General features: G+C 33.4%; 1 protein-coding gene across 1 annotated transcript; it reads right to left on the reverse strand.

Annotated features, from left to right (window-relative positions):
• Positions 1–25,847: 25,847 nt before the first annotated feature.
• On the reverse strand, positions 25,848–50,701 carry Hnf4g (hepatocyte nuclear factor 4 gamma). Its single transcript, XM_026380183.2, has 10 exons — positions 50,566–50,701; positions 46,040–46,217; positions 41,762–41,856; positions 38,774–38,880; positions 36,793–36,948; positions 33,723–33,810; positions 30,720–30,872; positions 30,357–30,593; positions 29,225–29,347; positions 25,848–25,969 (listed from the first exon to the last, which is right to left on the reverse strand). Exons 1-10 carry the CDS (start codon positions 50,699–50,701, stop codon positions 25,848–25,850), a joined length of 1,395 nt encoding a protein of 464 aa, XP_026235968.2.
• Between the last annotated feature and the right edge of the window lie 21,388 nt (positions 50,702–72,089).

Here is a 72,089-nt window from a genome sequence, read left to right on the forward strand (position 1 = left end):
AAACATGAAGAATAAATTGGAAATCCAAATTCAAGAAGCCTACAGGAAGCTGAATGTACAAAATCACAACACATCCACATCAAGGCACATTATAATGAAAATGCCCAATATACAGAATAAGAAGAGAATTTGAAAAGAGAAAGGAATCAGATTGCATATAGGGAAAAACCAATTAGGTTAACAACAGATTTTTCAACAAAGACTTTGAAAGCTAGAAGATCCAGGAACAACATATATCTCGACCTCTGAAAGAAAACGGTGCCAAACAAGAATCTTGTATCCAGCAAAATTAAGCTTTGTATTTGAAGATAAAATAAAAACCTTCCATGATAAACAAAAGTTAAAAGAATTTATAGCTAGAAAACCAACACTATAAAACATCCCTGGAAAAATATTCCATGAAGAGGAAACAAAAAACAATAATGTAAATCAGCAGAGGCAGGTAGTACCCTAAAGGAAAAACTAATCAAAGAAGAAAATCAAATCAAGTTAAATAACAAAAATAAACAAATATGGATGGGAATAAAACCATGTCTCAATAGTAGCCCTGAATATTAATGGCTTAAACTCACCAATCAAAAGACACAGGCTATCAGATTGGATTAAAAAAGAAAAAGACCAAACAATATAATGCCTCCAAGAGACTCATCTGATAGGAAAAGACATACACAGACTGAAAGTGAAAGGTTCAAAAAATCATACCACTCACATGGACTGCGGAAACAAGCAGGGGTTTCCATCCTCATATCAAATAAAGTAGACTTCAAGCCAAAGTTAATCAAAAGGGATAAAGATGGACATTACATAATGCTCAATACATACTGTATCAACAATACACTAACAAGACATAACAATCATAAATGTATATGCCCAAACAATGGTACAGCTATGTTCATCAAACAAATTCTTCTCAAGATCAAGAAGCAAATTGATCACAACACAATAATCTTGGATGTCTTTAACACACCTCTCTCACCACTGGAAACAAATATCTTTGAAACAAAAGCTGAATAAAGAAACTATAAACTCTATAATACAATCAATAACTTAGAATTAACTGACTTATATGGAATATTTCAACCTGTATCAAGCAGATACACTTTCTTCTCAGCAGCACATGGATCCTTCTCTAAAATAGACCAAATACTAGGCCACAAAGCACTTCTTAGCAAATACAAAAGTAGAGATACTTCCATGTATTTTACCAGATCATAAAATAATGAAATTGGAAATCAATGACAGAATAAAATATAAAAATTACTGCAACACCTGGAGGCTAAATAATATGCTACTGAATGAACAATGGGTTGTAGAAGACATCAAAGTGGAGATTAAAAAATTATTAGAGGTAAATGAGAACATAAATACAACATATCAAAATCTCTGGGACACTATGAAAGCAGTTCTAAGAGAAAACTTCATTGCATGGAGTTCATTCCTTAAAAGAAGGAAAAGACAACAAATAAATGACCTCACACTACATATCAAAGTCCCCCAGAAAGAAGAACAAATAGACAGCAAAAGCAGTAGATGGCAAGAAATAATTAAAATTAGAGATGAAATCAATGAAATCCAAAAAAAGGAAATAATTGGAAAAATTGACAAACAAAAAATTGGTTCTTTAAAAAAAAAATAAAATTGACAGACTCTTAGCTATGCTAATGAAGAGAAGGAGAGAACTCAAATTACCAGCATACGTGATAAAAAAGGTAATATCACAACAGGCACTACAGAAATACAGAGGATAGGGGCTGGAGCTGTAGCTCAGCGGCAGAGCACTTGCCTAGCATGTGTGAGGCACCACATAAAAATAAAAACAAAGTCATTCTGCCGTTTACAACTACAAAAAATATTTTAAAAAAATAAATACAGAGGATAATTAGAAATTATTTTGAAAATTTATACTCCCATAAAATAGAATATATGAAAGGCAACGATGAATTTCTTAAGTCATACTATTTGCCCAGAATAAATCAGGAAGATATACACAATTTAAACAGACCAATATCAAGTGATAAAATACAAGATGCGATCAAAAGCCTACCAACCAAGAAAATCCCAGGACCAGATGGTTACACAGCCAGCCGAGTTCTACAAAACCTTTAAAGAAGATTTAATACCAAAACTCTTCAATTTATTTCAGGAAATAGAAAAAGAGTCAGCACTTCCAGATTCATTCTGTGAGGCCAATCTCACCTGATTCCAAAACCAGGCAAAGACTCATCAAAGAAAGAAAACTTTAGACCAATATCTCTCATGAACATAAATGCAAAAATGCTCAATGAAATTCTGGCAAATCAAATACAAAAACTTATCAAAAAGATCACCATGATCAAGTGGGATTCATGCCAGGGATGCAAGGTTGGTTCAACATAAGGATATCAGGAGACATATTTCATCACATCAATAGACTCAAAGATAAGAATCATATGATCATTTCAATAGATGCAGAAAAAGCATTTGACAAAATAAAGCACCCCTTCATGTTCAAAACACTAGAAAAACTAAGGATAACAGGAACATATCTCAACATCATAAAGGTTATCTACACTAAGCTCCAGGCCAACATCATTCTAAATGGAGGAAAATTGAAAGCATTCCCTCTAAAAACTGGAACAAGGCAGGGATGCCCTCTTTCACCACTTCTACATAACATAGTCCTTGAAACACTGGCCAGAGAAATTCGATAGATGAAAGAAATCAAAGGGATACATATAAGAAAAGAAGAGCTTAAATTAGCATTATTTGCTGATGATATAGTTCTATACCTAGAAGACCCAAAAAGCTCCACCAGAGAACTTCTAGAACTAGTAAATGAATTCAGCAAAGTAGCAGGGTATAAAATCAACACCCAAAATTCAAAGGCATTACTGTATATCAGTGACAAATCCTCTGAGAGGGAAATGAGGAAAACTACCCCATTTACAAGAGCCTCAAAAAAATAAAATACTTGGTAACCAACTTAATGAAAGAGGTGAATGAGCTATGCAATGAAAACTACAGAACCCTAACGAAAGAAATCAAAGAAGACCTTAGAAGATGGAAAGATCTACCTTGCTCTTGGATAGGCAGAATTAATATTATTAAAATGACCACACTACCAAAAACACTATACAGATTTAATGCAATTCTGGTCAAAATCCCAATGGCATTTCACATATAAATAGAAAAAGCAATCATGAAATTCATCTGGAAAAATAAGAGACCCAGAATAGTTAAAGCAATCCTTAGCAGGAAGAGTGAAGCAGATGGCATCACTATACCAAAACTTAAACTATACTACAGAGCAATAGTAACAAATACAGCATGGTATTGGCACCAAAACAGACTGGTAGACCAATGGTACAGAACACAGGACACAGAGACTAACCCACAAAATTACAATTATCTTATATTAGACAAAGGCACCAAAAACATGCATTGGAGAAAAGATAGCCTCTTCAACTAATGGTGCTGGGAAAACTAGATATCCATATGCAACGAAATGAAATTAAACCCCTAATTCTTACAGTGCACAAAACTCAACTCAAAGTGGATCAAGGATCTAGGAATTAAAGTAGAGACTCTCATCTAATAGAAGAAAAAGTAGGCCCTAATCTTCATCATATGGGATTAGGCTCCAACTTCCTTAATAAGACTCCTATAGCATAAGAATTTAAACCAAGAATCAATAAATGGATGAACTCAAACTAAAAAGTTTCTTCTCAGCAAAAGAAACAATCTATGAGATGAATAGAGAGCCTACATCTTGGAAGCAAATTTTTACCCCTCACACATCAGATAGAGCACTAATCTCTAGGGTATATAAAGAACTAAAAAAAAAAAAAAACTAAATACCAAAAAAAATAATAATAACCCAATCAATAAATGGGCCAAGGACACAAACAGACACTTCTCAGAAGAGGATATTTAATCAATTAACAAATATATGAAAAATGCTCATCATCTGTAGCAATTAGAAAAATGCAAATCAAACTACTCTAAGATACCATCTTACTCCAGTTAGAATGGCAGCTATCATGAAGACAAACAACAATACGTGTTGGCGAGGATGTGGGGAAAAAAGCACACTCATACATTGCTGGTGGGACTGCAAACTGGTGCAGCCAATATAGAAAGCACTATGGAGATTCCTTGGAAAACTTGGAATGGAACCACCATTTAACCCAGCTATACCTCTCCTCGGTCTATATCCAAAGGACTTAAAAACAGCATACTACAGTGACACAGCCACATCAATGTTTATAGCAGCACAATTCACAATAGCTAAACTGTGGAGCCAACCTAAATGCCCTTCAGTAGATGAATGGATTAAAAATTGTGGCATATATACACAATGTAATATTACTCAGCAATAAAAGAGAATAAAATCATAGCATTTGCAGGTAAATGGATGCAGTTGGAGAAGATAATGCTAAGTGAAGTTAGCCAATCCCCCTCAAAAAATGGCGAATGTTTTCTCTGATATAAGGTGACTCACTCATTGTGGGGTAGGGAGTGGGAGTATGGGAGGAAAAGAGGAACTCTAGATAGGGCAGAGGGGTGGGAGGAGGCAGGGGGTTAGCAATGATGGTGGAATGTGATGGACATCATTATCCAAAGTACATGTATGAAGACATGAATTGGTGTCAACATACTTTATATAGAGAGATATGAAAAATTATGCTCTATATGTGTAATAAGAAGTGTGATGCATTCTGCTATCAGGTATTTTAAAAAATGAAAGTAATTAAAAATAAAAAAGAACTTGGAAACAGAGTAGGCCTCAGATGGAAGCACTGAGTGTCTTGGGTTCAGGCATGTGATGTGCAGGATCCTGTTCAGGATGGGATGTCCTCACCATGGGACCAGTACATCTAAGGTAAAGAGAATGTTTGACCAGAAGGCTGCCTAAAGGGTGGAAAGACATTTCTTTTTTGGCATGGAAATGTGAGTGAGAACAAGTTGGAAACATCTTTCAGCTGGAAACATTGCCCAGGGAAGGTCTCATCAAGTTTGCCAAGAAGTAAATGATGCTATTACAGAAAGCTAAATTGAGGTGTGCAGAATTGGAGAAAGAAATTGAAGAACTCACATCAAAATCTGTTAATAGGGGACTGATGATATTATCAAAATTTGCTGCACAGTTTTCGGTAGCTGGCTTTTGGTTATGATCCTCTAGACTTCTACATGAAGCAGTGTAGATGTCAGGTCCCTGTTTGCTATAGTGTCTCATCATTCACTTTCTGTATTAACCATCTCATTTGCCTTCTGTAGCATCCCAAGAATTAATGCATGGAACATAAATTTTTGCATTGTCTTATATTTAAAAATGTCTTTATTCTACTCTGATGACTATAACTTATATAGAACTCTTAAAATTTTCTATATCTGCTTTTTGTTTTCTTAAACAGCGCAGTTGGGGTGTTTTGTTTTAAGTATTGTTTCACATAAGGAGTCCAGAAGCAGGCAGTCCTAGAGTTGCCAAATGGTGTCATCAGGACACAGCCTTTCTAAATCTCTGTGCTCCTGCATCTTCATCCGATAAACCTGGGAAACCAAGTGTTAACACTTGTAGTGTCTATGAACCGGACAATGAGGAAGAAATAATTGGTCACAGAATTTGAAGGGGATGTTCTCCATAATATGCCACAGAACTTTTTGGAACGTTCATCTAGAATTATATTTTCATTCTAATTTTCCATTTTGTCTAAGAAAGGTCATTGACTTTTTCTTTTTACACCATTATATTAAAATTTCTGTTTAGAGGTTTAAATATTTCATTTTAAATAGCTCATTTTTTATATCCAAATATTAATTTTTCATGTATCTTATTTCAAAATTCAACATGTTCTATATTTTAAGGAAATAAACTCAGGCTGTCTTAGAGACTAATAAAGAGCTTGGAAACGTCTATGGAGCTTCAGAAGATCTAGAATACATGTCAACTTTCAGTAGGAATGTTGTGTATGACTGTATATCTCATTCACTGGTGAAATTACAAGATCTGAAAGTGAAAACTGGACATCAGTAAAAAAGAGAAATTTATAGAAGATTTAAGAAATATAATTGGGAACATGAAAAATAGTACTAAGGACACTCATAACTAGTTGAAGAAGAATATCTGCTAACTAAGAACTTAAAAAATATATTTTAGAGTATATTATTAAGAATAATTTTCCCTTTTTACAGCTCTAGTTTTATCACTCAGATATAATTTCAACTTTAGTGTAACTTCAAATATTACACTATCATTGCTTCTTAATTTTATTTTGCATTAGTTGTCATTCAGCAACACAGACTGCACTTGGAAGTGGCAAAGTCCTTCCAAACTGAAAGACTGCCAAACTCAAAGACTAGAGTTTTTTGGTTTTTGTTTTTTCACTTTCCCTTAATCCCTGAAAACCAGTTTTATTGTGCTTTTAGGTGCTTTCAGGGTTTTGGTAGTTGGAGTACTCACCTCCAAGAATTTTGGTGCAACTTTCATGGCTGCCAATACTAAAATGGTGTTAGGAGCACACTGTACACATGGGATGAAACTGCTAACACTGAAAGGTGACCTGATGTGGTATTTTGTGCATTGTGCTTTCTTAAAGTATGCTCTTTTGAAAAATACAAGCCTATGTCAGGAAAGGAGAGAGTAACTATTAAATGAATTTCTGAAACATTAGACTAGCAAAAGCTTGCTACATTTCCTAAATTCCTTAGAGTACATTTTCCATATAATTAATGCAAGAGCAAAGACTAGTGGTGCTTTAATTTGATTTTCAATATTGGTTTTAATTAGCTTTAAGAAGTTTTTAAAAAAATATTTTTGCATTTGAAAAAAACAAGGTTTCCTATTGGTGTGTATATTCCATAACACAATAAGTAAATGTATCTTTGTAAAATTAATTGTAGTTGAATGACAACAGATGCCAGAAGAAAATCATATCAAGGTTTTATATTATCCCATATTGAAAAGCAACATTTATTTGGGGGAAAAAATGACAAAATAATAACATTTAAAAATAAAAAACCCACGTTTTAAAGCTAATATTTTTATCATTAAGTGTTAGCATTCATGCTGTATACCACAAAATAGAGATATGCAGAAAACATGGTCTTACATGCCTGCTCCCACAGCTCAGCTAGGCATTCTAATGGAGCATTTCTGTGGCTGTTCTGATCCTATGAAGAGTTTCTGCCTGACTTCACAGGCATTCCTTTGAGAAATTGGTGAAAAGCCACCACCACCACATAGCTATTTCATCCTGCACACTTGCAGAAAGAACACTTCCAAGGTCTGCCTCTTGCTCCCTTCAGAGCAATGCCATGAGCTTTTGCTGGGCTCATTTGAACTGTGGCTGGAGTAACTGTCAAGCACTTCACCAGAAAGCAGAAAGCAGAATCCCAAGGTGGCCAGAAACAGCAAGCCTATGGAGATAACCCCAGGCTCATTTCCTTAATCCATTCTGTCCTCAAAAGTCTCTGAACCTGTAATGGGAGGAGGGAGGAGCCTTCACAGCTTTTTGAGATGCTCTCAAGACCTTTCTTCATTGACCTTTTGCACAGCACTTGGATACTTATTTTTGGTACCAGGGATTGAACCCAGGATCACTTAACCACTGAGCTACACCCCCAACCCTTTTTACAACTATTTTTTTTTATAAAGAGTTCATGCAAATGAAGAACTGCCACCATTTTTTTAATATTTATTTATTTATTTATTTATTTATTTTTAGTTTTTGGTGGACACAACATCTTTGTCTGTATGTGGTGCTGAGGATCGAACCCGGGCCGCACGCATGCCAGGCGAGCGCTCTACCGCTTGAGCCACATCCCCAGCCCGTTTTTACAACTATTTTATGCAGAGACAGGGTCTAGCTAATTTGGATTCCGTTTATCTGGGCTATTCTCTTTAGGTAGTGGTTGCTGAGCCTCTCTTTTCCCTTTCTTTTTCTTGTGCTTTTTCTTTGCTCTTTCGCAGCTGGACAGTAAATTTTTCCAGCTATCAGAATTCTCCTATTTGCTCCAAGGTGGCACTGAAAAGTCCAAAAGCACCTATGCAGTACCTGAATGCTTTGCTGTTGAGATATTTCCTATGTCAAAGAGTATAATTGCTTTAAAATTCTGTCTTCCATAAAGTTCTTAGAACATAAATACAATGCAGCAAGATTATTTGCAATGGTGTAACAAGTGTGACCTTGGCTTCAACTTTCAATAGAATAGTCCTCATTTCTATCTAATACCACCTCTGCATGGCCATTACTGTCAAACTTTTGATCAGCTTTCTGGTCACCATCACTTAACCAGTCTCTCAGTAGTTAGTTTCCCAGTCTTCTCATCTTCTGAGACCTCACCCAAAGCATCACACTCCCTTTACAGCAATATAGGCATGTTCTTTATGTGTTTTTTAGGATTTTTTGTTTGTATGTCTGTTTTTAGTTTTGTACCAGGGATTAAAAACAGGGACAATTAACCATTTAGCCACATCCCAAACCTCTTTTTAAATTTTTCAGTTTGAGACAGGGTATCACTAAGTTGCTTAGGGCCTTGCTAAGTTGCTGAGGCTGGCTTTGAACTTGAAATCCTCCTGCCTCAGAATTCCTAATCACTAGAATTACTGGCTTGTGCCACTGCACCCCGGTGAGATAGACATTTTCTATCCTATTTCAATTTTATGGATTATTACTAAATTTTTGTTATTTCTTCTCTTCACTTTTATTTAATAGTTTTCCTACTTTTTAAAGGTACAAGCCTATATTGATTCTGATTATTTTCTTGGTACTGAGAATTAAACCCAGGGGTGCTTTACCACTGAGATAGTCCTCAACCCTTTTTATTTATTTATTTTTTTAATTTGAGATAAGGTCTTGCTAAGTTGTTTAGGAACCTCACTAAGTTACTAAGTAAGCCTTTGAACTTGCATCCTCCTGCCTCAGCTTTCTGACTTGCTGGGACTACAGACATGTGCCAACATACCAAGCTGATCTTTTTTTCTTTCTTCCTTTCTTTTTTTCTTTCCTTTCTTTCTTTTTTTCTTTCCTTTCTTTCTTTCTTTCTTTCTTTCTTTCTTTATTTCTTTCTTTCTTTCTTTCTCTCTTCTAATCAGTTATACATAACAGTAGAAAGCTCTTTGTTTCATTCTACACAAATGGAGCAGAATTTTTCACTTCTCTAGTTGGGCATGAAGTAGAGTCACACCATCTATGTAATCATACATTTGCCTAGGGTAATGATGTCTGTCTCATTCCACTGTCTTTTCTACCCCTTTGACCCCTCCTCCCCTCCCCTTTGCCTCATCCAAAGTTCCTCTACTTATCCCACACACCTATTCCACCATATGGATTAGCATCAACTTATCAGAGAAAACATTGGGCCCTGGTTTTTTTTTTTTGAGATTGGCATATTTCACTTAGTATAATATTCTCTAATTCCATCCACTTACCTGCAAATGCCATAATTTTATTCTCTTTTAATGCTAAGTAATATTCCATTGTGTATATATACCACAGTTTCTTTATCCATTCATCTATTGAAGGTCATGTAAGTTGCTTCCTCAGTTTAGCAATTGTGAATTGTGCTGCTATAAACATTTAAGTGGCTGCATTACTGTAGTATGCTGTTTTAAAATCTTTAGGGTATAGACTGAGGAGTAGGACAGCTGGATCAAATGGTGGTTCCATTCCAAGTTTTCTAAGAAATCTCCATAAGCAATATGGTTTCCATATTGCTGCACCAATTTGCAGTCCCACCAGCAGTGTATGATTGTGCCTTTGCCTTTTCCACCACATCCTTGCCAACTCTTATTGTTGCTTGTATTCTTGATGACTGCCATTCTGACTGGAGTGAGAAGAAATCTTAGAATAGTTTTGCTTTGCATTTCTCTGATTACTAGAGATGTTGAACATTTTTTCATATATTTGTCAATCAATTGTATTTCTTCTTCTGGGAAGTGTCTGTTCAGTTCCTTAGCCCATTTATTTATTAGGTTGTTTCTTTGCTGTTAAACTTTTTTGAGTTCTTCATATATCCTGGAGATTAGTGCTCTATCTGACATACATGTGGCAAAAATTTGCTCCCCAAATGTAGGCTCTCCTTCAACTCATTGATTGTTTCTGTTGCTGAGAAGAAGCTTTTTAGTTTGAATTCATCCCATGTATTTATTCGTGTTTTTTTTTTTTTTTATTTCTTGTGCTTTAGGAGTATTGTTAAAGAAGTTGGGGCCTAATCTGACATGATGAAGAATTGGGCCTACTTTTTCTTCTATTAGGCACAGGGTCCCTGGTCTAATTCCTAGGTCCTTGATCCACTTTGAGTTGAGCTTTGTGCATAATGAGAGATAGGAGCTTAGTTTCATTTTGCTGCATAGGGATTTTTAGTTTTCCCAGCACCATTTGTTGAAGAGGCTATCTTTTCTCCAATGTATGTTTTTGGAATCTTTGTCTAATATGAGATAAATATATTTATGTGGGTTTGTCTCTGTGTCTTCTACTCTGTACCATTGGTCTACATGTCTATTTTGGTGCCAATACCATTCCACTTTTGTTACTATTGCTCTGTAGTACAGTTTAAAGTCTGGTGTTGTGATGCCTCCTGATTCACTCTTCTTGCTAAGGATTGCTTTGGCTATTCTGGGTCTCTTATTTTTCCAAATAAATTCCATAATTGCTTTCTCTACTTCTATAAGGAATGATGTTAAGATTTTAGTTGAAATTGCACTGAATCTGTGTAGTGCTTTGGGTAGTATGGCCAGATTGGTCTTTATTGTTTTCTAATATGTGTGTTCAGTGCCACAAATTTCCTTCTAAGTACTGTTTCTTCTCATCTCACAAGTTAAGTTATATTTTCATTTTCATGTACTTAAAAATTGATTAAAAATAAGAAGAAATAAAAGAAACCTATTTTCTCTTTCCATTATGTAAGGAGACAATAAGAAATTAGCATCTGCAACTCTGAGAATGGGTCCTTCCAGGGCCCAATCATGCTGGTGTCTTGATCTCAATTTCCAGCCTCCAGAAGTATTTTATTATTGTCATCCTATTCTCCTGTAAAAGCAGGGACTATGGAGAGATAAAGTCATTCTCTCTTTTCTCACCCCTGCTGCTATATATCCCACCCAATAAGAGCATCAGCCACCAGACAACATTTACATTTATTATTAACAGCTACTATCAAAGTCTGTACTGCATCAGACCTTCCACATTGCTCCACTTCTTAATATCCACCCATTTCTTCCCCACAATTAATGGACCTATCAGCTTTCACTTTTTTCCCTCCCAAGCATAGTGTCCTTGTGTTCTTTTCATTCATGTTTGGGTCAACTTCTACTCAAACAGGCACAGAATTTGAAAACCAAACTACACTGTTTTCATCTACCTGAAGATGTGCTTATAAAGCAGGTAGATATGACCATTTGAAATGCTGCAAACTGTAGCACTTTATTCAAAGTTACTGGTATATGCTGGCAGTTATTTATTATTTAGCAAATAGTCATTGAACATCTGCCAAACACTACATTAAGTAGTAGTTATATAAGACTGAACAAGAAAGTATTTCTGCCCACAAGGAATTTGATCTAAATATCCTTTAAAAAACACCAGCTCAGCTGGGCATGGTGGCTCACACCTGTAATCCCAGAGACTTAGAAGGCTGAGACAGGAGGATCACAAGTTCAAAGCCAGCCTCAGGAATTTACCAAGGCCTTAAGCATCTTAGTGAGACTGTCTCAAAGTAAAAACAAACAAACAAACAAAAAAAACTCTGGTTCAGTGGTTAAGTGTTTCTTGGTTCAATCACTGGTATGAAGAAAACAACAACAACAACCCACTAAGGATGAGCTCATTTGTGTAAGCTATATAAAATTGTATAGATATTATGAACAAAAATAAATTCATATTGAACATTTTGTAAATTATACAATCCATTGCATCTTGTTTGAAAATTAAGCTTTAAAATCAGACTTAAGGAAAAATGAAATTTATAAGATAACCCTTTATGAATTAAAATCACATTAAGAATTATCAGATACTCAAAAAGATACAGTGCCCCTGAAACAGAGAATTGCAAATGAAAAATTCCCTTCAGATTCTCTAGGAGCTATGCCACTGAAAGGCAGGTGAAATCTCCTTTATTATTAAATTTGGTATTTACTTCCTTCCTTACTGAGCAAAAACATTAAAGTTCAAGTAAATCTGTGTCTCAGCTTTATAATTTAAAAAAGTTTTTTTAAATTTTTTTTCTTTTATTCCTTCTCTAATTCCTTCCTTTATGTAGGCCCCCAATTTCTGACCCATGTTACTTTTCCTTTATCTGAAGAACTTTCAATATTTCTTTCAAGGAAGGCCAACAGACAATGCATTCTCTCAAATTTTATTTGTCTGAGTGTGTATTTCTCTTTCTCTTTTTGAACAGTAACTTTGTAAGATACAAATTCTAAATTAATGAGGATTTCATTTCTGTCAACATTTGAAATATCTCTATACCCCTTTCTTGTTTGCATGGCTTCTGGGCAGTCATATGTAAAATTTATCTTTGCTCCTCTGTTAGTAAAATGGCTTTTTGGAAGGTTTCTTTTTTTCCCCCTTTATTTTTGGTCTTCTTTAGTTTAAATATAAAAAGCCTAGGTGTAGTTCTCTTGGCATTTTTCCTGGTCGAAATTTTCTGAGCTTTCTTGGTCTGTTTTTTTGTACTTGACATTAATTTTGGGGAAATTCTGTTCATGATTACATCAAATAATTCTTCTGCTCCTATGTCTCTTCTTCTTTTGTTATTCCTTTAATATACATGCTACATTTCATGTAATTGTCTCATAATTCTTTCATATGCTCTTATATTATCTTACTTTGTTCTTCAGTCTTTTTTCTCTTTGTTTTTCAGTTTAGTTACTCGGTATTGCGACTGACAAGTCTTTGCTCAAAGATTCTTTCCTCAACCATGCCCATATACTATGGAGCCCATCAGAGGCATTTTTCTTTTCTGTTATATTGTTTCTGTATATTCAGTAATTCTTTTTGATGTTTTCTTAAAATTTCTACCGCTGATCTTATATCATTCAAATGTTCTTGTATATTGTCTACTGTTTTCATTAGAACATTTAGCATATTAGTCATAGTTGTTGTAAATCAAACTCTATTCCTCCCATCATCTCTGACCTATCTGTGGTTCTGTTGCTTGGTCTACCTTCTCAAACTGTGTTTTTGCCTGTTACGATGACCTGCAATATTTCATTGAAAGCATCCAAATGCTTTATTGGATCTAAAACTATAGTAAATAGTAACAGAAATGTCAGAGGGATATTTCTATAGTTCTATGGTTAGTTCTTAGTTTTATAGTAAGCTTATGACATTGGACTATGAATTTCACAAATGCTTCTTAATCCCCACTCTTTTCAAGGATTGCCTGAGAAAGCTAGAGTTGAATATTTCCATTCCCCACACATGGAAACCCAGAGCAAACTGGAACTGAGTATTCTCTTCTACCAGGTCAATTAGATACTGATAAAATTTCACTAGGTTTGACTCTGGTAGAACAGTTTCTATTGAGGGCAGGCCTTGTTATGAACAGAGTGCTCTAATGTTTTTCACAATGATTACATCCCCTGCCTCCATATCTATTTCTGGTTAGGTCAGGCTTTGTTGCAAGAAGAAATTTCAAAGAAGAGATGACAATTTATATTTCCTTTGGCTTTCAATTCCATAAACTACCGTAAAATTTGGCAGTTATGGAGAGAGAGAGAGAGAGAGAGAGAGAGAGAGAGAGAGAGAGAGAGAGAGAGAGAACAAAAGACTAGGGTACAGCTCAGTGGTAGAATGCAGGCTAAGCATGAGAGGGGCTCTCTATTCAATTTCAGCACCAAAACATCAAGAGAGAAAAGAAAGAGGCGGGGCAGGGGGGCAGGCAGGGAGAGAGAAGGAAGGAAGAAAGGAAGGAGAGGGAGGGAGAAAAGGAAGGAAGGAAGGAAGGAAGGAAGGAAGGAAGGAAGGAAGGAAGGAAGGAAGGAAGGAAGAAGGTGTGAGGGATGGAGAGAAGGAAGGAAGGAGAGAAAGAAAGGAAGGAGCAAAAGAAAGAAGAAAGAAAATTGATTCAAGAAAGAGCCAGTAAAGTCTCCCTGAAGAGGTGTCTGAAGAGTTGTAACATGAGCTGTTTCGATGTGTTCACCATATGAATATTATTCTAAGCAAGAGGAAAAAAACATAAGGTCAAAGCCTTGAATTCCAATAAGCAACATAGTAATGAGGATAATGAAAACGAGGATGAGGATGGTGATGATGAGAATGGATGAAGGGGGTCCAAAGGGAATGATGAGGTTGGAGAGAGAATGCGTATTTTAGGTAGGGCTTGGTGGGGCATGGAATTTACACTGCACTCTGACTAATGAGAAACAATTTGAAATGCCAAAATCATTTAGGTTTCCTTATGATACGTAAATCTAAATTTCCAATAGAACATTTCTAATTCTATCTAAACATCTTAGTCCAATTTTATAGGTTGCCAAAATATTTTGTTGTGTTAAACAATTAAAGGAAAAACCACAACTACCTCTTTCATAACATGTATTTAAACAAACCAAAGTATTTTCACTGATGAATTGTAAATGAAAATGTAATTTAAGCAAACATAACCATTTTAAAAATATATTGCCACTAATTTTATTTTTCTGTTCAAATACACTACACACATTTCAAGAAATGATTTTCTCAATTTTTGAAATAGTTTTCCAGAGAAGGCCATTCTCTCTCTGCATCTAATCTTATCTGAAATCTACCTGGGAGTCAGGAAACAGTCTTGGCCCCAGAGTGAATTGCTGTGAATACTTGGCCAGATATCAAAATCCATGTAAGACAAGCACTTTGAGCTTTCTGCAATTACAGAATATTCCCAACCTGTAAGAATCAGAGTTATTCTCATTTATAGCACTCTTGAAATTGCACCTGTGTAATTATTTATGGCACTTAGAGCAGCAAGAATACAGATCATATCACACAGACTGTCTGTATCTTAAGTATTGCCACATGAAATTTGAACCCCTGGCTTGTGTCCTTGAAGTGATTCTCCCTACCTGTTTCAGGAATGTCATCAGTTCCTACACAAGAATTAACCACTTCCTTGATCTCTAGCATTGCCTTTCCAATCAGGCTTTTCTTATTTAACCAAAAATGGAAGTACATGTGGCATGTTCCCTTTTAAATTATTACTTACAGATTAAAAAAACAAAAAACAACAAAAAAAACCTCATGCTGCAACTGGGCATGATGGTGCACACCTGAAATCCCAGCTGCTCAGAAGGCTGAGGTAAGAGAATCCCAAGTTCAAAGTCAGCCTCAGGAGCTTAGCAAGGTCCTAAGCAACTTGGCAAGATCCTATCTCAAAATAAAAAATACAAAGAGCTTGGGATATGGCTCAGTGGCTAAGCACCCCTGAGTTCGATCTCTGGTACAAAAAAAGAAAAAAATAGATATAGATAGATAGATAGATAGATGTTACACAACTTATTTGTTTTTCACTTCACGGTTCAATAGTTATGATGTTTATAGTCAGGTTTATAAGCTTTTGGTCAGTCATTCTTTGGGTAGTTTATGTACCTATTGCAAGGCTTAACTCAACTATGAAAATAGCAGTGTCATATATTAGAGTACCTTATGAAACCTATGTAACTTGTTTAAGGAATTATTTTATATATTCAAACTATGATGAGTATCAAATTGTAAGAATCACTTTTTTAATGATGAATATAATTCAATAATTTATTTAACTGGTAAAAAATGGATTTGCTAGTCCAAGCTCTTAAAATTTACCTCAGTGCATTAGTAAGATGATTTACCATAAATGGCATGTTTCAAAATGATATTTGAAATAGAAATTCCTGCCACATATGTTCTGAGAAACAAATGGAAAGAATACATACAAGTAAAAACAAACAAGACAACTATGGAAAATTTGCATTTGATCATGATTTTGATAACTTATTTCAATCAAATGTAGCCATGAAGATAAATACTTCTCATGCAGTATTAAAATAAATTTTAAGATGTTATTCCTACATTGTATGTGCCTTTTCTATTAGTAGATTTTTGAAATTGAAAAGTAATTATAGTATCCTCCTGGATTCTTTCTTAAACTTGAAATCATAGTTTCATCTGTGATTAATCTCTGTAACTATTACAGCTTCATTCTCATGGTTCTGCAGCTATCCTCTTATTGATATCTTATTTTTGAAAATATTTTCCCCATGAATTGATTGCAGTCGTCTATTCACAATTTTCCTCAAATATCACATTCTCCATGTCTTTGGTTTTATTTCCCTCAATCAAAAATATATTTCCCAATTCTTTCCAATATTGTCAATATCCAAATGCTATTTATAATCATAACTCAAATAGTATATCCTCTATTAAGCATCTCAGTATGCATACTCAAAAATAATTGATCTTGCTCTCAGGTTTCATTGCTTGTCTCTTTAATAATAATGACAATTTCTTTTCTTTAATGCTTACTGACCAACAGATTCCATGAAAAGCACATTTTACAAACTTTATCCATTCACCCTAAAGCAGCATAACTGATGGTAGTACTGTAAATAATCCTTTGTTTGTTTGTTTTGTTCTACTTTGCTCTGAAGTTTATACTCTGGAAGAACTTCTGAAGACCTTTTCAGGTGTTGCAAACTGGAATCCACATTTAAATCTAAGCCAAGACTGAATTCTTAAATTCTAAGGTACCCTGTGTCCTAACATTTTCTGTATTCTCTAATATGAATATTAATAAAGTGTCAATCATTCTCACTAGATTTCAAACACCTACAGAACAAAAATATGTCATTTATCTTTGTGCTTCTGAGCACATCCTACTTAATGCATTTCTTGACCATAGCATGTACAAAATAAATATTTGTGAAGTATTAATGATGCTTATATTAAAATTCCTCTTGTTTTCATTTTTTATTCTAGAACTACTATGATTTATTGGAAGAATCTGCCGAGAAATATAGAGGCAATTCTATGGGGATACAGAAAAGTAATATTTTATGCTACTGAAATATCCAGTTGTGTATCTGGTGATGTCATGAATGTCTTTTCTTTAATGGTCGTGGCCCTGGGTTTGATCCTCAGCATTACCACCATCAGTACAACACAAAACTTCATTCTTTAGACAAAACAGTTCAACTCTAGACAAAAATCAGAGTTTTTCTAAATAAACACCACTATGGGTTTTGAAAGGCACTTCTGATCCTATTTATCTGCCACTTAACAGTTCACTAAATCTTTGTATTTAAGTTGAATTCTTATATAGTGCAAGCATAATGATGATTTATAAATAAAAATGACTTATAATTAACTTTATTCATTTCTGTCTTTTACTGTTATTATATTAGGGCAAATAGGTTTTAATTTTTTTTCTACATTATCACTGTACTAAATCTTTGTTATTCCATAAGTTTTTTAAAAAGTAAAATAAATAGACAACATCAAACTAGCATTTATTAAGCTACCTGTGATTCTAATGTCTAATACAGGCAGGAGAATGACAAGTGTGAATGATATTTCAGATTAAATGAACGTGAAAATGTCTGATATACTGTAAGAAGAAAGTTAAATAAAATCACTTCTTATTTTAATGCTGCTTTTGCCATATAAAAATATAATACTGTGTTGCAAGATACACTTTTATAAAATTTATATTCTAAAAAAGAGAACAGAAGTTGAAATTAAAAATAAGTAAGAGATTTCTGTCTCTGATTCCGCTGCTGCCAGCCTGAGATCGCCTAGAGGTCTTCTTTCTGGGCTGCCACAGAAGTCACTGTGAGCTGGGAGTGACTTCTCTTTTCTGGGCACGGCCTCAGTTATGTCATATGTGAATTCCCTGGGTACCTCTGTGGTCGCTGCTGCTGAACCTGAGGTTTTCTGTCAATCAACCTCCGCTTGTGCCACTGCTGTCATTACTGCTGCTTCTGATTCCGCTGCTGCAAGCCTGAGATCGCCTGGAGGTCTTCTTTCTGGATGCTACTGCCATAGAAGAAACTGCTGCCCTGCAACTGAAGACGACACTGCTGCTGACCCCTGGAGATCACCATGACATGCTGCCCCCACAGCTGCAGCCACAGCCGCCTGCTGCCAACAACCACCCAACCACCACCACTACCACAGTTACCACAGCCTAGAGGACTGCTTCAGGGAGACTCTAGATTTGGTTGCATGTTGTTGCACCCATTTTGTGACACCTGGTAGGGCCTGGTTGCCAGCAGGTCTACCACCATGAAAGCCTCTGTCTGGGGACTCCAGCTGGGACATGCAGGTCCAGTGTTGAGGTGCCTGCAGGTTTGGAGGCCCCTGGGGTCCTCCTGCTGAGAGTGCTGGTGGCCCTTGTCTTGCTGCTGCATCTGGGAGTTGCTCCTTTGCATGAGTGTATTTCTGGTGGTCTCTCTGCAAGTAGGAACAGCACTGAGATCTCGGGACTGCAGGGTGGCCCAGCCTGAGGTATCTGAAGCCCAAATCAGGGGGATAGAGACTGGTTTTGCAAGGGCTAATCTAGGTTTGGTAATCCCAAGAGATGTCAGAGACAGACAGGGCTGAGAAACTGTTGAACACTGACAGAGACAGTTCAACTTTCCAGAAAGACTTATTTTATTTTTTGATTCACTGATTTCTCTACCATATTTGCAACAGGATGTTTTTTATGCATCAGTGTGTGGAGGACAATGATATATGATTGGTGTTTTGCATTTCTATTGTATTCTTATGTCTTTAATTTTTCCTCTGTTCATATTCTTCCCTCTCTTGTATATTTTCTTTCCAACTTTTCTCCAACCAATAGTCAATCTCTGTTGTCTACTCTACCACTCTTCCTGTGAATTTTTATTTCTAGCTTCTTTCTTCCTCCCTTGTGAATATTGCATACTACACTACCTCTGTTCTCTCATCCCATTTGAAATTCTAAATCATTTTAACAAATTTTCTGTTTATACTATAGATAGTTATTGAACTCATCATTTTGGTTCAATGCGAGAAAGCAGTAGATGCCTTAGTGGGAGCTGTTAGTTTCAGGCTATGTATCTTGTTCACTGGGTGCTTTTGATATTAGTCTTACCAGTAAAGGCAAAATGTTGGAAACCTTCAGGGACACTAAGGTTAACAGAATTTATCCTGCCTTAGATCCATACTTTTAGGTGGGAAAACACACCAACAACATGAAAAAAAAAACAAGGGAATAAAGCATTCCAAACAAACCAAGATGCTTCAACAACATAAGCCACTGATCAAACAGTAGAAGAAATATCCACGAAGGAGTTCAGATTGCATATAGTTGAGCTGATGTATGAAGTAAAGGATAAAATAGTAAGGTTACTATAGTAAGTATAGTAAAGATAGTATAAGGAATGAAACCAAAGGAAAAAATTCATGAAGTGAAAGACCACTTCAATAAAGAGTTAGAGATTGTGAAGAAGAAAAAAACACAGAAATCCTCGAAATGAAGGAATCAGTATACCCAATTAATAATTCAATAGAAAGCATCACCAACAGATTAGACCACTTGGAAGATAGAACATCAGAAAATGAAGATAAAATATATAACCTTGAAAGTAGAGTTGAATATTCGAAGGAGATGATAAGAAGCTATGAATAGAACATCCAAAAATTATGGATTAACATGAAAAGACCAAATTTAAGAGTTATCAGAATAGATGAAGGAACAGAGATATAAACCAAAAGAATGCAAAATATTTTCAATAACATAAATAACAGAAAATTTCCCAAATCTAAATAATGGAATGGAAGATCAAATTACAAGAGGCTTACAGGACACCAAAATTAAAAAATTACAGCAGACCCACACCAAGACACATTATAATGAGAATGACTAACACAGAAAATAAAGGTAAAATCTTAAAAGCTGTGAGAGAAAAAAAAAATCAAATTACATATAGGGGGAAACCAGTTCGGATCTCAACTGACTTCTCAGCCCAGACCTTCAAAGCTAGGAGGTCCTGGAATAATATATTTCAAGATTTGAAAAAAAATGGATGCCAACCAAGAATTTTATATCCAGAAAATTAAGTTTCAGATTTGAACATGAAATTAAAACATTCCATGATTAAACAAAGAATTCACAACTAGAAAGCCTACACTACAGAGCACTCTCAACAAAATATTCCTTGAGGATGAAATGGAAACAAAAAGTGAAAACCAACAAAGGGAGGATCCACACTAAAGTGACATTCAACCAAATGAGAAACTAAAACAAATCAAAAAACAGAAGTAAATCAAAATGACAGAGAATACAAATCATATCTCAATAATAACCTTGAATGTTAACAGCCTAAACTCATCAATCAAAAGACCTAGACTGGCAGATTGGATTAAAAAGCAAGAACCAACAATATGCTATCTTCAGGAGACTCACTTCATGGGCAAAGACATCCACAGGCTGAAGGTGAAAGGAAGGGAAAAACTTATCACTCATGTGGATTACGTAAACAATCCATTCTCATTTCAGATGAAGTAAACTTCAAACCAAAGTTAATCAGAAGAGACAAAGAAGGACATTTCATACTTCTTAAGGGAAGTATATATAAGCAGGAAATAACAATTATAAATATGCATTCTCCAAACAATGGAGCATCTATGTACATCAAACAACCTTTCTCAATGTCAAGAGTCAAATAGACCACAGTACAATAATATTGGGTGACTTTAACACCTCTCCCACTATTGGACAGATCTTCTAAACAAAAACTAAATAAGGAAACTATAGAACTAAATAATACAATCAATAACTTAGACTTAACAGACATATATAGAATGTTTCATCCATCAATGAGCAAATATACTTTCTTCTCAGCAGCACATGGTTCCTTCTCTAAAATATACCATGTCTTATTAAAACAAAACAAAACAAAATAAAACAAACTAATCCTCACATGTTAAACAAAAATTAACCCAAAATGGATTGTAAAATTATGAAATGTTTACAATAGGTGAATGGTTAAATAAACTGTGGTATATCTAAAACAAATAAGTAATAGACATGAATTAGTGACAATATTTCAACTAGTAAAAAATTGAGTCATTTTTAACTATTTTTATTTTCATTTACAAAAAAATAACATGACAAATACATTATCTAATTAAAATAGATATAATTATCTAAAAATAATTCATTGTATTTTTTGTTGATCTTTACTAATGAAATATAATTTTAAATTATGACTAATCATCTCATTTAGAAATTACAATTGCTCATTTAATTATTGCTGGGAACTCTTTTCACCTTGGAAATTCAGAAATGTATCCACTGTGATCCCTGCTCACCTGGGATTTACTGTAATTTGCATTAAACAACAACAAAGAAATAAACACTATAAATAGAAGTAAGTGGAACAAATGGTGTGGCAGGAGAAAAGACGATGAGAAGCTTGTAGAAAGTTTCACAGAAGGGTTGAGTGTGACACATTAACTGAAATCTTGAAGGACAAGTAGAAGCAAGTCAGTAGATCAAAGAAAAGGAGAAGGCAGAAGAAATAACCTGTGCAAGGAATGAAGCTAGACATTTGTTATGTGGGACTCTTCCATTATGAAATCCTTAACTACAATATTTTCTTCTAACCAAACTCAGGTCCAGCCAACTTTTCCATGTTAATTGCTATTTGCAAACATCTGTAGGTGAGGCTCATCCATACTCAATATCTATGTTTTTCCCTCCTTCATCTATCTTTGATACTGTAGTTTTCCTGGAAATGAATTATAATCAGGACCGTTTCATAGTTTTTCAGCATTTTGGCCTAAATGTTTCTCATTGTGTTACTTTATAAATTTGAATTCTGATGCCAGTGTAATCTATACTTCATAAAACTGATTTTTACTAATTTGATTTTTTGATGACACAAAATTCATATTTTGATGAACTGCATTATTAAACTATTTTTAATGATATACAAATACAAATGAATGATCTATATTGTTTGAGGTTGGGTTTCCTCAAAATTAGACTCTGAGATTAGTATGCTGAAATGGTAGTCAAATTGCATTCAATGACAGTATTAATACACTCAATGTGTTGTCTTTAATTTGTGTTCTTCTGACTCAGTGAGGACTGTTCCTTCTCCTCTCACTCTATGAAATTAGAATGTATCTCCTATACTCTATTAAAAGAGATATTAAAACTGTTTTTTTGTGTATTTTAAAAGATGGTTTGAAATAATTTAAATAGTAACTTCTAATGTAAATTAAAATATGTATTTTTAAAAATATTGAAGCTGGGGCATAGCTCTGTGGTAGAGCGCTTGCCGGGTATACAAAAGGCAATTACCAGCACCAAAGACAGAAAAAAGAAAGTTAGCAGGTAAGGTCTGAAACTTAAAAAGAGAAAAAAGTATGATATAAATGTGTTTTTAAATTATGAAGAAAAAAATACCAGACAAAACAGCTCCAGTATTTGAATGCTATTATGGCAGAAGAGAACATGGTAAAAAGAGGAGTCCCAGGAAACAGGGTTACAAGTTTACATTACAAACCTTAAATGCAATTTGTCTTTTGCATGATACATGCATACACCTGATAATAATAAAAATAAAATAAAATAGTAGAAAACTATAAAAATAAAATATGCCAGTCCTCATGATATATAAATTTCATGGAAATTTTAAATATGAACAGAAGGTACCAGCAATTAAAACATCTAGGTTCACAATTTGTGTGCCAAAGGATCCACATAGAGATTAAATCAATTTAGGTGGTATATTTTAGTTACTGTGACAAAACCAAAAGGCAAGCAAAACTACACAATAAAAGCATAAATGTGAGAATTGTCTCTTCTATTGTCATCCAATTCTGCAATTATTTAAAGATATGCTAATTTTAATTTTTTCCTTGACCTCTGGCAACTAGTGTTAGACTCCATATAAATTAAATTAAATCACCATATAAAAGATACTATCAGTATCTAAAATTAAAAAATCACTTCTGATAATTAATTGAAACACTCCATTTCAATTATTTTTTCTCAGTTTTTATTTAGAAAGTTCAAAGTATCATAGTTTAGAAATACTTTAATTTCATGATAATTTAACATTTTAAAAATCTACTTATTTTTGATTTTCAACAATGAAATTTATAAAAATAATTTTATATTTATAAAATGAATTGTTATTTCACAATAAATTATCCATTTCTATTACCTAAAAAACTGTTTCATATAAAAGCAATAAATTTCCTCATCTATATTTTTAAAATATGCTGAGAACATCAGTTCCTCTTTTTCCAGCATTTTTGGCAGTACAGTATATAAAAATATATTACAAATTCCCTGACTGTAGTTATTAAAACAAAAATCATTAGTAATAATTCCTAAGGCAGACATGTTTTCTGTTTGTGGAGAAATTAGAGCCTCACTGCGACCAAATTTTAATTTTACATCTTAATGGTGTTTGTTATGGTCTGAATGAATGTGCCCACGGGAAACCAGAAATGCAAATGCTAATACCACGTCAATGTGATTATTAGGGGTGAGGACACTGGGAAGTGGTAGGCACCGAAGGTTGAACCTTCATGAATTTTATTAGTGCCCTTATAAACTAGGCCCCAGAAAGTTCCCTCTCCCTTCCTCTTGTGAGAACAAGCAAGAAAGTGCACCCTCTATAAATTAGTGCCATGATCTTAGCTTCCCAAGGTTGAGAAATGTGGGAAATAAGTTTCTGTTGTTTTTAAGCTGCCAAATTTATGATATTTTGTTATAGCAGACTAGCTGGAGTAAAAATGTTTAAATATCACCAAAAAAAAAAAAAAAAAAAAAGCTGGGCTCAGTGGGGCAGGCCTATAATCTCAGAGCCTCAGGAGGCTGAGGCAGGATGAATTCAAAGCCAGCCTCATCAATTTATGGAGACCCTAAGCAATTTAGCAAGACCCAAAATAAAAAATAAAGGCTGGGATGTGGCTCAGTGATTACGCACCCCTGCCTGGGTTCAATACCTGGTACAACAAAACAATAATAATAATAAAATGAAATAAAAAGTAAACAAAACCAAAAATGTGTTTGTATTTTATAAATAGAAAATAAAATTCCTATTCATGAAATATACACTCGATTAAATTTTCAAAAAATTAGAGTTAAAAGATTTTTCTCTCTCTCTTCTCTTCCTTTTCCCTCTCTCACTCAATGATATATTTTACAGTTTTACAAGGGTAGCAGCTCTTGATGAATTATTATTGGTTCTATTAAATCATTGATAGGTTTTACATATCAATTTTTTCATTCAAAGAGTTCAACTTTCCTTTAAGAGCCAATGAGTTAGTTAACATTAATATAACCTTTTTCTTTGTAGGGTAAGTGATAGCTATGAAATCATAATCTTAAAAATGTTGAAGTGCCCTGAACTAAACAAAACAAAGCATTTGATTAAATATCTTACAGTTTGGAATACTCTTTTTTTTTATTTCTTTGTATATATAGTTGATAATCACTCAACCAGTTTTCCCTGCTTCAGCAAGCAAGTAGTGAGAGACAGGAAGAGAGAGGACCCGCTGCTTCATGAGCTCATTCTTAACTGTTTTAAAATAAACTTGTGCTGTTGGTACCAATTTTTCAGGGCTGCATTCCTCAGTCTAGAATTAAACATTCAGTACATTCCTGAGCTGCTGAATTTTTGAAAATCTGCTAAGTCGGCAATTCCAATTTGTTTTTGCTCTCATCAAAATCTATCTGATATGTTTGTGAATTTCCTTCAACACTTTAGGGGAAAGGTTCTCATTAAAGAATACAAATGATTTCTCATTCAGTTACAACAATTTCACACTCATCGCTGGTGGTCAATCCCAACTCTGTTGTGTGTATTTAAATACCACGCTGTAAGGTATATATTATCACTAAAGTCAACTAGAGCTGGGTTTGCATGCAGATCTCTTATTCTTTGGGTTTATGAACTTTGGTTATATTCCTTGAACCCTCAAGCTAAAGGCTTCTTTATTTTTAAAAGAAATGGTAATACCTCTCTTATAGACTTACCATGAGAATTAAATGAGGCACATGTATGGTAGATGACTCATTTATCTCCCAGTTCAGTTCTCCCAGAGATATCCAGCATTAGCTGGAACAGGCTTCCCACACAAAGAGGATTACCCTGGCCTCCCTGGGTGCAGGTTTGTGCTAATTTCAAGTCAATGGATGACTATTGCTAGATTGTTTGAGGAGAGAGAAATAAATGTCTCTCTTGGTTTAAACATTGTTTTAGGGGCATCTTTGTTACAGTTTAGCTTATATTCTAACTGATATCTTAGACTACATCTTCAAACATAGATTTCAAAGAGTATACAGTTATTCTTAGAATGGCTTTTTATAATATTCTGAACTTCAGAACCGTGAACCAAAGACATGCTTGTTAGCCACAGAATGCCCATAAGTAGTGATTCTTCTTCAAAGAAATGTCCTCTACTCTATAGTCACTGCTTTATTTTTCTAATCTGCAAGTTTATAATTTATTAAAAAAAAAACTGGGTCATTTCATATTAACCTTGGATTTCTGATCTGTTCTTAGCCAAAAAGAACACTTAGTTCTGCATCACATCACAGCAAAGCAATTATTTACAGATTTAAATTAATATTATGAAAACAAATGAAAGTAGTACATAAGATTTAACCAGTTCAGGCACAGTGCAGAGGCAGTTGGAAACTATATAAACAAATTCCAACTCAAATGTACATTGGTTGCATATGAAAGTTTTACACCATAGCAAAGACAAACAAAATGAGCATATAAACAAGGAAACAGGATACCATTTTATAACAGCACCATGAAGAAGCCTTGGCTAAGAGTTTGCCAAAAGTTATATCCTGAGATATTTCAAGACCAAAAGCCTTTCACATTTGTGCAGTGCTATTCGGAAGTAAACACATTCTCACAATTGCTTTTGTTTGGAGAGGGACTGGTGTGAAATAACTGAAGCTTGATTTGAAGCTATTTTGTACTGTTCTTGTCCGGAGCCTTGTGGTGGTGAAGGTAGTGGGGTTTCAGGAGTTGCTGAAAAAGAATCATAGAATTATCTGTGATGGTAGCACTCAACCTCTCCATCCTCATTAGCCCTACACAATGCCAACATGCATTATTATATTTTGGAAATATTTTTTAAAAGATCATATGTAAAGTACTGATTTGTATAATGCATTTTCAGTGTATAAGCATACTAATGGAAAAGCAATCTCATCTTCCTCCCCAAATACCATTAAATAGTAAAAGATCATGCACACACACAAAAATCTTCATAGTCACTTTTTGGTATTCCTTTCCAAAAAGCATTCATGAGCATTTAATTTCCTAACAAATGCAGTAGAAAGAAGTCAATGACAAAAATTAACAGAATGTTAGTTTTTTCAAATATTAGTAAGCAATCTTCATAATATTTGCAATCAAAATGCACATAAAATTAAAATATATTTGGTTTGGATTCTACTAATTCAGATATATTAGATGGCAAAAAAATTAGAATTAAGATACTTTATAAGTGTTCTGAAATCTAAGCTATAATCAGAAGCGTCTGAAACACACTGGCTCTGTTGTCTCACAATTATTCTATTAATATTGAGCTTGCTGGTCCCTTCCCCTTCAATGCAAAGAGTAAGCCTGAGTAATTAAATATAAAAGAAATTGAATTGAATATAAAAAGTTGTAATTTGAATACTTCACTGTTTAGAATAGTATTTCTTCCTATGGGAATTTTTACCATATAAAATAATCCAGAAGCTATTCTGGAATTTAAAAAAAAAACCTTGAACAATTATTTTATTACTAACAGTTATTATTTCATATGTTTAACAAAACTAATGGCTTGGAAATGTTTGGTCAGCCTGTGGCACTATAAATTTTATAGAGTTTTATTTTTCCCCTCAGTTTTTAAAACCTCTACATAAAACAAGAAAAGTCCCATTTACCAGTCACTTTTATATTATTATTAATATAGATTAATAATTACTTATAAATAACATTTTTACATGTAGTTTGATTGACAAAAGAATATCCAAAATTTTCTTTCAAATTATTTCTGGATATTTAGAATGGATTTTAAATTGCAGTGGCCCTATCTGAAAGTCAAAAAAAAATGCATGAATTTAAATTGAACGAGTTTTGGCTTTGCATAAATTATACATCATTTTTTTAAAAGCAAAGTCAAGTTTAACTTTACCAGTGATTCTCATAAATATTATGCTGAAAGAGGGGAAATTAAAATTGTGATGATGAGATTCTTAAAATATAAGGAACAGCAAATTTGTTTTAAAAATACTAAAACATTAGCATTTAAAAAGTAAAAGATTCTACTCCAATGGACTTCTCAAACTGCCTTGCCAATTGATGCTTGATGTGTTGTTACTATGTTTTACTCCGCAGATTATGAATAAGTGATTTGTGAGAGAAATGATTGCATAGACTTTCTGGCATTGAGCTCTCTTCTTCTCTCCTTCCTCTTATTAATTTATTAAATACTTTGCAAGGATGATCCTAAATCAATCTCTTTCAAGAACATTGGGACCTACGCAATAGGTATGCCATATTGTTTCCAGAATTTGTATTTTTTCCAAACAATTCCATTTCTCATGAAGTAAAAAAAAAAAAAAATGTTTTGGATACAATTTGCCCAAAGCTCTACCATTATTTATATCTAAAGAACAACACCCAGTTCTGTAGTCTCAATTTCCCCTGCCACTAGCTAGCAATCAAGTGGAACTTCCAAAATTGTTATTACATTATATGGAGCACTTGGGTAAAACACATTGCAACTGGTTATTAAAGACTATTGTAAATTCACTAGGCAATGCAACTGTAAATAATAATTATAACACAATAACTCACGTCACTTCAGTGAGACAGCTGGTTTGGCACTCAAAGGCAATGAATCCAAGGTAAATCTTGAATTCACTAGTATAAATTCAGAAGCAGTCAGTTTTAGTTTATCTTTATCAAAAAAAATGTTTATTGCCAGAGTAGCTTAGAAAACTGGACTCTGTATTAAAGCTCCAACAATATCCAGTTAACTTAGCTAGTAACAACTTCTAATATTTACATAGTCATTTGAGTTCCAAAGAGAAGCAGCTCTCACTTTGCACAACTCTGCTACACAAAATTACAATTACCATGGCTTAAATTGCATCACTCTCAAAACAACACTGTTCAAATTTCAATTCCCATGGTAATTCACGTTAACTGTAACTGCATTAATATAAAACTTTACTACTAACTCTACAGTCTACAAATGCCTGCATAAATGACAGATGTGTTTTGTAATCAGTTACTGATCACATCTGTCTGATTGATCACTGAACATCTTTTCTTCAGTCCACACACTGGCAACAAAGTTTAAAGTTCCATTGGTTCCTTGCCTCCCCATGATAAATTCATGTAACATTTTACAAAAAAAAAAAAAAAATGGATAACTGAAAGAGAATTGGCCAATTAAGATGAAAGCAAAGAAAAGAAATGCAGGAAGTGAAATTCAAATCCAACATAGCTGAGCATGGGAACAGGGACACAGCCACTGTCTGAGCCAGGAAGTGATGGAAGAAAAACTGATGAGGAAAATCAATGTGATGAAAGGAACAACAAGTCAAATCAGCAAAAACCTTCACATCAAATAAGTTCTCAAAGATATTTCAAGAAATTAAACATACAAAGGATCAAATGTTGGAAAATGATCCAAACTTCCAAAGGAGTAAAATTCATCAGGACACAGAGAACATTCACACTTCCAAATTGTAAATTATTAAAAAAAAAAAAGCACTGTGCAAATTACTCTTCACAATTCACAAAGAAATAAAAAACTGTTTCTAATGTTTTAGAGTAAAAAAGATTATTCAATTTATCTATACATTTATAAACTATAGGTAAATGAGTTCTTAATGTTTTGACATTTTTAAAGATCTTAATAATCAACACAATTTTTCCACTGATTATTAGGATTCCTTTGTGTGATTGAAAGTTATATGGTCTTTTTATGGTCCTGCACCATCATGCAGAGCTAGGACTACCTGTCTGTTCTTTTGTGTTCCTAAAACCCATGAAGTTCACATCTTCTGTTTATGAAAAAAAAAATCTTATCTAGAGACAATAAATGACTAACTGAATATAACAATTTCCCACAAGTTAGTCCTGGAAAAAAAAATTGTACCCACTTTTTTTTTTTTTTTTGCAATTTATGGGTACTATTGGAGACTTACCCAAATTCAACTATTTCTCAAATAATTAAGTTTCAGAATGTTGTGGTAGAAAAGTAGCTCAGATACTTACAGATCTGGTCCGTATGAACCAATGTGGACATGGGACCTAAAAGTATAGTTTGTCCAGTTAATGGGTCTTGAGACAAATGTGGGTGCATTGGATGATGAAGATGATTTCCATCATTGGAAGCACCTAAAGAAGATAAAGATAGATGCTTGCATTAGTGATATTTATGGAGAATGGCAGGTTTATCTTGGCACAAATATTTGACAGCTTAAATATTGCTGTTTTGCCAAGTGCTTTTTGAGAATTCAAATGTAAATTGATAGAACCACTATCATAGTAAAGAAAATGTCAGCTTTCACTGCACATTGGCTAGATGAATGTTGTAGCATAATGTTGTTTATTAATAATGGACCTTGTGTGCCATTTCCTGGAATCATTAGGTTTACTGCCTATTAGTAAAACAATTCCAAGAATCGCTTACCTCAAGTTTATGGTATTTGGGACCACCCTAATACAATAATCAACCTTTATTTCAGAAAGATATTAAGCACCAGAAAAGTTAAAACACAAATAGTGTATTTATAAGGACATTTAATCTATATCAAACTTTAAATAATTTCTTAACTTATTCTTCACATTTTATTTGCAGCATTAAAATCTCATTTTCTTCTTCTACAATTTTGTGTCAATAACCCAGGAGCAAAAATGTTCATTTTAAGCTATTTAGTGTGTGTGTGTGTGTGTGTGTGTGTGTGTGTGTGTGTTTAGGCTATTTTACAATACCTATATTCTTTAAGATTTAAAGGAATTAGGAGATACACACACACACACACACCACACACTTCTCAAGAGGTCCTAAAAATAGGTAATACATTTCTATTTTCCTTATATGGAAATATTTGAAAATTGAAGTAAAAGGAACTATGAAGGAAAGATGGTGAATTCTGGTAAGAATGGGGATTCAAATCTTTTCCAGTTATTTTTATCCCACTCTAAAGGGTTTTTGCAGACTTTCTAAATGTAACAAATTGAATTTATTATGTCATGGCAGAAGAAGATAAAAATCAGGAGGAACATAAGGCAACTTGAAAAGATGAAATAAATGTAGACAAAAAGTAAGTAAATCGGGCAAACATGCTCTAAGCTACTTAGTGTGATTTGAATCAATATAATAGAAATTCTTAAATGTACTCACCACCCAGTAGCATTTCCTGAAGCAGGTTGTCAATTTTAACCATTCCAAAAAGCTTCACAAACTGTATTTGCTCGATCATTTGCCACGTGATGCTCTGCAGCGTGGGCAGGAGCAAGAGCAGCTCCCCAAACCTGCCCCTGGAGTCATACTGCCTGTCGTTGATGTAGTCCTCTAGACTGATCTGCACTTGGAACCGCATGTTCTTAATTTTTACTGGGTCACTTAGTCCTTTTGCATCTAATAAAAAGACAAAAGGCACCATTTGAAGATTGAATCAAGCTAGCGAATGAGAGGAGCTATTCTAATATGAATAATTAGTTTAATTTTCATTATTTTATTTTTAAGGGGATTTTGAAAACAAACCTGGGTCAAAAAATACAATTGCCTTCAAGCAAGCATACTCATTGTCATCAATCTGGATTTCTTGAAATGGTCGGACAAGCTCATCGAGAACCCGATTGGCCACACGGCTGATCTCGACTTCACAGCTGTTTCGGTGAATGACGTAGTTGTTGCCTAGGAGAAAAAGAAAAAAGAACTACCTCCTTGCCCAAATTGTCAGATATTTAAGGTTTTACAAACCAAGGTTTAGAAGGAGTTGTTAGGGCTTCATCTCTCAGTAGTGTTTAGTGATGTTCGACCTTAGGAGTACTTAAAGGATCAATAAAAATGATAATGGGATCACATGCATTTTAACAACCTCACTTGCTGGTGATAGCACAAAAGTTTAGACTAATACAAGCTAATAATTGACAGGGGAAAATCAAAATATAATGATTAGCTCTCCTCTTTGTCAGTCACCTATTAGTGTCTTACTCATTAATGAACATACTACAAATCCTAAAGAATCTTCCTTGCTTACAGTGGATTAAAAACAGCACTCCTTAGGTGCCCCAGGCCTAGGAAGGAATAAGAACTATTGAGACAGTTTTAAGACGTCTGAATAAAGGAAGTTGATTTTTCAGAATGAGCATGTGTATTCTCATGAGTTCCCTCCATGGATGGTACATTCCCTCTTCTGGGTTTTTTTAAATAGAGGTGAGATGACCACTGTAAGGAGCTGGACTTAAAGGAGTACATTAATTGGCCAGAGAACTGAATCACCCAACCACCTCAAGATCTTTCTTAGTTAGAAATTCTCTGGCTATAATATGATGAATGTGCATTATGGTTTCTGAAAGAAAGCTAAATTATTATTTTCTGTTTTTATAAAAAGCATAATAGTCCAAATTCTTCCACCGTAGTCTAAGACAACTGTTACATTTTGGACCTTGAATACCCCCCAAAGGCCCATGTATCAAAGGCTTGGTTGCCAGCTCATGGAAGGTGGTGGAACATTTAAAAAGTGGGGCCTAGTAGGAGAAAGTGAGGTCCTTGGGGTCATGCCCTTGAAGAGGATATGGGAATCTGTAGCCCCTTCCTGGCCACCATATGGTGAGCATCTCTTCTGTGCCATGCAGTGCATCTCTTCTGTGCTATACACTCCATACCAGGATGCTCTGCCTCACCAAATGCCCAAAGTGACGGGACCAATTGACTGAAAACTCCACAAACGTGTGAAACAAAATAAACCTTTTAAGCTGATTATCTCAGATCATAGTAATAGGAAGTCGATTAACAAGAATCTTCAGATTAACAGCCTCACTCTGTTTTTCCACCCAGCTTTATTGAGATATGAGAGAGAAAAACATTGTATATATTTAAAGTATACTGTAATTTTGTATTTGGGTATCCATATACATTGGGAAATGATTATTATAATTAAGCTAATATATCCATCCTCTCACATAATTACCCTTTTCTGTGGGAATCTTAACCCTTTCTTACAAAAAGTTAACTATTCAGTGTAAAATGATTTAGGATTATATAACAGACGCTGTTTTCTAGGGGATATTGCATTCAGATCTATAGGGAGAACACTATTTGAGATGCTTATTAGGAATGCAGAAGTGTTTAACAGAATTTCAGGGCATAGTCTGCAGTCGTGTGATATGGTTTAGAATCCTGGCTCTCTCCTACCTTTATGCTCCTAGATAAACATGATCTGCCTCTGTTTTCTCATCAGCAAATTAGACTGAACAGAAGAGTACTTATTTAAATGATTAAATGAGAGCAGGTATGTATATGTAAAGTACTTAGAGTAGAGCATTTATGTAATGAGCCCTCACTAAACCTTAGCTATTGTTACATTGTGTTCCATTTATCTATCACAGAAAAATTAACTCATCTGCCCCATGAGGGAGCACAAATCAGAAAGCCCAACCACTGAGGAGGCCAAGGCAGAAGGATTGCAAATTGAAGGCCAGCCTCAGGAATTTAGCAAGACCCTGTCTCAAAATAAAAAAAAAAAAAAAAAAAAAAAAAAAAAACAGCTGGGAATGTAGCCCTGTGGTAAAGCCCCTGGGTTCAATCCCAGTACTAAATAAACAAACTACTCAAATTCGCATTTTGCACAAAGCATGGAGAGGTAAATCTAACAAACATTAGAAGGATCTCAACACTCAAAATCTAATTTATGGAATGAATCTAACAGAATCATGTTATATACATATATAAATGCACCAAAGAGAATATTTCCTTTATATATATGGAGAACATACCAATCAAAAATAAATAAAGAAAGAACTGAAAAGAAGATAAGAAGATAGAAAAGCGAAAGGGAGGAGGAGAGGAAGGAGGAATGGGTATTGAAATAAAATTCCTTGTATGTATATATTTATGTCAAAAGGAACCCAGATACTATGTATAAACATGATGCTATCATAAAAAAATCTATTTTATGAGTTAAGTAAAGGTGGAGTATTGGAACAATTAATGAAAACAAATATTTCCATCTGAGTCTTTCTCCATCTTCGCCTGCCATCCTATTTTGCTTTTTCTATCACTTTTATAAGAATTCTTCAAACATTCCATCAAACCTTTTTCCCTGATTATTTTATAGTATATTAGGGGCAATGAGATCCTAGTGGTTAATCACATTAGAGTATAAAATAGTTATTAAGCAAACAATGAAAGTGTGAAAATACACTGGAACTCTGAAGGTAGTCATTTAAATCACTAATTCTTTGCTCTGCTGAGACTTAACACACCTCAATATTATATTTATTGAGCAACATCTCCATTTCATTTTTAAATATTAATGGTCCCTGATCATTTCACTGTTCTCTGAACTTACACACAATCAAGGCAAGAAAGTATAAAGCTGAGTGAGGACAAAATCAATTAAGTCCAACCTGTGAAGCAAGAGTACCATTGACAGTGTCTGTGAATGCTTGGGACATATAGAATAGATCCTGCATATTATCTGAAGGATGAAATGTGCATGATTTCTTCTTACATTAAAAAAATATGTATATATACACTTACCCAAAAGCAAAATATCTTTATACATCATGGATCTTTTCGTAGCTCCAAGCAGTAAGTGCTCCCCTGCATGAGCTCTCAACAGGGCCACCTTAATGAAAAATTCCAAGTTTAACAATTAATTATAAAATATAATGATTAAAAGATGGCATAATATGAGTCTGATTAAGTTTCAACGTTCTTTAAGCATGGGGCTTTTTTTCATTTTGTTCTAATAAAATATGATATTCATAGGCACTTGATATCAGTAATCTTTCTAGTTTTCTACCCTAGTATGTCAATAGAATGTATTTCTGAAATTTCTAAAAGGACTTAACAAGTGACACAATGGCATGAGAAAAAAATCAGATCAGTTCACTGTTTTGGAGGGAAACAGAATCAGGCTAGAGCTCAGATCTCAGCTTGACCACTCAGGACCCTTTAACCTTGGTGAGGTCCACCTGTATGTTTGGGACTCATTTGATTTCATCTGTAAAGTGGAGGTGGAGATAAAGCATCTCAGAGTTTGCTCATGATGACTAAGGTATAAATTTATGTAAAACATAATCTTCTGCACATAATAAACTAAATAAAAGCAAATCGAGGACTTGTAGTGAAGAAAAGATAGAGATCTGGGTACTGCCACCTTCCAGGTTGAGCTTCTGATTCTGTGCATTAAGTTCTACAATGAGCTTCATTCCTATACTCAGCTGCAGGTGTGGGCACCACCACAAGGAAGAATAGGAAGCATTTCAAATGCAATGCCTACCAGGCTTCTCTGATGTTTTAATCACCTTAGTGCAAAATGTTTGTTTACATCCAAAAAGGACTCTAACTATACAGAAAATCTTAGTGCTGCTTCTCAAAATATAAGCCAAGTCCATCCACTGCTTTCAGGAGTCCAGGCTCTTGTCATTTGTGGCCTGGACCATCCACATTCAGTAGGTATTTTTGCTTTCCTTCTGGGTTCTCCATTATACATCCTTCTACATCATCCTTCAAAGTGATACTTTTAGAATAGTAACCTCTTAATATCATCCCTCTGCTGAAAACTCTTGACTGGTTTCTTATTGTTCTTAGGAAACAATCCAAACTCTCCAATCCTGGCTTCCTAGATGATGGAAGAAATAGGGGAGGTTCCACGTTCTGCCTCTGATCTCCACATTTCTGACTTTATCTTGAAACACTCCTTGTTCACATTGTTCCTGCCTGACTCACAACCCTTGAACCTGCTGTTCCAGGACCCAGTATTCTTTCTGCTTGGATCTCAATGTGCCTGGCCCCTTGTGATCCAGCTCTCAGGAAATATCTTCTCGGATCCTCACTATAAAGTATCTCTTTTCATCCCCAGTCATTTTCTAACAACTCATTCTATGTCATTTTATAGCATTTTATAGAACTTTTCCCCACCTAGAATTAACTTACTCATAATTTGTTTATTTTTTATTGTCTGCCTCTCCCAAATAAAAAACAAACTTTATGAGACTAGTAAGGCAATCTGTATTTTCCTGGCATATTACCCATAGAGCCTAAAACTGCACAGGAGTCTCTTAATAAATATTCACTGGATAAATTTAAGGAATTAACTTAACAAATCTAGGGTTTAGTTTCAGAAACTGTGGAGATAACACCTTATACCACAGAACTCCCTAGAGAATTAAATGAAATAATGTGATTGATAATGTATCTTAAAGCTAATTCCACAGAACCTTAACCACACCACAATACACATTCACTAAACCATGGCTATTAATTTTATACTGTTAATATTAAGTGTCAGTTAGCAAACAAAACCCATTTTTGACTGGTTACTGGATTTCAATTTCCCAGTATTTGAATCATTGTCTTCATACAAAAGTCAGCAACTTTTAAACAAGAATGGTAATAAAAGTATAAAGCTGATAAATAACGTAACCTTACTTATATTGCTTGGGGTGAGACTAGTAGGTTTTAGCAATTTAGTATTATTCATTCTGGCATAACTTTCTCAGTCAAGCTATCTTTATGACATGTCAATAACAGTGACTCATTCCAGGAAAGCAGTTACAGAACATTTTAAGAATTATTTCAGATTTCACAGTATTTTTTTTCTTTGTAACCAGGTGAAATGTTCTTTTAGAAATATAACATCTCACTTCCTAGGATAATTTTTGTTCTCTGTGTAAATATTTTGCAATGTTTTTACACAATCATTCCCCTCCCCTTTATTATTTCTTTGTTTTTATGTTATCAAAGATAAAGAACACTGGTCAAAAGGTGTATAAATATAACTGGGTATAACACTTAACATGATTGTTTTTCTCAATGTGATAAGAAAGGAAACTTTCAAATGATTTTCATCTACTGAAAAAATATATCCTACTTAGTAGAAAGAATTCAAAATGAACCTGAAACAAACTAAACTTCATAGACTAATTAGGAAATCCAAGCTCTTAATTTATTAAAATATCTCAACATATACAAAAATATAACAGTGCATGTATCAGGCAAAGATGACTGTGTCTAATTTTTATTATTTCTCTAGACTTCAGATCATGAATCTGTAGACTTTTTTCCATAACTGTAATTTTCACATAATAAATGCTAGAAGAAAATTAGCAGCACAAAGGACAAAACTTACACTTTAACTGTATAAAGCATCACAAAGACATCAACATATCCTGTTGGGTTTCTGTTTAGGACTGGCCAGGTATTTCTGAGGGATTTTATGTGGGATCTTGGGGAAACCCAAGATACCACAATTTGCCTTTTACCCCTGGACATTTGCTCTTCTAATACCTTGACTCAAAAATGATAGTTATTTGCTGGTCTTTCTCCCTTACATAAGCTCTTGAAACTCCAAGAGGTTAGAACCGTGTTTTGATCAACTCTTATCCAATCAATAAGTCTGCAAGACCTCTAAAACAGAGGTCAAACAGTAATGCCTCTGTATAGAACAAGAAGAGGAAAAGATAAGAAGACCAATCCTTTTCTCACAAGGTAATTTCTCCATTGCCTAATATAGTAAATGTGTTACAAATGGGATTCAAGGGGCACAAAACTAAGGAATTTTCAAAATATGTTTTAAAACAGTCGCAATTTCTTGAATTTATACCTGGTCATCCAGTGGTAACTCACAGAAGGCAGGAATATATTTAGCCCATTCCACCAAGACTAAAAGCTGCTGTTTCATAGATTCGCAGACATCACCAATACTTGCAATTTTCTTAACATTTATGTCAGTGCTGACCCCAGGGCTTGAGGCTGAGATCTGGCATTAAGAAGAACATTATATTCACTTATCATTTAAAATAATACATAGCACTATTTCCCTGTTTCCCCATAACTGTGTGAAGTAAACACCACTGAAGCAGGCAATATCATTGTCACAGGATCTTGAAATGTATTAAACATTCTTTAATTTAGAAATAAAATACACATCCGTTTTCAAGTAAAATTGAAAGCAGTCAATAGATATCACCACACTCTGACAGCAGTATCTTATTTTAAAAGCCAAATGTTTCAACTAAGTGATCACAATTTTGGGGGAGTTTCACACTTCAATAGGCTGCATAAAGAGATAGGTTATGTCCACATGAAATATGCTTTGTGATTTTATTTTTAACTAAAATTAAAATTCCATTCAGGAAGTCCATCTTCAATTTGTTGATCTTTACTCAGAATACATTTATTAGGTGGATAAAGTTTACCAAATTGGGAAGAAAAGATTTAGACAAGAAACCAGAAATACTTGTGATGCTGCATTAAACAAAAGCCCATCAAAATAAACTAAGGAAACCTAAAATCTGATTCACCTATGTTGCAGAGCTTAACATATAATGGTACATTTTTAAAACTGCAAATAATAGGAATAACACAAATACAAAGACGTGGTGTTAAAAAGTGATTTAAAATACTATCTAAAAGTTTTTGTGAACTTTGTTTTTGAACATGAATCTGTGTGTGTCTTCATGTACCTGGCACTTCCTCACAGCCCCCCCTTAAGCCATTCTGTAAATGCTTTATTGGACCATCAAGTAATCTTCAAGTAATAATGATGATAATGGGAATGTCAACCTCATCATATTACCTTTGTGTTATCAAAAACGAAAGTAGCCTCATTGACTCTTTATGAGAACTGATTACTTACCTATTTCATAATTTGCTTTGTAATAGAAAAATATTATTTTTACTTTATAATAGAAAAATATTATTAATGTTTCTAGTAGGGGCAATGCTAAAATAAACTTTCTTTAAAGGATTTCCTCACTGGATCTTTAAGAGGTTTATTTTTATGCATGTAACTAATTATTTTAAAAATTTTAGACCTGATATTATAGAAACTTAAAATAATAAAGTTGTGTTTCCTCTGTGCTTTCTGAATTCTGGGTCTGCATTTAAATACCTGTTTCCATAGCAGACGTCAAGGTGACTTCCTAAGTTCAGAAATCATCTTCAGAGAAAGAAGCCCTAATGACAAGTCTTCACTGTACTTCCCAAAAGTTATAGCAACTGATTTTACAGAATCAACCAATAGTAAAAAATAAATACTTCTTCCCCCTCAACATTGTGGTATGCAGTAATAACTTTTTTTAGGTACCAGAGATTGAACCCAGGGGCACTTAACCACTGAGCAACATCCCCAGTCCTTTTTATGATTTATTTTGAGACAGGGCCTTGCTAAATTGCATGGGGCCTAGATAACTTGCTGAGGTTAGCTTTCAACTTGCTATCCTCCTGCCTTTTCCTCCAGTGCCACTGGGATTACAGGCATGCGCCACTGCACTTGGCCATTAGGAACTATTAATCAACCTTATAAAAAAAACTCTTTTCTTCCCTCGAACAATCTTAAACTGAAATTTATTTGCTTGTTCTTTTTATAATAGGGTCTTGTTCCAAAAAAAAAAAAAAAAGTCAAAATCAAATCAGCAGTCCCCCGAATGCTTACAAAGTAAAAGCCTTAGACTTGTGTAGGTGTGATTTACTTTAGACATGAGCACATTCAGATGAACTTGGATTATTTTAGCACAATGCTAATGTGCAAATAGACATTTCATTCTATTACACAAAGCTAGATACTGGGATGCAGTGCGTACCTGGCGAGACCGAATTTCAGCTTGTGACAGTGTGTTTATGGAGGGGATATTGCTGCCATCGAATGTGCTTCTTCTGGTGCTTATTCTATCACGTTCATTTTGCACAGCTAAGACAGAAAATGCAGAATATTACTGGTTAAATCTCTTTAAGATGTTTCATGATATACAGTTTGAAATTTAAAAAAATACAAAAGAAAAAAAAGCAAGAAATAGTCTTTCTAAAAGACCATGGTGATAGAAAGTTGAACTTTTCATTCTGTACCATTTTCAAAAGTTGGAGTAGCCAGGGGCTTGTCTTTGTCACTAGAGCTCATAAAATACTGTTTGGGACTTCATGATGGCAAGCATGCTATAAAGTGTTGGTTAACCTGTTTTGCCAGGTTAAGTTTTTGATAGATTGGTTTTCTGTTCTCTCAAACTATACACTAACTAGAGGAAGAATGTCACCTATGAGATTGGCCAGGTCAAAGATAAGAATGTATTTTTTGCTCCCAGAAGATATGAGTCATCAATTTTGAAATTCTATTTTCTTTTTCCTAAGCACTACCAGAATAGAAAGTAAATTTATTTAGTTTAGATGATTTTAAGGTTGCAATATTATGATCCCTTATGAAATACTGTCATCGAGATAATTTACAGGTGTTAATTAAAAAAATAAAATAAAATAAAAAAGCTGTATGAGTCTGTGGAATCTCCTGAAAAGACAAAAGTTTGAGTGACAGCTTTTTGGGGAAAAAAAAAAAAAGTCTCTACAGAAGAGGTAGTATTGCATCCTTTTTTCAGAAGGGAAAGGAATAAAATGTATTTCTCCAAATTCCTTGCTGAAATTACATTTTTAAATATAAAGAAGAGCCAGAAGGGGAGAATTAGCTTATATATTTGTATAAATACTCATAGAAACAACAAAACAAGACAAATGTCAAGATGAATTTTAAAAGTTGGAAGGCAAAATTATTTTTCATTTATCAATGAAAAATAATTATCAAAGAGAAAAACACAGCTTAGTGTACCAAACTGTTTAGGTTAATGCTCTAGTCTGTTCTGTTGGAAAGATAGACTGTTAAACTATAAAAATTTTGGCAATTATTATTTTATTATAGAAATATACCAAAGTCTTGTAACAAAGACTCTAAACTTACTATTAATTATGAAGTCCATTAAGTTAGAAGAAAAAATACTGGACTTTTTCACCTTATGAGAGAGTAAGTAGTCTTTAAGTTGGAGTGATTTATTAATATCTTATTTTAATATCACATTTACTGATAGCTTACTGGGGTTTTTGGGGTTGTTTTATTTTTCCTTACCAGAGAGTTATTGATTTTCAACCTGAACTGACTCATTCGGAAATGATTTTGTAGAAATAAAAAAATTAAGATGTTTGTTATGTTTTTTAAAATTTCATTTACATGATCAAGTTTAACCCATGAGCTCCATCCTCAGTCTCCTTTTTATGTTTAATTTTAATTTGTTATATATGACAACAGAATGCATTACAATTCATATTACACATATAGAGCACAATTTTTCATACCTTTGGTTGTACACAAAGTAGAGTCACATCCTTTGTGTCTTCATACATGTACTTAGGGTAATGATGACCATTGCATTCCACCATCTTTCCTATCCCTATGCCCCTCCCAGTCTTTCTTATTTTTTATTGTGAGACAAGGTCTCACGAAGTTGCTTAGGGACTTGCTAAGTTGCTGAGGCTGACTTTGAGCTTGTAATCCTCTGGGCTCAGCCTCCTGAGTCACTGGGATTCTAGGCCTGCACCACCATACCTGGCTGATAATCCAATATTTTAAAAAATAAGTTAATTTCATAAATTGTAAAATTCGTAAAGGAAATATAAAACTGTTATTTGTTTACAATTTAGTAGAGGTAAAGTTTGGGGATCAAGCAGGAATGGAGGGAGACAATTGACAAAGCATCTAATTAATCCCATAAACTACCCAATAGAGCTCTTAGGACATAACAATGTCATTTTTAAAATGAAAAATTGTTTTTGCTTTAATGTTATGAACTTTTTTTTTTGGTCTTCTTTTAAGATTAGCAACCTGAGAAATGCTAATGGATTTTTTCTTTTTTAAAGTTTTAAAATACTGAGAGATAAAGGAAAAACTAGCTATGTTCAAAATGAATTTGATGTATTTTAACTTCTTGAGTATACTGATTTCATTCAATTTTATTTTTCAGCACATTATATACTGTGAACAATGGCTTATTATAGAGACAGGCATGTAGCAAAACTAAAAGGAATAGACCCTTGTAGCTTTTATGCCTGCCAGTGTTTAGAATGTGCTCATCACATTTGTGTCTAAACTACCCATGTTCAGAATGTACCAGAATATAATCAGATTGTTTAATATGTTCAAAATGAACTTAATATATACCATATAATAATAAATACCATATCAATCTATTGGCTCTGTCCCTTGACAGAATATAAACTCTCTAAAAGGGAGGATCATTTTGTCTATTTTGTTTAGTGCCAAAACCTCAACACCTAGAACAGTGATTGGGAAATAGTGTTCAATAGCTATTTGTTAGATGGATGAACATATGAAAAAGTAGATGTTCCATTAATGTTCATGAAATGAATAAAGATATTTGATTATTATTAAGGATAAAAATGTGTTTAAAATATATTTATAAATTCAATCTATTCATAGAATTTGCAATTTATCTTTTGAACTGGATATTTGAATGCTGTTTGGACAATAATTTTGTTGACCACGTAGCATAGTGTTGGGGAGAATTATGTCAGTAGTCAGATAATCAATCACAAGATAAAGACTGGCTCCACCACTTACAAGCTGGGTATCGTGGACTAAATACTTTAACTCAAAGAACTCTTTCACAGATTCTTCACTACTATATTGAGGAAAATTAGAATAAAGTAAAAAGGTTATTGTAATTAATGACAATATTTGTGCATTCCACTTTTCATCAATAATGTTAACTATCATCATCATCACTATTTTTTACCTTCTTTTTTCATTCCTGCTCGAAAACACTTTCTTAATCGACAGTATCTACATTGATTCCTTTTGTCCTTGTCAACAACACATTGGCGACTGAACCTATAACATCAAACATAGATGTTAGCTTACAGCAAACTATCATTTGTCAAAAAATAAAATATACAAACAAATGGATTTTAAATAAGTATAGTCTAATGTTGCTCAACAGAAAGAAGGTATAAGACAATTAACTGTTTCCAGGCTCATGATCAGCATGTATATGGAAATATAAGCCTCACCTCTCACACAGTCTTTATAATAAAATGAAACTGAGTGACTAAGATTTACCCAGTGTACATAATCATTTCTATCATGAGTCATGAAAGTTCAATCTAGTTTTAGACATCTTCTGATGTAAATTCTAGTTGCTTAATGCTAAGTGGTTTCAATGTGAGACAGAATATATCAGAACTCCATTCACCTACACTCTTGTACTTTTTCTCCTTTTAAACATTCTTCAACTAATTTTCAATGACCTCACTTCCAACTGAAATCTATACTAAATGCCAAATTACACAGCTGGGTATGCAGCTCACTGGAAGGACATGAGGCTCTGAGTTTAATTCCCATCAGCTGGAGAGTCAAGTTGCAAATCAAAAGACAATTGACAACATCACTGAGAATGTAATTTCTGCATAAGGATGTATCACTTCACACACATTAGGAAAAAAACAAAAAACAAAAAACAGGCAGTCCAGTGTTGGTGGGGATGTGGGAAAACTTAGAATCGTCATATATTCCTACTTACAATATTAAATGCTGCTGCTGCTGCTTAGAAAGAAAGAAAGCTTGGCATTTTCTCACAAATTAAACATAGAGCTGACATCTGAGACAGTGATTCCACACTAGGGACATAACAAAATTTCTGTCGGTATCAGAATTATTCATAAGAGCCAAAAGTGGAGAGATATGCAGATGAATAAAACATGGTATATCCATACAATTGAATCTTACCATTTGTCAATAAATAGAAATAAGTTCTGATTCTTGTTACAACATTTCTAATTTAAATAAAGCAAGTCAGATTCAAGAGGACACATATTTTATGATTTCATATACATGAAATGGCATACCTGGGCGTGGCGGCACACAACTATAATGCCAGAGACTCGGGAGACTGAGGCAGGAGGATCACAAGTTCAAGACCAGCCTCAGCAACCTAGCAAGGCCCTAAGCAACTTAGTGACACCCTATCTCTAAGTAAAAAAAGAACAAGGCCTGGGTAATGTAATTCAGTGCTCAAGCACCCCTGGGTTCCGCCCCTGGTACCAAAAGAAAGGAAAAGAGAAAAGTTCAGAAGAGGATTATTAATCTTTTAAGTAAGATTAGTAATTACCTCATATTGTTGAAAAAGGAGCTGGGGCAATTGGGAAGTGATTTCTAAAGGTTCTTCGTAGGGTATGAAAATGATCTAAATTGATTGTTTTGATGGTCACACAAATCTGAGTATGCTAAAAAAAACTGTATTATGTACTTAAAAATATATATAGTCTGTTCTAAAACTAGTTTGCCATTCACTGTTGGTAGAACTTGAGGATATTAAATGACATCAATCTACATTTGTAAAATGGGGCAAAGGTCTTGCTTTAAAAGAATGTTGTGTGAATGTACTCCAGAGTTTGGGGCACATGTTAATCATATAATAAACAATAACATTTCTTCAAAACTCTTATCCATAGGCACTGATATATACTGATCATTTAAAGTTGATTATTAAATGATGAGAATAAAGTAATGCATTTTATTACATATAAAATTTTTCTTTAAAATACATGGGTGACCACTTAAAATAGAATGAGATGTTAAAGACTACTTCAAATGAGCTAAAGGAGAGATGTGTATTCAGAGTGAGGAAAAACCTTGTTCATTTTAAATGAGAGTTGAGAAGACTCGGGAGAGAGGATCCGATGGCTAAAAATCACAAGAAGGAAAACATAGCCAATCAACACTAAATTAGTAGAAAAATTGAATAAACCTATTATTAAGTACCTATGGTATATGGAATCCTGGTATAGAGATTAAACAGAGGAATACTACCTTTCTCTTCCATTCAAGAAAATTATAATCCAATAGAGCACACAGAAATTTATAAGTAGCCATTATCAAAAGCATCATGTGAGAAGTATTGAAATAGGAGTTTGAAGTGCTTTAGGAAGGACAGTCTGGCTTTCTGTGTGATGGAACAGTCAGAGAGCCTGAAGGTGGAATTTCTGAATCTCAGGAACTGCATCAATCTTAGGTCAAAAACGCTTTATGCTCCTAATATAGAAGCACCAACATAACTATTTTCTACGTGGAAAATCATAGCATCTGCTTAATACCAAAACATGTAAATGGGGCTATGTTGGCAGCAGCATGCATTATGCTTAGGAGCAAGAAGTTAAACCATACTTGTGACTAGAATAGTTTCTAAACTTCTAAAAGCCGCTTCGGGGGGAGCAGTTCTTTCCTACCATCCCCATACAGACCCCATGAAAATCCCAAAGCTCTTGTCTTGGTCCTCTTGGCTTCTTAAAATCTGTTCTTGGATTTAGGTGTCTGAATTGACATTTTTTCATATATGTACATTACACTTTTAACAGACCACCTAATTCCAAAAAAAAGTCTATGTGTTGTTTTGCTTTTATTTTAGGTGTTAATTACTCAGGAGTACTCAATAATTAAGGTAATCCTACAGAAAATGTTTATGATGGAGGAAATTTATTTACATTTTACTTCCAGAATTTTTATGTCTACATAAGCAAAACCCATGTCAATACATATTTTTGTTTATTTACCAAGTTTTTAAAGTGAATAATTGATATATCTTTCAGCTGTTAGCCTAGATCAAACTTTCATGAAAAAATTTGTAGGGAATCCTAGGAAGATATTTCAGGATTTGGCTATTCATATTAACTTTTATTACAGCCTGGAAAATGAAATGACACCTTGGAAGAAGGCTAACTTCTTCTTAAATGACCATTTTCTTAGAACAATGTAAAAATGCTAACATCCTTTTCATTGACAAAGCAAATACAGATTTTCTTCTGTTATTGATTTTGGTCAGTAGCCCATATTCAACTTAGATATAATATGCCTTCAAGAACTGTCATATTGCCAGGCTCAGTGGCACATGATTATAATCCCAATTGCTCAGAGGCTGAGACAGTCAGCCTCAGCACAAGAGAGGTGTTAAGCAACTTAGTGAGACCCTATCTCTAAAGAAAACACAAAATAGAGATGGGGATGTGGCTCAATGGTCAGGAGCCCCTGCATTCCATCCCCAGTACTCCCCCACATGCACAAAGAAAGAAATGTCATATCAATAAGGATGCAATAATTAAACCTAACCTGTGTTGTGATATTGACAAGAAAACATTTTAAAAAACTATGTGTGTCACATAAAATGTAAGTAAGTAAGCTTTAGACAAGACATTTAAATTCAATGTCACAAAAATGGTAGCATGAGAAACAAGTTTAAATTTTAGAACTGAAAATTAAATTTCATTCACGGAAACTGAAAATGTCCAAAATCATCTGTACTTTTAAAATTTTGTTTTAAAAGCTCCAAGATGTAGTGCAACACTAAAAGGAAAATCAACATAGGGAGAAATAAACACATTGAGAAACCATTTAAGTACAGATTTTAAAAATGTATAGTGGTATACAAGCATGGTAAAACAATAAAGAGACACACAGAAAAGATCAACATCAAATTCCAGATGGTAGGTATCTCAGGGAGTCTAGGTAGAAAGAGAAAGTGGGAGGTAGCCATTGGAAGATTCAGCTATTTTGGTCTAAAATGGGTCGTAGGTGGATTTTTAATTTATTTATATCTTTTTAAGTCTAATCTGTTTCATAAAAGAAGAACCACCTGTATACATACCCCCCACACACTCTTTCATTGCCAGGTAGAATTTTTCTACCTAGAGGTACAGATATAAGGAAGCTCTAAATACATTTTTTCTTTTTGCTTTTATTTTTTCAGGGTGGGAGGTACTAGGGATTCAACCCAGGGAAACTTTACCACTGAACTCTACCCCCAGATCTTCTTATTTTTTATTTGGAGATAGGGTCTCCCTGAGTTACTTAGGGCCTTGATAAATTGGTGAGGCTGGCTTTGAACTCACAATCCTCCTGCCTCAGCCTCCAGAGCCAGTGGGATTACAGGAGTTCACCACTGCACTTAGCTCTTCCCTTACTTTTTGCGTGCTATTTCAAACATCTCAAAAGATCATTTTCCTTAACGGAGCATGTGAAGTACCTGCAGGAATAAACATGACTCTTGCGTATGCTGCGTCGAAAGAAGCCCTTGCACCCGTCACAGCTGGATGCCCCATAGTGTTTTCCTGTTGCTCTGTCCCCACATATCGCACACAGACAGTTGACACCGACACCGTTGTCTGTGGTATTCATACTTGTTGTCTCGGGGGCAGAACTATCTGTTAAAAAAAAAAAATGAAGAATAGATTTAGAGTTAGTACTGAATATTCTTGATTAAATTGCTCTAAAAATTATACATGGGCCCCAAAGAGTCCATTTCTTGACATGCTGGAATCTTTAAATCAGGGCTTTTCTTTTAAACTCTGGCTGGTTCTTTCATAACTCCCATCTCATATTTCTGACCATTAGATTTTGGGAATCCATGTGGTTCAGTCCCCCTGTTATACTTTTTCCCAAAGGAAACTTATACAGTTGCATGACATTAAAAATCATCTGTATAATGGGGAAAAAAATCTTTAAATATTGTTTCTAATCTGATCTCTCCTTTGGAAATCAGTACCTATTCAATATTTTGAATATTGTACCTATTCAATATTTTCAAGTACCTATTCAATATTTTCACTTTGAAGTCAAATAAAAATCATAAATTAATGTATCAAAAACTAGAACTTTGATTTTTTTTTCCCATCTGTAGAACTAGTTCTTTCTTCAATCTTCCTTATATAAGCCAATGGTTCCATCTAGTCCCTGGCGCCAAAACTTGAGAGTCATCCTTGCATCCTTTTGGTCATCCTTCCTCTCTAACTCAGTAGTAAATTAATATTTGAAATACACATTTATTCCAAAGATTTCCCCCTTTATCCAATTGATCATCATCCTTCCCATGGACTTCTGCAACACTTTCCCATCTAACTTCCCTGCTTCTTTTAATTTTTTTTTAATTATAATTTGTTATATATGACACAAGAATACATTAAAATTCATATTACACAAATAGAGCACAATTTTTTATATCTCTGGTTGCATACAAAGTATATTCAGACCATTCTTGTCTTCATGCATGTACTTCGGGTAATGATGTCCATCTCACTTCACCATCTTTTTGACCCTCTTGCCCCCTCCCTTCCCCTCCTTCCCCTTTGCCCTATCTAGAGTTTGTCTAATCTTTCCATAGTCCCCCACCCAACCCTACTACAAATCATCCTCCTTTTATAAGAGAAAACATTAGGTATTTGGTTTTGGGGATTGGCTAACTATACTTTGCATCCATTTACCTGCAAATGCCATGATTTTATTCTCTTTTATTGCTGAATAATATTCCATTGTGTACATATACCACATTTTCTTTATCCATTCATCTACTGAAGGGCATCTAGAGTGTTGTACAGTTTAGCTATTGTGAATTATGCTGCAATAAACATTGATGTGGCTGTATCCTTGTAGCATGCTGTTTGTAAGTCCTTTGGGTATAGACTGAGGAATGGGATACCTGGGTCAAAAGGTGATTCCATTCCCAGTTTTCCAAAGAATCTCCACACTGCTTTCCATATTGACTGCACCATTTTGCAGTCCCACCAGCAATGTATGAGTGTGGCTTTTTCCCCCACATCCTCACCAACACTTAACTGTTGTTTGTATTCTAACTTCCTTGCTTTTAAGCTTGCTCCCCCCTCTGTTTATTACCCCAAAGCCACCCAAGAGATCTTGACATAAGAAATCCATACCATGTCATTCTTCTGTGTCTAACTCACCATGATGTGTTACTAGATAGAATAAATCCTATGCCCTTAACCAGAGCCTGTAAAACACTGCATGATAAAATTCCCTGCCTTTGCCAACCCCACCTCTCTGATCCCAATGTTTGGTATCACTTTTCATCCTGTTTACTATTCTTCAGCAGTGTTACCATTTTTTGTTTGTTTCTTGAAGCCCTAATTTGACCTTGGAACTTTTTTACACTTGTCTGGAAGGAAATTTCTTCTGTAAGACTTTAAAAAGTTACCTCTCATCTACCCTTCAAGTAGAACTTGGAGCTTGGCTATTATTATTATTTTTATAGAAATGCCCTTGCCTAAAATTATATTATGTATTGGTTTGCTCATTTGTAACCCATCTTTATGCACAGAATATAAACTTCAAGATGTCAGAGAATTTATCTGTTTTCCAGCTCTTATAATTGTGCCGGCATCTACAGGACATCTAATGTATAGTTGTTTTTTTTTTGGGGGGGGGAGTGCCTGATGTTGGGAATTGAACCCTGGGTCTTGTGCATGCTAGGCAAGCACTTTACTAACTGAGCTATACCCCCAGCCCCCTAATGTATAGTTTTGTAAGAACAGGCATTAAAAATAAACATGTAGTAAATAAATATATTTTAATGAGTTGATATTGTTGAATGCATCTTTAAAATCTGTATGTACTCAAAATATATTAACTATAAGGGAATATATTCCAAGTACAGTAGCACATGCCTCTAATTCCAGCTACTCAGAAGACTGAAAAAGGAGGAGTATCATCATTTCAGGGACCACTTGTGCAACTTAGCAAGGCTCTATCTCAGAAAACAAAACAAAATCTGGAGGCTATGGAAGGAGGATCTCAAGTTCAAATCTTACCTCAGCAACTTAGCGAGGCCCTAAGCAACTTTATGAGTCCCTGTCTCAAGATAAACAATATTTTTAAATAGGTCATATGATGTGGTTCAGTGGTTAAGTGCCCCTGGTTCAATACTTGGCAGATTGCACCCCCCCTTCATCCCTCCCCCAAAATAGAAGAGGCTAAGTGGCTCAGGAGGATCATGAGTTCAAAGCCAGCCTCAGCAAAAGCAAGGTACTAAGATACTCAGTGGAACCCTGTCTCTAAATAAAATATAAAAAAAGAGGGATGTGGCTCAGTGGTTGAGTGCCCCTGAGGTACCCATCCCCCACCAAAAAACAGGCTAAGATATAGCTCAGAAGTAAAATTCTCCTGGATTCAGTCCCCAGTACCCTCCACATGTAGTATATTAAAATTTTAATTTACCATAAATTATATAATAATAAAGAACTCATTATATCTCTATTTAATATAAAAAAAGTAAAATTAAAGGTTGTCATATCCCAGTTACACCCCATGACATCACATTTATTCTACTTACTAATGCTTCTGAGTAAACTGCTATATATAATTTCATAAAGTCATAAAAAACTTTAATGGGAATATATTTAAGGTTCATCATCCTACACTATAGAACTAAAATGCAAAGAATTTGTCTTTTAGTAACATTAACAAAAACATTAGCCATATGGAAGTCAAAGTGTTTAAAATTGGTTATATTCTAAATATTAGGTGGAAATATTAAAAACAAATTTAATTCTAAGTTTAGCAATAGTTACATATAATTGACAGTTATTATAAACAAGTTAAATAATAATTGAAAAATAGCCATACAATTTAGTTATTATAGCATACATTGGTAAATTCTTATAGTAAATCTGTTGGTATCATTTAGGAAGCTAGAGTCATTTTTTAAAGTCATGATTCTATTGAGAAATTCTATGAAATATGTCTACTCAAAATAATTACTTCCTAAGGGTTGAACAAGAGGTGCATTTTAACTCTATTTGTGCTTAAATTTCAGAATTCATCTTTTGACATTTTTTTTTAAAACCTCCCTGTTAAAAAGGAAATATAACTGGAATTTGCTTACTGGAAATATAACCAGAACATGTGTCATAAAAATTGTACATTAAAGTAGAATATTAGGATACTTTTAATATAAATGATTTCTCAATCCTGACCTAAACACATATGCACACATACACACACACACACAAAAAAAAATTCCAAAGTATACACAATCACAAGATATTCGAAGTTCTAACAATTACAGTCTGTCTTGGACGAGACTTATACTTGGGGGAAAAATCCAAATTCAAAGACAATAGCAAACTGTATTATGCAAAGACAATTCATGTCTTATTTAAAGTTAAAATGTTACAGTAGATAAATACCAAGAGCTTTGTGTGGCTAAACATTAGCCTGTCAAGTGAGGTTATAATATAAACCTCTATTTCTTTCCATATTTCTGTTCAACACAAAAGCTTGACAGTGATTTTAAATGTAGTTTCTCCTCAGCAGCAACCAAAAACTGGAATAATGAAAGGAGGAGGCAATCAGTAAAAGTATTCAGTGTTCTATAGAAACTCTGTTCCATAAGTCATTCTAAATATTGCATAGAAAATATTTTTTCACAGCCAATCTGCCAATGTTATTTATTACTGTGATTTACAGCAAATAAAGTATCTGCTGAAACTACTCCTTTTACCTCTCTAACTAGCCCATGACAGAATTCTGAGGTTACTTTATTACACAAAACTGGGTTTTTCTACTTGTAACATAAAATAGCCATAGCATTATTAATTTAAATTTTGTGATGAAGTGCAAAAACTCAGATTTGTATCCTTAAAAAACAAGCCTTGATTTCTCCAGCAATAAAACCCTGAGCCACCACCTTTGGGAAGCTCAACTTCACTTCTCCCTGCTATGTTTACTTTTTCATAGTTCTATAAGCAGATGAGCACTCACCATTTGAATTATATAAAATCTGCATCGTTTCAAATTCCAAAGTGGTATAATTTGGGTCCAAAACTTCACTGTAATTTCCCACGTCCATGTCCAGAATCGGTTCTGATATCCTCATCATCGACTGAGAGACACACATACAAGTGGCACCGCAAGCCCAGAAAAACCCAGTGTTTTGCTTTCAATCTGAGAGTGATAATCCAGAGCTAAGTGTAACTGGGTGACTTAAGAGCTGCAGTGGGAGGGGCTGTAAAACTGTAACCATCCTGCAACAGGTCATATTTTACCTCTTTCTTGTTTTATGGCATATGAGAGCAACTCCTTGTGATAATCTTGGAATGCTTCATGGAATTGCCTTATCTGAAGTGCTTAGTGAACTAACATGATTTTCTAAATTGATTTCCAGTAGACAATAAATGAAGTCATTAAGAGAAGGATTAAACAGAAAAGGGAATCTCTCAGGTTTGAAGCAGCAATTATTATGTGAAGTAGCTTATTTCAGGGGCTTGGAACCATCCATATAACACATATTTTGAAAGGCAAAATTTACTGTTACAAAATTGATGTGTCAAGACTATAAATGAAGACTGAACAGTTTCAAGCTTTCTTACATGTACAATAAAACTTTATTTTGTAGGAAAATAAATTTGTAATTTGTAATGACAGGGATTTATGGTACATTCCAGTAGCTTCCTGGGAAGATTCCTAATATAATAGTCTCTGTCAGTTTCTGGGGTTTTGTGCTTTCACATTTGTAAATCTCCCATAGTTAGAGCAGTGTATTTTAGTTATTCAATTAATAATTGTTAAATAAGGAAGATTTCATTCTTTTTTCATTTTCTGATGCTTGTCACATTAGTAGGCATTAACTGAAGTAAAATTGTCCCTAACATGTGCATTTACACATACCTATCATCAATCTTCATCAATATAACATATATGTCTTTTATGTATATTTATGGCATTTAGAGTTTGGGGAATATTTAGATGATGGGATTCAATGAGCATATTTTATTGACATGAAAATACATGCACTGACATAATCTTCAAAGAAAGAATTGTAGTACCATTTACATTATAAATTTGAGAATTCGTTTTTCTACATTTGTGAAGATTAAAACAAAGTAATTCTTCTTAATCAATATCTTATATTAATGAAACGTGTGAATATACTGTCTTAGATATTATTGTAGTTTTCATCCAGAAAAGCTATCCTAATATAAATTCAAAATCATGTCCCATGTCAAGGACCTTGAAGAAAACCATAGTCATATTAACAGCCAAATTTACTAAATCAAACAGTGATCATTGGAACAGTCCTTTTGCTCTCATGTTCTGTATACTTTTACTCATCTTAACTATATAATAATAAAAATAATGTTGTTGAACAAATTTTAGACTAGTTTTCTCTAATGAAGACAAAACATATTGAGTTTTTGGAGAAGTTACAGCAAAAAAAAAAACTATTTGTTTTTATTTGTACAAATATTTCTCATTGTGTTGTAAAGTAACAAATATGTGTTTCTTGTGAGGATGAAAAGGATAAATCGCGCATTGGTCCCAATCTTTCTCATCTATGTGGTTACTAACCAATACTAAAGGACATCACCAGTGGGAGTGTTGCAACAGGAGGTAAAAAAGAAAAAAAAACCTTTAAAAACTTTTATTTTAAAACTGAAAACACTAAAAGAAAGTAGTTATAGCTCAGTAGAGTAATTTTGTCACAGTTTTATCATTCTACTCCACGTTGTTCCCATGGCAGACATCACTACCAGACCAAAGCATCTAGTTCTATGGTGAAGGGCTATCAAGTCATCTCAGAACAGATTTTCAAGTATCCACTGGCATTTAATCAGAGTTTTATTTCAAGATGAAATCTGTTTCCCATCCATGTTGTTGTAAATTATTTCCCTCATTTCACAAAGTAAACACTTGAAACTTTCTGGAAGCTATCTTAGACCCAAAATGGCAGCCATGTCTCCTCAAGTGGGCAGTGTGTCTTCCTAATGATACTCAGATGTCAAAACACTCATAGAATTCAGTTAGTCTAACAAAAGAAAAATCATCCTTAACTTTTTTCTCAGACATTACAAAGCACAATGGAAACCCTCTTTTCTTAAATTCTAGAAGGAATAATTTACTGAACTAATTAAGTAAACAAAATAATTAAAAGAGAATCATATAAAGGTCATAGGTATATTTGATGGTTTATTATATAAGACTTAAGTAGATAGGAATACTATTGTTTTGTTATAGAATCAAGATCTTTTTCTTTGAGTAAGAATCCACTATTATGGATTTGTTACTATTTTTTTTCCCTCTTAACTCTCAGGCACAGCTTTTGATTTCTAATTTTTTAAAAATTTTGTTTTCTTTCTTTCTTTTTTATTGTTTTAATTAGTTACACATGACAGTACAATGATCTTGACAATATCATACATTTGAATCAGATGGGATGTAATTTCTCATTTTTCTGAGTGTACAGGTTGCAGAATTACATTGGTCATGCAGTCACGTATATACCCACAGCAATAATAATGTCTATTTTATTCTGTTGTCCTTCCATTCCCCCCTTCCCCTCCCCTCCAGTCCCATCACTTCTCTCTACCCAATCTAATGTAACCCACTTCTTTCCCCCCCCCCACATCATCATACCTGTATTCTGTATATTGAAGGGGGGGGTCTCCTAGCCTCTTCCATGGAATTCCCCTTCTCCTTCCCTTTCCCTCCCACCTCTCTTCCCTATTAGAGGTTCTAATTTTTTTAATGAAAAAAAAGTCAAAACTATTTGTAAAGCAATCTGAAAACAAAAGTCTTGCTCAATTTTATAGTTTTTATAAAATATTTCATATACTTTTGTCAACTTGCTTTTATTCAATTCCAAAGTAGTTTCCTTGGTTTTGACACCCCTGTCAAAAAAAAAAAACTTTCCCACCAATCATTTTGCATTAAATTATACAATATTTAAATAAATTATGAAATGAAAATACAAGAAAAATGGCAGTGACACCTGAGGTGACAAATGCATGTTACTCTTGACACAATATACAAAGTTGGAGAGATGAACTACCCTGGAAAATAATTAGTATGTTCCACAAAGGAAATTGAGACACTGAATTAATCCCAGGAGTTAACTAGATGGAGTTGAGAGGTTCTGTTATATTGATTTCAACTTGAGATAACTTGTGTTTATAAATTGAATTATATTCTTCTTTATGACCAGTTTTTATTCTCTACTTCTAAACCCAATTAGTCTATATTCAAAATATCGTTATTTGTTTAAAAAGAAGAAAAGGAAGATGAAAGAGGATAAAGAAGAAAAGAAAAAATAGATGAGAAAAGAAGAAAATGTCACAGAAACAATTTTAGTTATGATTAGTTTTGGATTTTTACTTATGCATCATAATCAAAACAAGTATCATACTCTTAGGATTCCTTTGTGTTTTACATTCAGCAGTGATTGTGGCGTTTTCATGATTCAGAAAACATATGCATGGCACAATTGAACAAAATTGAATTATAAAATTAAATTATATAAACCCTAGATACATAAAACAGATATAGCTCTAATTTATATGTTTTCACTTTAAAATTTACTTATTTTCAAGACAGAGGCTGATGGATATCAGCCAGACAGCCTTTCATTATTGCTTCATCAAGTAATTCCTATGAGTGAATTCATTAAGGCTATATTAGATTAAGAGCTTAATTAATTAAAAGAAAAACTATTTTTATGCCCTAGTGACAATAGAAACAATTATTCTTAAATAAAAGAGACTAATATTACTAAACCCTATAATCAACATAAATTTATGAGTACTTTTAAGTCTATTTTGGAAAGTTTAATTAGGAAAAAACATCATGTGTATATTCTTACATATGAAATAATAATTTTAAATTAGAAGCACACCTTTTCTAAAACACAAATATATAAACTTCATATCCACAACTAAGAATATAAATGAGAAGCTATGGCTTACTGAAAATCTCTTAGCAGAAGATGCTACTTTCAAGTATCTGCTCTCAAAGCTGAGCAAAATATTACTCTTTTTTTTTTTAGTGTAATCTCATGTTTTGTAGGCTTAGATGTACTGTCTTAGACCTGGTCAGGTCAAATATTCCACAGAGAATGACAAAATTATTTGCAGATAAAAAGTCAATTTTAAGTAGCACAACTAACAATGTTGAAAGATGTTTTTTGTCAAAACAATGGTTCTGTAAGTTGGCATGTGAAATATATAATTTAAAATATTTTAGAGCCACATAATGAGATGAAAACAGCACAGTCCTTTAAAAGAGAACAACTCAATTTCCTACTGACTATTCAAGATAATACCAGAAACATTTCTATCTTATCTGTAACACTATTAAGCCTGTTAAATTGTTCTAAACTTTATATTTGATTTAATCATTCCTTCATAGCGTGACTGAAAATAGCAAACAGGCTAATAAAAAACAAGGTTATTTTCATGAGAGAATTTTCATGAAAACAATTTGAGATGCTAACACCACTATAAAAACATAAAATGTGTTCACTAAATTTATTTCTTTAAGATTATTTTACCTTACCCAAAATGCATATTAATCCCAAAAGTACACCTGTAATTTTTGTTGATTTCATATTCCACTTTCTAAGCATGAAGATTATATAAATAGGATCATCAAAATCCAGATGAAATTTCAACAAGTTACAATCTAAATCAACCCAGCATATTTTCCAGTGTAAGTAGAAACATATTAAGTGGAGAATAATGTCGAACAAAATGGCTTATTAATCTAAAGCAAAGCAATTTTTCATTTATCAAAAAAAAACTGTATTAAAATAAATCACTGTATCTCCTTGCTAATACTGTAACTTAATATTCATTCCTCTTTTTGAAATAGAAATCCAGCCTCTTCTTTCTCCTAATTTTGGTGTGAGAAAATAGGAAAATAAAAACATTACAATAAGCAAACAAAAATAAGATTAGTCTTCAAAACAAGTTGTTATCATTGACATATAAAGAAGTTTGAAGTTGCTTATAATGAGGGGATACTTTCAGAGAGTTTAAGAAACCTGTTCATAAAAGCCACAATATATAAATTTTTAGTTAAAAACAAATTTTCTTTTCTTTTCTTTTCCTTGGTCTTTGACCTAGCAGTCTATGCAATGGCCAACAGAATCACATTAACTCACTAGGACATTAAAGTCAAAGTCATTTTTGATGTTATAAACAGTCTATTATTATTAATATTATTGACACATATTCTTGATCTAGTATTGCTAAAGATTTCTTCAATTTCAACTGAACATTCATTTACTTTCTTACATAGTTTCATAATTACCCTTAAAATTATAATTATTCTATAACTCATTTCTCAATTCCTTTTTTTTTTAATTTGTGAAACTTAATCCAAGGAACCGACTTTAAATTCTTATTTTAGATTTACATTTGATCCACATCTTCTTTTTCTGATCAATGCAAATAATTTACATCATTCTAGAAAATGTCATTTGATGGAAAAAATTATTTGGACAGAGAGATATGATCACCTTGTGAAAAACCTAATTAATTTAGAAAGATTCTGGTATTCTTTGTAGTACACAAGATTTACCTCAACTCTTCATTTTTATTTTATTTGCTTGTTAAACCGTCATGTTATTATTTGAAACTAGTTGCACAAAAAAATGTAAAATTCAAAATTAAGGAAGAGTGTCAACTCTATCATAATTAAATCAGCTAATATGGACAAGAGTATTGTGCAGTTCAGACCTACATGTAACCAAGAAATGCTTTGAGTAAAAGAACAGGGACAATATAAGAAATCTGCATATATTAAACTACCTCCAAGGTCAGTTGCCTTGTGATTCAAAATAGACTCTCCTTTTCAGAAGATAAGGAGCTGATTAGCACTAAATTATTAACTGGAATTTATAGTTGTAAGGAAAATAAAAAAAATAAGTGGTATAAAGCACACGTTAGCACTTAACTGGTACAATTTTTCCTTTTTTCTTCTTTTCTGCAATGGGTGTTATCACTGTTGCCACTGCAAACTCAGCAAAGCTATTCAGAATTGTTTAAGACTGTGGTGGCACTCTTGATACCAAATTTGCTGCATTAGACCAGCTGATGGGAAGGAAGTTATCAGTTTGGGCCAATCCCTGTTTCAAACATCTTCCCAAGTGTAGTGTTTAAGAAAAATAGCAGCAGTTTTACTATGCTGAGTGCACATTTAGACTTGAACATTTAAAATAAATGTATTATAATAACCATAAACTTCAGTATCTGGAAGCCAAATAAATAAATAGGAATTGTAATTTCCCCATTTAAAAATGTAATAATACATTATAGATACAGCCACACAGTCAAGAACTGGTCAGCATTCCTCTTTAAAACTCTTTTTTGACACTTAAGGAGAACATTTTAATATGATATTTGACTTGGATACAACTAAACATCTGAATTTTTAAAAGATAGGTATATAGTCTACTCTCCTTTTGAAAAAGCATGCATTTTTATTAAAATGTTGGTTGGATTTTCAAAACATACCATACTAAAATACTTCTTTTGGGTAAAAATATAGGGCAAAGTTACTATAATCTTAGTAGTAAATATATGCATCTAACTTGAATGAATCATCTTAGGTAGTAAGATGGTAGCTCTCCTTACACAAGTGATCATCGCTCTCAAGTAAGTAGTTTGGATTTGCTTAGTGATTAACTTTCTATCAGTCCAGTGATTCAAAAATTCTGCTGCACATTGGAAACATCTGGGAAATTTTATAGACACTCCCAACCCAGGTCCAAGTTGCATCAGATAACAATTTAATAAGAATGTTTGAAGATGACCGATTAGTATCAATGTTTTAAAAAATCTTTAGGTGATTTCAATGTGCAGCAAAGTCTGGGAACCATTGCTTTCAGATGTGAGCTATGTAGGGCAGGCATGTTCTATTTTCTGTTCGTGTCTCTAGTGGTGCCTGGAGCACTGTCTGTCCACAAATACTTACTGAATGTATGAATAAAAGATATATGCAAGCAATTAATTTGACAAAGAATTTATATTGAGCATGAGTATATTTTTTTACTGATGCATGTTAATTATGCAGAATAATAACTTCCATTATGCCATGCTCACTCACACATTTAACATACTTTGATCTTATCTGCATCCATCCTTCTTCCTCCCCCTCCCCATGATCCCTTTCCTCATCTTTTCTAGTACAACATGAGTACATTTTATACATCAAGCATTATTCCAGTTATTTTTATAAGAACGAACTGAGAAAATTCCTTCCTGGAATGGTCAATCAAGTAATCATCATCATCTCCATGATGGTCATGATGATAATGATGACAATTTATATCTTTATAAAGGCACCTGAATCATTATAAAGGTTATTAGAGTCTTTCCACAATAGCCGTGAAGCTGGATTGAGAAATGTAATGAATGTCCTAAACACATAAATTTCTAAATTAAAACACTGGTTGTAGGTAAATAGAAGAGGGTGTAAGCCCTCCTATTGACCCTTGAATTTAGTCTGAGTATGCATTGTCATTAATTTTTAGGTATTTTAGTGGGAAGTTAACAATGATATACATGAGATTACTAATCTAGTACTAGTTTAAGTCAGAAGTAAAATTCATCCTGACTTTTGTATGCAGTCTCTTGTATATGACTGTGTATCTGTACCATGGTACAATGCTAACACTTTCCAGAACACCAAAACCATTCTTCTAATTGCCCCATTTATTTGCATTCCAGGAACAAAGATCACAGGTAACGTTTAGGAAACATGATTCATGTGAAGAAGCAAGCAGTAGTGTTGAAAGTCCCCCATAAATATTAAAAAGGAAGGTCACTGAAAATTCAAATATATTCTCAATGTTGAAACACAAAGGGCATTTCCTTGAACCTAAGAATACTGGTGGAGTATGCATTCTCACTAATACTAATCAATATTATCCTTTATATTCTAACATTTCAAACGGGGGAAAAATAAACAATTGTTATCTTGAGAAATGACCTGAAAATAATCTTTAGAAAATATCCAGCCAGAAATGAAAAAAAAAAATAAGAAAGATTCAATCTTACTATATGTAAAACTAGAATCATAAAAATCACAATTCTGTCAGAATAATACCACCTGAAATTCCAATTAGAAAGCCATCTATAGGATGGGTTTTATTCATTTATTTTTGATTGAGTAAAGTGGTTTTAGATGACATGACTTCAAAGTCATATTGAAGAATAAGAAAATTGTGGCATCAAAAGTAATAAATGAAAGAAAAGAAGGACTGATACTATCCAATGTGCAAACATAAAACCATTATAATAAAGAGTATAATAGTATGTTAGAATAGATGAATGGATCAGGAGATAAAAGAGAAATCCCAAATTATCTCTTATATATGAAATGTTAATATATTATAAAGGTAGTAATTTGAACTTAGTATGACAAAAAGGCTATTTTATACAAATAATTGTTCTGGCATTTTGAATCTCTTGGAAACAAGTAAATTGGGCTCATATGACACATGAACACATGCACACACATACACACCACACACACACACACACACACACACACACCCATATAAAACACAAAGTTCCCTATATATTTAAACAAAGAAAGGAGAAAACATAACAATTTGATATTGAGTAGATTGCTTTTATTCTAATAGGTAAAAAAACATCCTGTGTAAAGACAGGATAAGATGTAAAAGACTTTTATTTCAAGCTTCTTTAAAAGTAATTCCTATCAATTCTAACATCATGTATTGAAATGCAAAATGTAAATGTTGATATTTGGAATTCAGGAATCTTACTAAACGTCTAGGGGTTCATCTCTCAATTTACTTTTTTCAATCAGTCCTCCATGGAACTTGGGGAGCCCCTTCGGTCAGTACTTTATTTTTTTCATCCAGGTGATTTCTTGCATTGCATTTTCAGGATATTTCCTTTTTATTCTTGCCTTCCCAAATCTCCTGCTATTCTCATGTTAGGTTTCTCTACATTTCTATCTCAAAGGGTCCTCATAATTATTAAATAAATTTGAAACTGAAAAGCACACTGAACAATGGTGCCTGGCACATGGCAGTTTTCAAAAAACAAATGTAATTTTTATTCATCTTCCATGTCCCTTATGTTTTCTTCATGATTTCCAGTTTGGTTCTCATTCAGATATTTATTCTAGTGCATGTTCTAGACCTCTAATTTGTATCTCCCTAGAGCGCCTCACTGATTTGTAAAGTTTAAAGCTCAAAATTACACGTTTGTCTTGCAACATGAGTTAAATCTAAATATACCTTGTGCCTTAAATAGTGATTATTTTTTCTTATAATTATCAACAGTCAACTGCAGAAATTCTGGCTAAATGAAGGGCCTGTTCTAATTGCTCTGCTTACCTTCCCTTTCTCTGGCTGCTATTTTTTTTCTTTCTTTCTTTCTTTTTTAATTACTCATGGCTGTACTCTCCTGCAGGTTCAGAGCTGCCTACTGGAATACCATAAATGGAAAAGTCACACAGGAGTGGAAGGCACAGCAGCCTTGGGCAGGTGATAGGCTAGTTAGTTACAAGGTCATCAGGTCCACTTCTGGGTGACAGGTAGAGCTTACCTGTTTGTATTACCTTCCAGTGCCCTGGGAGCTCAGCAATAGGGGAACTCAGTTTAACAACACAGCCTTCCTATCTTCCTAAGGGACCTAGAAGAACAGAAGCCTTCTGATGCCAACATAAACTATCCATCAGGGCAATGGGGTAGGTCCAGATATCTTGGTTGGAACTCTGATTCTACTCAAAGGCTTTCTGGCCTAGATACCCGGGCTCATATCTAGATCAGCTAAAGAATGGCCTCTGCACACTCAATCTGTCCTGCCTTGTTCACACCTTCCTGGCGTTACTGCTCGATAACCTCTGTAGCTGCTCCTCTTGAGAAAGGCAAATGGTGGTCAGATTAAAGTTGGGAAGAAAAAGTGACAAAATTAATTACCTGAAATACCATAATTCTATATATCCTGTCTGATGATATTTTGGTTAGTTATAGTTTATGGTAAATACCTTAATTAGACAATGAATAGTAAGCTTTCTCTCATTATTTTTATGAGGTTTCACATGTATGCACAAATACTTTGCAAAATAAGAAGAAACCATAAAGATAACGGCAAATAATAACTTTCTAATATATCAAAAATGAACTAAGATAAAATGACTAAGGTAAAACTCAAAGGCAATAGATTGAGATGTAGAAAAAAAAAGTGAATGGATTTATAGAGAATTAAGGAGAGTATAAATAAAACAAAAAAGTAATATACAGTTTCATTGGAAGCAGTAGAGAAAAAAAAATGGCACTACTTTTTGATAAATTGATGATTTAGAGGGAAAAAAGTGTGGTTCTTCCAGAATGAATCAAATTGTGCAAAGATTTTTGAAAAATTAGAAGAGAAAGATAAACACTTTGAAGAGATTGTACAAGCTCAAAATCAAAGTTATTTTGGAAGAATAATTCTAAATGCTAAGCCCAATATTTAAGGAAGCAACAGAGCTTTCAGTATGCCTAAACAGATTGTAGTAAAAGATAATGACAAAAATTCACATCTAATTTAAAGTTGACCTCCCCTTCTGTATTCTCTCTCAAAACACTTTTTTTTTTTTAACTTTTTAGTTTTCTGTGGACACAATGTCTTTGTTCGTATGTGGTGCTGAGGATCGAACCTGGGCTGCACGCATGCCAGGTGAGCGCACTATGGCTTGAGCCACATCCCCAGCCCTCTCAAAATACTCTTTTCTTTTTCATCACAAGTAAATTTGTATTTAAGTACCTAGTTCTGCTTACATGATTATTATCTGTTTCCCATAGTTGGCCAACAGGACAAATAAGCAATCCCAAAATCATTTGATGTTCACAGTAACTTCTGGACAAAGTTACATTAAATATTCATATCATTTATTTAAAAAACAGAAAGAAAAGGGCTGGGGTTGTAGCTCAGTGGTAGAGTACTTGCCTAGAATGTGTGTGGCACTGGGTTCAATTCTCAGCACCATATATAAATAAATAAAATAAATGTCCAAAAACAATTAGAAAAAATCATTAAAAACCAGAAAAAAATTATGTTTCATCAAGATTTTACCTAGAGCTAAAGGTTTTAAACATCTAGGATTGAATGTAAACATGTTCATAATTTCCCATGTTAGAGTCTCACTTGTATCTTAAAAATCAATCTAAAGGGGCATCTGATAAAATACCATAAGGCAGAAAACACTATCTGGGATCCTTTCAAGGCCCATGCTATGGCAGGTGAGCAGTACCAAGACACACATAAAGCACACAAGGACTCTCCCTTGTTCCCTGCTTGCTACATGTGCCATCCATATACTATTCCTCTTCCCTGCGTCAACAATCTGTATTTGGGGTAAAAATGGGAGTTCATGACCCACTTGAATCTAATGTATGAAATATGATGTCAAGAGCTTTGTAATGTTTTGAACAACAAATAAAAAAAATTTAAAAAAACAATGAGTAGATAAATGTGACAGAAAAAAATAACTTAGAAGAAGAAATTGCAAAATGCACAAAATCCTCTCACAAGAATAGGGTTAGAGATAAAGGTAGAGATGTCATATTTCCAGCTTTTATTCAAGATTTCATAAAGAAAAGAAAAAGTTGAAGTAAAGCACTTAATTGATTTTTTTTTAACTACTAAATTCCCACAAAGGAACAGAAAGCTCAAAAAGCATGTTTTAATAAAGTTGGAAAAAGAAGTATTGAATTTTACCTAATTTACAAAGTGGAAGTTTCTTACGTAGCAACATTTGTAAAATTTGCTAATTTTCTGTTTATAAAACAAATTTCATGGTATTAAAATAGCTTATTAGTAAGCACACCAGTTTTAGCAGTAAATTTTTTTAAAAAATTACATTTTGAATGTATGTAGTAAAATAAAATGATTATCAATTAATTTTTTAATGGTCAAAATGATTTTTCTTTTGGTATTCTTGGAAACCATAATATTGATTACTATGATTTTTCTATTTTAACTTCTTAAATGCAAAAAAACCCATATATATATACGTATATATATACACACACATCCATATGTGCAAATATGTATATGTACAAATACACACTCATATATACACATACACATATATACACATACACACACATATATGCAGTAGATTCTCATTACTCATGGTATTATTTTTATTAAAGTCACTGTGAAGACTGAAAAAGCAAACATTAGGCCACCATTCCTAGAGGAAATAAGGACTAAACTCCCACAAGCCTCTGGTCACAGTATGTTAAAAAACAACCAATGGATAGCCTTTTCTGGTGCTTGCTTCTATTTAGAAACACCTATTTAATATATGTTATTGATTCATCAATGCTGAACTCAGCCAATAGCACTACAACATTCCTGAATGAAGCTTACCTACCACATGTATTTTCTCTGTAAGGCACATCACAACCCTCTTGATCTGATGGACACTGAACACTTGGGGATCATTTTACACAGCAAAAATCATCAATGGAAAGTCCAAAAATGGAGAAAATGTGGTACTAAATCCATCACGAAAAGGAAACTTGTTTTCAATATAAGAAGAACTAAATGAGGAAGAGTATTTCCTTGTTTGATTTCATCTGAGGATGTGGGCACCAAGCAATTCTAACTTTTCACTACTCTGCACATGTTCAAGAGTGACTACAAAAATACTCTGAGGAAATCTGAGGCAGGAGATTTGCAAGTTCAAAGCCAACCTCAGCAACTTAACAGGGCCCTAAGCAACTTAAGAAAACCCTGCCTCAAAATAAAAAATAAATAAATAAATAAATTTAAAAGGGAGGATAAGGGATATAGCCAATGGTTGAGCAGCACCCCCCCCAGGTTCAATCCCTGGTACCCAAATAAATAAATAAGTAGATATAAATAAGTAGGCTATTTTGCAAATAGGAAGTCTGTAAATGATGAAGATCTATATATACATATATACATTATTACTGATATTTAGATATATAATAGAAAGCTAGTCATTGGTCAGTGAAATGTGTTAATTAAATTCTAATGTAATTAATTTTGTGAAAACTTTCTAGAGATTGCAAAGTCCTTATAAATATACATATTTTTAATCCTTTTTTGAGGCACTAGGAATTTTAAAAATGCTTTGTGAATATACTTTTGTTATTTTTGCTTGGGTTTTAAATGTAAATAAAAATTTATCTGTATTAATAACTGCATTCCATGTGCTTGTCCATTTTTTGAAACCAGCCTTCGGAGGTTACAAATAATTTTGTTGGATACAGTAAGCCAAACAATAACTTTTTGGTTAAAAGTAAACACTTTATTTCTAGATCTATTAAAAACAAAAAGCAAAACACTCTAGCCAGTAATATAACTGTGATATTGAATTGTGACAGTACACGAAATGTTTGTTCAGCAAAGAAGTTACACCCATGTTCATTGGGGCAATTTATTTTTTCAATGATAAGTATGCACTATGTTAGCAGATACTATGTTCTTCTAACTGTTTTCCTTTCAGTTGTGGTAGAAAGAAAGAAAGAGAGACAGGGAGAAAGAGAGAAAAGAAGAAGGGAAGGAGGGAAGGAAAGGACAGAAAGGAAATTTATATCTTAGGTCATAAATATTGACCAATGTAGCAGTTTAAGCCATGAATACATAGAATTTAAATAAATTCATTATGTATTTGTTTCAAAATGCTAAGGGCAAAAATAATTATGTTTTACTTAAGTGTTAAGATCATGTCAGGGCTGGGGGTGTAGTGTAGTAACAGAGCACTTGTATAGTGTGCATGAGGCCCTGGGTTCAATCCTCCAAGACAGTAGGAAAGAAGGAAGGGAGGGAGGGTGAGTATGGCATTACTGCTATTTTTAAAATAAAACTGAGTAAAAATTAATAGCAAGCAGGGAAAAGAAACACTTTTTTTCATTTGCTGATATAGTTCCATAGAATCAGAAGCTTACACAATATTGGGAGGCCTCTTGAAGAATGAATCATTGGAAGCCATTGTCATGTAGAGACTTAAAAAGAGTTTATACAAAATACAGGCCCTGAAATTTGTTTCGTTAGCCTCACTTGAAATCCACCTCTGATTTACCAAACTCAAGAACTTTTATTTAAAATTTTATTATCTTAATTCCTCCTCTGTCTGTGGGGCAACTAACTACCCCCTTTTTCCCTCTTCCTCAACCTCCTCATAAATATAGACATTCTCCAAGGTTCCTTCTTTAGCTTGCTGTTGTTCTCTTTTCCTTTGGAATCTCATATATATTTGGTACCCAGGGACGTTCTACCACTGAGCCACTCATTTGGATTCTCAGTCCTTTAAGATTACCATCACTCTTTAGAAATTAGATCCCAAATATTTATTACAGAGGTCATTCCATTGCAAAATATAATTTTATACCCTCCGTTGTTGAGGATTTTTTTTTCCTAGAATGCTCTTCTGTCACAGTAAACCCTTGCCATGTTAACACATTAAAACAATGCAACTTTGATACTTTGAGGCTAATATGGCAAGAGAATATGGAACACTGGCTAGAGATAAGATGTTAGCATAGTCCAAGCCTTTGTAGCTCCCAGAGGAGGTTTGAACAGGACAGCAATTGTACCATAAGGCTGAAATACTAATGGGGAAGATTCTGAAAGGTATGATTGGTAAGAACTGTTAAGACAGTGACAATTATGCACCTCATTACATTCCCAGCTGAATTAACTACTCTGACCTCACCTGTCTCATCTTCCAACACATTTTCAGAAGAGGGCTATAAAACGGGTGGAAACCAAGTGCTAACTTAATTATGCTCAAACTGTCCTTATTGTAAAACAGGTTATTGTGTGTGGGTGTAGGTGTGTGTGTGTGTATTTGTGTGTATGCACACACATATACAAAATGTGTTTATATTTATATATATAAACTGGAACTCATTGCTACTACAAATAGAAAAACTTGCCTTTTTGATTTTGCTAATTTTATCTTGCCAATAATTAGGGACAACTGCTGATATTTCTATAAAAATGTAAAAACCAACTATACCAAATATATATAATAGTTATATACATATTTATATATATTTGTATAAATATTATATATATTTCTATATACAAATATATATATAATTTTGTCATCTTTGATTTTCTCAATTCAATGACTAAATCATGTTGATTCATTCTAAATGACACTTTTTTTTTTTAATCACTACCTCTTCATTCCCATAGTCTTCCTAATTCACAGTGACATCATTTCCTGTGCAGGGTACTAAAACAGCCTCCCTACATTCACTTCCTACATCCTCTTCCCCTCCATTTCTTCCTCTATACTATATACAAGTTATTGCACTTAAAATGTTTGTTTTATAATGACATCATTCTGTTAAAAAAAACCTCCTACAATATAAAAAAGCATGTAACATATGGACACAATAAATAAGGCAGATTTTCAAAACTATACATGACCCAGTACTAAATAATGACATATTTCTCCAGACTACCATATTAATCAGACAAGGTTTCTAATTTCTTGAGTCTTTGTTTCTCACTAAGGAAGATGAAGTTGGTTATGCAATTTACAATATTTTTGAATTGCTAGCTGAAGTTTCTGTTTATATGTCTCCTAAATTCAAGGCAATTCCTTCTAGTGTGTTATGACCTTATATATTCATTCATATACTTTATAGTACCTAGTAGAATGATGTGCATGTAATACTTATACCACACTTTTTATTTAATAAGCATTTTCATAGGGAGTCAAATCATGTGAAATGTGTGTTCACCACAGGCCTTTAGAGTACACTCATATCTTTGCGCTTAAATCCTAATCTGTGGATACATGGGTGTGTATAGTTGTGATATTTTATCAAGCCATTGCTTATGACATGAGCACTTTTCTGTATCTATATTATACTTCAATAAAGAGTTTCAAAAATTAATCTACTAAGAGATTGTATCTTAAAGAAGTATCACTATTTCTATCAATTTAAGGTGGCCCCATATAAAATGTTGTCTTTTAAATGTTTTCATTACACCACACATTACATTACACAAAGCTACATTATCAGCCCTTTTTTCATTTCTTTGTTTTGAGACAGGGTCTCACTAAGGTACTCAAGCTGGCCTCAAACTTGTGATCCTCTTACCTTAGCCTCCTGAATAGCTAGTATTATAGGTGTACACCACTACACCTAGACAAAACTAATTTTAATAACTAACTATTGATGAAGGAAAATATGGAATAATTTTTAACTTTAAAATGGATATACAATGAACATTTTATAAGATAGCTTTCATTCAAAAGATAATGATCATATTTTTAATATATCTACACACCTCTTAAATTATTATATTTACTGACAAACTGGTCTGAGATTCAAAAGGAAACTACATATAAAGTAAAAAATTATACTAAATTAGTTTTTTGTAGCAAGACTTGTACATTTGTCTCTAACCATAAGCTTCAACTGGCTAAAACTGCTGCGTCCATAGAGGACTTTTAGAACATTCACATACATCAAAATCCTAGAAGAAGTGATAAAATTCTTTGTTAAATTGGAGCAGTGACTGCCATTAGTTAATGATTAAGGGAAATATCAATCATTCAACCACTCCTCACTATTATTATACCCCAAGTAAATAATTATCAAAAATTATAAATAGTTTCAATATTTCATAATAAATGCAGATACCACTCAGCAATTACCAACCAAATAATTTACTTGTACTGCATTTTTGAAAATCTATTTTCTTCAATATTCCTTTAAAAATACCTATCACTGGTTGGTTCTTTCTTTCCCTCCCTCCCTTCCTTCCTTCCTTCCTTCCTTCCTTTTTAAGTGATGGGAATTGAATCCTGGGCCTGCCACATGCTAGGCAAGTGTTCAACCACTGAACTACACACCCAGCTTGCTGTAAACTGTATGACTTTATTTTATTCTTTTCCATTTGATTCTATTTGGAAAAACATAAGAATTTGCTATGTCAAAAGTTTTACTGTATTCTTATAATCTCCAAATATTTATACTTTGAGATATTAGCCTTATTTACTCTTCATTCTTATGTTAATTTTCATTTTAAAATCCACATATAAAATATTACATTTATATTACATCCTGCTGGACATACTTTAATAATTGAAAGTAAATATTAAATGCAGAAAAAAGTTGTTATACTTTTACATTTAACATTATATGTAGTAGTATTTTCTTCCAGTGAAATGTATTTATGAAAGATACTCTAAAATTATTTCAAAAAATTATAACTCCCTTATTTAAAAAGTTAGGTTTAGATTATTCATAAAAGTTAGCTACTTTTATTGGAAAATAAATTTGATTTGATAGAAAAATAAGCAAAGAAGATCAAACATAACAAACAAAATTAAACAGCAGGGCTGATGGTGTATTCAGTGGTGGAGAGGTTTGTGGGCATCATCCAACCCACAGGGTCCAAACAGAAAAAAGGTGAACTACTTCTCTCTGCTTGTGCTAAGACATCCATCTTCTTCTACTCTTGTATATTGGTACTCCTAGTTCTTTCTTGACTACAATTAGAATGTAAAACTTTGCCCTTCCATCTCCTCCCCTCTGACCCAAGTTTATCAGGCTCTCAGATAGACTGAATTGGTATTCCTATTTCTCCAGTCTTCCAATGGTACATTATGGGACTTTTTGACCTCCAAAATACTAGAAGTCAATTCCTATAATGTATGTATGTGTGTGTGTGTATATATATATATATACACACACACACATAAATATACATATAATGTATGCATATGCATTTAATATGTGTATGTATGTATAATGTATAATATAAACAAAACACACACATTGATTTTTTGGGGGGGTTTTGTGGAGAATTCTGACTACAAAAAAATGCTTATAAAGCTAAGAGAAATGATTTAAAATCAATAATTCAATTCCATTCAGATTACTGAGAGAATAAATAAATAACAGAAGTAACATCAAAATCAACCTAAAACAAACAATAAATTTTATAAAATGTGCATAAAATTTACAACTTTTAAGTTGTATCATTGGGAATGCAATGAAATATGGCTCTAGAGTCTGTCTGTTGAACATTGGAAATACAAGTAACAAAGCAATATATAGACATTAATAAGCATGAACTAAAATATAATTATAATCAACAATAATATTTGAGCAGAAGGTAATCCTTAAAGTATTTCAAGGGCTTATGTTATTTAGATGACAATTATGAATATTGATTAACTTTATACTAAAGTCTTGCAAGCAAGTTAAAATTCTTAGTTTAGCCAGGCACAGTGATCTACGCTTATAATACCAGTGACTTGGAATGCTGAGGCAGGAGGATCACATTATCAAGGCCACCCTAAGAAACTTAGTGATATCTTCAGCAATTTAACAAGTCCCTCTCAAAATAAAAAACAAACAAACAAACAAACAAAAAAGGACTGAGGATATAGCTTTGTGGTAAAGCAAACCTGGGATCTATTTCCAGAAAATTAACAACAAAAATCAATTTAGTCGAGCGCAGCGGAGCATTCCTGTAATCACAGTGGCTTGGGAGGCTTAGTCAAGAGGATTGTGAATTCAAAGCTAATTTTAGCAATTTAAGCAAGATGCTGTCTTTAAATACAATACAAAAAAAGGGGTTGGGGATGTGGCTCAGTTGTTAAGTGACTCTGGGTTCAGTACCTGGTACAAATTAAAAAAAGAAACTTAATTTAATGATCAAAATAATATATTTAATTTACAAATAAGAAAGGCTAAAAAGGAGAGAATATAGAAGAAAGAAAAAGTAGAAAGGAAGGTGATCAATCAAAAAGAACTCATGAAATATTTTCAAAAAGGCAGAGAAAACAAATCTCAAAATACTATACAATACATATTAACAATTGTTATTAATATTAGGCCAATGCAAACAAAGTGGAAAACATTAAAAATATATAAAGTAAAAATGGGCAAAATGAAAGACAAATCAATGCTTTTACAGAATTATTCTTTTATCTGTTTTGCAACTGATATATAAAACAGGAAAAAGCAAACTAATTGAATGGACATCTACAGAAACTGTCATCCAACAATTAGAAAATACACATTTTTTTGTCAATGACCAAATAACATTTACAAAATACAGCTGTACAAAAGTTTTAACTTCAAAGTGAAAAATAGTATTATGCAGATCATGTTCTCAGAACAAAATGTAATACCATCAGAAAACAATAACAGAAATAATAAAAAGCCTCTTACTTTCAGAATAGTTTTTAAAATACTAAATAACTTGTGAGTTGACTTAGACATTATAAAGCAAAGGAAAAGTCTAATGCAGTATAAATTAAAATTTAAAGAAAATGCAAGTTCAATTTAAAGAGTCAGAAAACAAGCAACAGGGGAAATAAATAATAAGATGAATGTTATGGCTTGGATCTAGAATGTCCCCAACGACAATGCAAAAATGTTCAGAGGTAAAAAGATTGGATCATAAAGGCTCTGTCCTCTTTAATGGATTAATCCATTTGACAGATTAATAATATGAATGGACTACTGGGAGGAGGTGAAAACTATAGGCAGGTGGGGAATGGCTGGAGGAAGTAGGTCACTGGAAACGTGTATTTGAGGACTCTCCCCCAACCCCTTCCTTGCTCTCTGATTCCAGGCTTCCACAAGCTGAGAGGCTTCCCTCTGCCATATCCTTCTGCCATGATATTCTGTCTCTCCTCAGGTTCAGTACAGTGGAATCTGCTGACTACAGACCTCTGAAATCTGAGCCATGAAATACTCTTTTGCTTCTCTAGGCTGTTTTGTCAGGTATTTTGGTCACAGCAATGAAAAGTTGACTAACACAATAGAATAGAGAAAAGAGGTCTCAATTATCAAATTTTAAAAAGCAATGATAAAGCGGGTCAATAAAGTCAAGTTTGTTCTTTCAGGAGATAATAAATTAGCAAAATGACAACAATATGTGGAAAGTTTTACTAAGAAAAAAATAAGACACAAAGAAAGTTAGAAATTAAAAAGGAGATCATAGGAGTTACAGATATTTAAAAAAACAGTATGTGAACATTACAAATAATTTTGACAATGAGTCAAAAGCCTAGATATGGGTACTTTTGTAAAATAAATGTAACTTAACAAAGTTGACTAGAAGAAATAGAAAATCTAAATGAGGCTACTGTTACTTTTGGAAATATCTGCTTATTGAAATCTACCAACAAAAACAAAACTTCAAGTTCAGGAAGTTACACAAGTAAATGTGTCAAATAGCCAAAAAGCACTTAAACTCAATCTTATATACACTCTTAGAATATAAACCAAAAGTTTATAAAAATATATTCTTAATTAAAATATCAGATGATGGTAAAGTAGAAAATGCAAATCCTTAAAATTACCAAGTTAATTCCACAAATGTATACAAAATGTGATCCAAATGACCAAGTCAGATATTTTGTGGCAATATTAAAATGACTTAATATTTAAAAATTTACTAATACCATTCACCACATTAAAAGATGAAAATGAAGATGTTAATATACAGTGAAGTAAAAGTTATTTGATAATATTCAACATGCATACACCATAAAACTCTTAGCAAACTACAAATCAAGTGAGATACTTTAAAACAACATACATTGAACATTATTCTTTTCAGTTAAACATCAGAAATATTACCTTTAGTCATGAAATAGTTGAGTTGGCAACTATCCTTACTTTTATTTACAATTTTATTAGAATCCCTAAGCAGAAGAAAAATAAAAGAAAAAACATTTAAATGCAAAGATTAGAGCTGGGTTGGTGGCTCATGTCCGTAATCCCAGCAACCAAGGAAACTGAGACACAAAGACTGCAAGTTTGAGGTCAGCTTCAAAAACTTTGAGAGACCCTCAGTGAACTAGTGAGACCATACTTCAAAATAGAAAGGACTGGGCAGGTAGCTCAGTGATAAAATGCCCTCGGGGTCAATCCCCAGTACAAAATTAAAAAAAAAATTAAAGATTGGAAAAGAGAAACAACATTATTTTCAATCAATTTAATTGTCCAAATACATAACCCAAGAGAATTTACAAGTCTATTATTCATATTAACAAAATTATCCAACAAGTTTAGTAGATAAAAACTTTAAAAAAAATATTTATTCTATTTCTTTGCATTAGTGATAACTTGATAAAAAATAATGGGATTTGGAAGAATCAAAATAAAAGAACACTTCTATGTACCAAGAAACAAATATAACTGGGGTTCTTAGTAATAATAAAGAACATTATGAAAATGCATAGAAGTGAATCCAAATATGTGGAAATGTATACCAGGCACCAGGTTCATGGATGTCAATACTAGTTAAATTAATCCACATCTTTAATTCAACTTTCACCCAAGATCAATTGCATTTTATGCATATTTTAGCAAGTAATTCTACGATAAACATAAAACAAAGAAAAAATAAAACTAGGACAACTCTGACAAAGGACAAATAATATAAAGGCATATGTGCATGTTATAAAGCAAGTGTGGTATTATTACAGGAATGATTAATAGATAAATAGAACCGAATCGAGAG

This window comes from Urocitellus parryii, chromosome 7 (assembly GCF_045843805.1).
Source record: "Urocitellus parryii isolate mUroPar1 chromosome 7, mUroPar1.hap1, whole genome shotgun sequence".
NCBI lineage: Eukaryota > Metazoa > Chordata > Mammalia > Rodentia > Sciuridae > Urocitellus > Urocitellus parryii.

Coding starts and splice junctions, on each gene's coding strand:
- Hnf4g (XM_026380183.2), bottom strand. CDS start 50,701: ATGTGTGTCTCTCAGTCGATGATGAGGATATCAGAACCGATTCTGGAC. Junction 38,881..41,761: donor AGCAGGAATGAAAAAAGAAG/GTAAAAAATAGT, acceptor TTTCTGTCTTAG/CTGTGCAAAATGAACGTGAT. Junction 30,594..30,719: donor AATTGTATTTTTTGACCCAG/GTTTGTTTTCAA, acceptor TCTTTTTATTAG/ATGCAAAAGGACTAAGTGAC.